This window comes from Oculina patagonica, chromosome 3, assembly GCF_052425735.1.
Source record: "Oculina patagonica isolate OP01 chromosome 3, crgOcupat, whole genome shotgun sequence".
Lineage (NCBI taxonomy): Eukaryota > Metazoa > Cnidaria > Anthozoa > Scleractinia > Oculinidae > Oculina > Oculina patagonica.
The window spans coordinates 28,965,396-29,037,225 of NC_135760.1; the positions used below are offsets into that span (position 1 = coordinate 28,965,396).

A 71,830-nucleotide genomic window follows, 5' to 3' on the forward strand; every position below is an offset into this window, starting at 1 on the left:
AAGTGTACTACTGGCTCCAGCAGATGTAATAAGCAATAGTCTATCAAAGTGTTGGTTTATCTGTTTCAGTTGGTTTGCAACTGTTGTTTGTGTCAAAAGGGTTAGATAAAACATGCAGCTACAATCAGTGCGAGAACTCGATGCCACAATGTCCAAATTTCCTGTTTTGAATAGCACTGATTGCTTCATTATTCATTAAACCGCACAACACTACATGTATAACCAGGTACGGTGATTGTGACGTCTTAATTTCTGCTATATGCATAATAATGTTGCAACTAAGAATTCTCAGACACATTACCTTTGCTTTTGTTGGTGATATGAAACGTTTTCAACAAAAATGTATTCATACTGAACAGTAAGAACAATTAATTTAGTGTGCGTTGAAAGCACAGGTGTCACTCAAATGAGCTTATTAACATGGCTTACAATACTTGCGATCTTGCCGTCTTTGGCTTTCTATCAAAGTTACAATAGCCTTGACAGTGAATGAATACAAAAAACCTGCAAAGCATTAGCCTGTTCCAGGCTTTCAGTTAGTGAGGGACGGTGCTTAAAGAAAAACGGCGAGCGAAAAAATAGGAAGGGGGCTGGGGTGTGGAGAGGGAAATTTCCTCTCTCCTCCCCTCCTTATTTTTTCGCGCGCCGTTTTCCTCTTTCACCGCTGTTCTTTTAGCCTGCGAGAGCAGACGCATTTCCGGCCGTCGCTTCTCTCCGCCGAAAAATAGCTATTTTTCGGCGGAGAGAAGCGACGGCCGGAAATGCGTCTGCTCTCGCAGGCTACTGTTCTTTGGGCCGTATGACATCAGAATACTGTCAGAGGTGGTCAAACCCTATTATTGACCTTCACAGAGATGTTATTTTGTTTGTTTGTAAAATCTCTATAGCCTGCGTTGCAGCCGGACGTGTCACAGAATCCTCGAGATAGTCCGGCGGTTTAGACAGTCTGCGACGCTGGCTAAATCAGTACAGCCATAACTGAAAAGTTATTTGTCAACATAACTGCAGTAGCTGTGATAAAATTACAAAGACAGGAAACCCTGATAAGTATTCTAAGTTGCAACCTAAGAAGTATTCATTTCTGCTACTGGTGACTGCAGATTGAAGACAATTCTTATACAAAGTCCCCTAAATAATAAAAGTCCATACTGGCCTAATTCTAATATTAATTTAATATTTGCTAAACGTTAAACGTAACAAGGATAATTGACTTGACCTAACCATACAATTTAGGTGTTACTGTATTATTTTATTAGCCAGACATGTTCAGTAGTCTGCGGAGGAGCCTGGTTGTTGAAGAGCACCAATCAGACCTTGAGCTGTGCTAAACAAGTTGATAGGAGAGCTCCCATCTGTTATCAGGGTAGACTTTAGACCCAAAGACTGCAGCAGCTTCACCTGCAACACGATCAACAGTTCATCTTATCAACTGGAGATGGAGCGGTTTTTCAATTGAGTGTAAAAAAGGAAAGAAACTTAGGTGATCATTCTGGCCAATCACAATGGGCACAAACAATCCATTGATCCAGTCAAAATGTTAGACTGCAAAACAGTCGTTTTTTTCCTCTAACTTCGTTAACAATCGCTTAACAAGGGCACGATCGTCTCGTGGACTCACACGTGCAGTCCGTTTTGAAATTGCATTCAGACCTCTTGTTCAAAGACCGAGCGTGTTTGCACAAATTGACTGTTTCATAGTCCAGTCAAAATTAAAAGCAAATACATGCAGCCTGTGCGAAGTGTGGGAATCCGTGCGAGCAAGTCACGATTGGTTTTGGTTTTTTTTTTTTGGATTAAAAAGTGGCGAAAGACTTTTCAAACCAATCACTAAGCGAAGCAGTGCAAAACCAAAGCAAATGCGAGTTAATTCCGATACTCAGGTGAAAAACCGCTAACATGCTTGTAAAGCAGTGAGATCACAAACAAAAGTCAGTGTGTCTCGGGAAAAAAAAACAAGACAAAAAACAAGACAATGTTTGTAGATTATCAGTAGTAAGGTACAAACCTGCATCTCTGGTCCAGCGGTGGCTATTGCCTGAATAGTATCAGAACCAATAGATGACACCATGTTCTTAAATTTCTCTGTCTCAATGCCTGCCATCTCTTTGGCCTTGGTTACATCCAAGGTGTTCTGTTCATGCTGGTACTTCAACTCCGCCTCCCTTGTTTTACTGAGACGCTGCAGTTCAGATTCCTTTTAAAAAGAAATAGAACAACTCAAAAAATTAAGTTTGTTCACACTGAACTCTCATGTTGCAGTTCATAAAAAAATCACAGAGCAGGAACGATCCAACGAAACAAATCATCTCCACCTCCCACCTTCTTGGAATTAATGATCGAATTTGATCTGTTCGCTGTTTATAGAACATATCAAGAACAAGAAATTATTGTGCCATGTGTCCATTTTTTCATAAATTAGACAGTTCTAAGAATCAAACTTCAATTGTGATCTACGTTGAGCAAATTAGGGTGCAAAGTTGCATCCAAAAGAACATCCATTGATAAGCCAAGAGCTTATTTTTGTGTTAAACGGCTTTTCAAATGGGAATTTGCGTTTCAAAAAACTTTGGGTTTTTTATTTGGATGGAAGACCCTCTAAACATAACGAAACAAATATAACAACTGACTGAGCGTTCTCTTACTGAATGTAAAATACAAAAATAGCCCTGATGGGAGAGAAATGTATTAGTTCAACAATCATTGATTATCATGTGCCGTTTGACCTGAGTTTATCTTTGTACACCATTGTACACCCATTGTGTTATTTATATCAACAGAATATGACTCTTTATATCGAAACAAAAACTCTAATGCATAAAGTGTACATTTCGATTTCGTTTGTAATGAGGTTTCTACTTTTTCCGTTTGACAAGAATGTTGCCTGATAAACTGGCAGAGCAAAATGATCATTTGTTTATCATATAGTTTAACTGCATCTAAAAAACAAACCAGACATTAGTAATAACAGTTCCTTGACAAGATTCAGCACATAACCATGTTATTCACTTTTTCCTGTATATGAATTAATATTCTGCATTTATTAATATGAATGTGAACATGTTTTGTCCAAGTTATAACACAAATAACAAGTTATCATAGTAAACTCAGAGACTCAAAGGACAGTGCAGAATGCAATATGGCCAACAATTGACAGCATGATAATAATTTTCCAGGGTAATTTCGCTTGAGAATAAGTCAAATGAGATCACCTTTCAGTCTGAAACGCTGTTTCATCTGTACTTGTAAGATGTGGAAAGACCAAACGTGACAACTAAATCACGCGACACCTTCATCCAGGAAAAGATTTCCCTTTTTGAAAAGTCACACACGCGGCCGACCAGTTGACACAATTAAGAGTCGATTTTTTAGTAAAGGAAGTTTTCAATCATTTGAACCGTTGTGTTTTACGTAAACTTTCGTTGATTTGAGAGTTTTTAAGCAGCAAACGCGATACTTTTACTTTTCGTGCAAACTTTTGTAACATGAGTCTAATTTAAGTCTAATTTAATTAACGCCACGGATTCTACAAGAATCATACCGCATTGAAAAGCACACCACGTTGGACTTTGATACAAACTTTCTAAACACGTCTCTGTTATTTTAATTTTCGTTAGTTTGAATTCAGTTTGATATTGAAACAGCAAACGTGATATTTGTGCTTTGCGTGCAAAGTTTTGTAACATGATACCTTTGTTTTTCTCTTAGACTGCTATGATGCCTTAAAGTCTAATTAAATTAACGCCACGGATTCTACAAGAATTCTACCGCATTGAAAAGCACATCACGTTAGACTTTGATACAAAATTTCTAAACGCGTCTCTGTTATTTTAATTTTCGTTAGTTTTTATTCAGTTTGACATTGAAACAGCAAACGTGATATTTGTGCTTTTCGTGCAAAGGTTTGTAACATGATACAAGTCTAATTAAATTAACTCTACGGATTCTACAAGAATCCTACCGCATTGAAAAGCACACCACGTTAGGCTTTGATACAAAATTTCTAAACACGTCCCTGCTGTTTTAATTTTTGTTAGTTTGAATTTCAGTTTGAAATTGAAACAGCAAACGAGATAATTTCCTTTTCCTTGAAAACGAATGTAACATGATACCGTTGTTTTTGTCGAAAACGGATGTAACGTGATGACATGGTAACGTGATTTATTTTCTGCAAAGAGGGCGACATCGATTATAACACAGATATTATCGATTAATTTAAGAATTTGGTTTTTCTGAATTATGAGATGCTACAACAGAGCATCTACATGTATTCAAAGAAAACAGCATTGCCATAACAAGAATTATTTCACATGAACTGCTATGACGCCTTAATGTCTAATTCAATTAATTTGCAGTTTTAACTTGGCGCCACGTAGTCTACATGTACAGGAATCCTTCCGCAGGAAGAATTACGCGATGTTCATGACGTCTATTAATCTGCGCATGCGTTTAGCACAAAGTAGTTTCTTCCAGAAAGAGTAGTACCACAAGGAGAGGATAGTACTTTCTGAAACAAATATATACCTTTCTTCAATTGTATCGTAAATATACTTCCCATTCTACCAAGGGCACACGGTCTGTTGCTCCCTTCCCCCTAACAGAAATAATTAATTAATTGATATTAATTAATTAATTGGTGATTAAAAGTTTACACCGCGTTAGCGGTTTAGTGGGTTAGTGGTTTAGGGGTTTAGCAGACGACAACCCACCAAACCATCACAATAGTGCATTCTGCACTAAAAAGGATGAAGACTTACAGCCTCAATCTTAGCTGCTTCTGCCTTTAACTTTGCCTGCTGTACTGCTGCCTCCCCCTCAATTCGAGCTGCCTCAGCTTGGGACTGTGCCTCAGCCTTAGCTTGCCCTGTCGACTCCACTGCAGCACTCTGAGCCTGCAGTTCTAACAACTCCTTTCTAGCACGTTCTGCCTCAGCCTCGTCTGATATCTTCTGCCTTTCCAGTCGACCCTTGGCTTCTTGCTCAAGCCGCTCTGCTTCATGTCTAAAATGTACACACCATAAAGTAAGTGCAATCTATGTTTTATTGTTTTCATAAGGAAACTCTCAAAATATTGACCATATCAATCATTAGTCTTTGTAATGTAGACGTTAGGATATCTAGAAATTAAAGAAAATCGTAAATATGTTTTACCTGATGGTCGAAACATACATATAAAAGGAAATTATAATAATGGTTGCCAGTAGCTCATCATTTAATGATCTACGTAGCATATTTACCGTGAGCCAATTTACCTTGCTGTAGCTTCCTGAGAATTAGTTGTAATCTCAATGGCTAACTGGACTGACTTTTGTAGTGCATCTCTGGTACGCTGATCCACTGGCTCCACAGATTGGATATCAATGCTTGTTATGTTAAGGCTGTTTGCTGGGAAAGTAAACTTGTTTCGAATCTTGTGATTGTCATCAATGCCAAACACTGAAGTACGGATGATCTTTGCTGAATTCTGCAAAATGGAGACTGTTTTTAGTCAGTGATTACTCTTTGGAAGTTAAAGATGTTAAATGGCATCTATAGCACTACTATAACACCTAAAAACTTAACATAACTGTGATTGCGGACAATCACAGAAATACAGGTCATAAAATCCACGAATCACACGGCAATGATTCATTCAGATAATAGAATCATGTTTAATTTTCTGTGTTTATTTAATTGCATAGTTTGTAATTGTCGTGATCAGGTGGGAAAATGGGTATCTTATGGGAATGTTTGACTAAATAACTAAGCTAGGAATGGAACAGTTTTAAAAAGAAGTGGCGACACCAGGCCCAGACGGTTTCACCAGCAGGGCATTTTATAAGAATCTTCTTAGAAACAAAACATCACTTGCGAAAACATTTTAAAGAATGTTCAAGGATTTTCAAAGATCTGGAGGTTCCTTTAAAACTGCAAAGAACTATGTTTTCTAAGATCTTTTATCATTTTATTTTATGATCTTTCTACCCTTAAGCGATCCTTTATGTGTACAGTCATTTCATTTTGGCTGCTGTCATACTGATGGCAAAGCCCAGCACAAATTTAGTAAAATATAATTTCACCTTATGAAAGTCGTCAAACTGGACCCCAGCTACTGCACCGCGTATCCTTGAAGCAATTGCTTTACACGCATCTCCTACAAAGTCTGGAACAGAAAACAATTTGGCAGCATCCTTTGCACTCTTGTCACCAACTTCAAAGTGCCTGTTAACAAAAAACAAACAGGTTGCACTAAGTAAACAGACTGAAAAATACTGATCAAAAATTGTTTGTCAGATGTCCAAGGTAAAAAAGCATTGCCAATTCAGCAAAAATAATCTCATATCAACTAGCGCAAGTGAAAATATTATTATATAAGTGCTTTATTTCAAATGAAATATTTAGATTATTACTTCGGACTACATGTTATATACTTGAACTGAATGATTATAATTGGGATTATTCCAATCTTTAGTAAAATTACCAGAAAAAATACCCAAAAACATTTTACTTTTATGCAGGCATTTAAGCTTGGAATTTAGTGTCCTGCAATGCCTGATCAGGATGACTGGTAATGCCATATACATGCATACTGAGAACTTCACTGAAAACTAGTAAAAGACTGCTAACAAAGCTCTAGCCATGTGCAAACAGCCTGTGTATTTCTGCTTCATAAACATGCATTTATTTATTTATTTATTTAGAAACAAACATTTATTTTACATCACATTTCACATAAAATAATAATAAATAAATACCTTATTGTTATTTATTTTCACGGGTACTTTTGCGAAAATGGAACAGGAATATTTCGCGAGACTTAATTTTCGCGATTTGGCCAAAAATACGTAATTGGCATAAAAAATTATAATAGAAATCGTTTAAAATTAATTTTTGCGGGTCTTAAATTTCGCAATTTTCAAAAAATCGCGAAAATAAAGTCCCGCGAAAATAAGTAACAATAAGGTAGTAATAATTAATACCAGTTGTAAGATAGCTGAAGCTGCAGTCTAGCATGGTCAGACGTCTCTACAGTGACAATGTCAGTACAGAAGTCTGGGCCAAGAAGCAGACACAGTGCTTTGATTACGTTGGGTTTCTTTGGCTTTCCTCCTGACAGACTGAGCTGTGTAAACTGTTCATCAGGACACAACATGACCAGCTCAGGTCCAAAAACAACTCTGTAAAGGAACAAAATAAAAAATGTATACAGTCAACTCTCTCTAAGACGGACACCGTCGGGACCGGCCCCAACTGTCCGCCTTATAGAGAGTCGAGGTAACGTGACACCAGAAATTTTGAGACGATAAAGCTAAACGGCTATGCACAACGAATACACGTCTGTTTTAGTCGCTTACGTTAGCAAAACCTATAAAGTGGAACAAAAATAATATCAGAGATTCGACTTGTTTGTTAATAACAAACTGTGATACTGTAAGTAGAAAACTAAATCTACAAGTTTAAGCAGAGAAGTAATGTGTTTTAGCGGATTGTTTTTGGTAAATTTGGTATTCTAAAGGCGCTGACCTGCTTTGCTATATGTCGATAACAAGTTTTGATGTATTATTCACGAAAAAATAACTTTTAGTGCCTGTCCGTTGGCGGTTTCAAAGTGTCCGTTGTCCATCTTAGAGAGGTGTCCGTCTTACAGAGAGTTTTCTTACAGTAAAATGACTGAAAAACGGCAGGGACCATACCCAGGTGTCCGTCTTATGGAGGTGTCCGTCTTATAGAGGTGTCCGTTAAGAGAGAGTTGACTGTAAACTTATTCAGATTTGTTAGTCTTCCTTTTTGGGTATCCGTAACACAAATTGATTGGAAGGGTGGTTGAACACAATTTACAGACAAAAGGAAAAGACTGAACTTGATGTACACCAAATTGTGGCTTGTTTCTATACAGCATGTTTGTCCCGAAAGGATCTTGAGGTAATGCAAGGGCAGGACAGGGACAGCTTAATCTCTTATTTAATGCACTGTAGATGCTACCCTAAACTTCCAATCACCCTTTGTTTTGCATTTCATCATAGTTAGCCCAGTGCTTTTGACAAAGATTGTAGAAACATCTATCATTGAACAAGATGTTTGTCACGAGACAAACTAAAGTGTCAGTCGTTAAAGCACACTACTGGACGGGCGCAACTGAAATTAAGGAAAATATGAAAAAAAACATCTAAAAAAGTGGATGGACTAAACATAACACAGCAAATACAAAAGAAGGTGTGGGTGCACAAAATCAGAAGATTAAAATGGAATGTGATGTGGGTTTTTAAAAAACTGTAAGTCTGAACAGTTTTCAAAGTTAATGTTTGATTGTTAATTTGTTACCTTTTGTCACAACATTTCTAATGAAGCTATGGTTTTGTCATTTGGATCTTTAGAAGACATTTCTCTGCTGCGACATTAAGTTTCACAATTGGCTAATATTTGGCAAACAGCCGTGCTTCATTGACGCTACCAAAGACAGTATTTTATAACATCCAAGCACACACCATGAATTGGGTAAAAAAAAAGCACTGTAAAAAATCTGATGCTGATAATGCCTTTTGTCAGTTTAATTTTTAAATATGTACCTGGCAGTCTTCTCTTTGTAGTCATATATCTGCACTGCTGCATTATGAGGCACTCTGAACGTAACAACTCTGGTTTTGTTCCTCCCAAATTCACTTCTGGGTTCTCTTTGTACTGCAAAGTATTAATACATCAGTGTACCCCAAATAAAACTTGCATCGTGATGAAAATTGTTTTCATCCAATGCAAATGATAAAAGCAAGAAAAAAAAAAGCATTTTAAATTTTCAGGGACTTAAAAACTGGAGAGCTAGGCTGGCATGCCTTCATGAAAACAAAACAAAACAATCAAATCAATCTACTTATGATTAATATATATATATATATGCACACAAGGCAAAAAATATGATAAAAATTAACCTACGCTTTGTAATCAGCAACAGCAGTGTTGATCGAGTTACTTAATAGTTCTTAATTATGCCTAATAAAAAGTAATAATATATCGAACTCAATACAATATTTGGAAAATGTTGATTAACAAGTTAGCAATACAAAGTTAGATAATAATAATTAGTGATTAACTTCTTGTTCTGCAATCTTTCACTTGAAGTACTAAGTGTCTTTATATATAATTATTCAAAGGCTCAATTAAACCTGCAATTACTCTGCCTTGGGTATCATTGAAAATAACTATTCTTCCTGCAGAACTTTATAAGTGACATCTTTTTGTTTAAGGAAAATAATGTCCTCAGAAATAAAACAAAGGCCCACACTAGCCACAAGTGTTAGTTTTTTAGTGTTAGGTTGTTTCAGGTATAAGGGGGTAAAAACAATGTGCATTATAAGGGGTGGTGAATGGTCCTTCAAAAATGGCGTGTCTCGCAAAATTTTAGCTAAATTTCAAGGGTCTCGTCGTCTCGAATTTTTCTTTGATGCCTTCTCGGAGTCTTGATTTCTTTTGCAGGGCTAAAAAGCTCTCAAAGGATCTCGGGCTCGCAGAAAAGATATCAGTCTCGCCGTCTCGCAAAGTCTCGCATTTACCATTCGACACCCCTATTATAGAAAGTAATGGGAGAAAGAGTAGGGATAATGTGCACTGAATCTTTTTTGCCTATCCAATATCTTTTTGTGGTTGGGCCGATCTTTCAACGATGTGCAATTTTCCCCCCAAAATCAACAAATATATCTAAAATTAATCATTCACCTTTTAAAGGGCCTTTCATACGTCTCGGTGAACTAGACTGCTGTGTATTGGAAAATTCATCCCATTGGTTGGACATTGCCTGCATGGCTGGGAAACCTTGAAAAAATTTAAAGATATAATTCACCTTGAAAAACATTGATGTAAGCTGGCCAGAGATATGAGAGAGAGGTAAGTAAGTCAGTGACCCAAGCTACTTGGAATTTCTTTATCCAAATTCACCTAAACATAAAATTCAAACGTACAACCTTCCATGCACTGGTTTGATGCTCTACCACTGAATTACAGGCAAATGCTGGGAGAGGGGCATTCTACCTACAATAGAGGACACACTTGTTGGGATAGATAACGTCCCCAGTATCCTCCCGACATTGGTGTGCTAGTTATCATTAACATAATTAAATGCAATAAACAAAAGAAGAAACGGAAAGGAGGGTGTATGGAGTGTCAACAACAATAATTGTGGCAGGTGCATTGTATGTTTATAATAAATGTGACAAACTCCGTCTAACATGGCCTAATTAATGCACACGGGACTCCTAGGCCTGTTGCTTGGTTTCTATTTATTGCCTTAGGTTACATGAGATACACTGACGAAGGACCAACTTTAACCAAGGAAGTGATAGCATTTCCAGAAATTGGAGTGACCTTGTAAGTATCTCCTGTTTTTCTCCTGGACACTGCCAATTATTTTGCTTCTCACAATTTAAGGCCTGCTTGACTGCTTTTCCAAGTTTTTTTTCTGATGTAATGTATAAAAACAGTTTAACTCTAAGGGTTCAACTTTTAAGCTTCTTGTTATTCCCATTATTACCCCAATCACAAGTGTTATCACCCTGTCACAAGTGTTATCACCCTGTCACAAGTGTTATCACCCAGTCACAAGTGTTATCACCCAGTCACAAGTGTTATCACCCAGTCACAAGTGTTATCACCCTGTCACAAGTGTTATCACCCAGTCACAAGTGTTATCACCCTGTCACAAGTGTTATCACCCAGTCACAAGTGTTATCACCCTGTCACAAGTGTTATCACCCTGTCACAAGTGTTATCACCCTGTCACAAGTGTCATCACCCAGTCACAAGTGTCATCACCCAAAAAACGGCGAGCGAAAAAAATAAGGGGAGGGGGGCGGGGAGGAGGGCGAGCGAGAGAACGCCTGTGAGCATTCATAACAAAAAGGTCTTTCCGCCCACTTCTAGACCTCCGACAGGGCCCGGGTAACATGAGCGCAGACATTGAAGCTTGTGGTTTTCAGTTGTCAGTTTCAATCAGATTTCTGACAGATTTCCCGGTAAATATTATTTCTTAAGTTCTTCCACGTTGGGAAATGCATTTTATCGTCTGCGTTTAAATGTCTGCACTCGGAGTCTTCTGCAAGCGAATTCGCCGAATTGTCAGTCCGCCCTTCAACGTGTTGCAGGTTTTGTCAAAAAATGTTAAGTGCCAGGGGAACAAGGTACCGAGAGTTTCTTTATTTAATTCGGTTTCAAGCAAAGATTTAGTTTGGTTTTCTGGAGCCGAGAGTCTGGTGTTGGCCGACCTCGCACGTTCTTTTGGACATGAACTGAATCCCAACCCACGTTTTCCTGAAATTTGCTGTTTAACCTGCGCAAGAACACTTGCAAGAACTCATGCCAGCGTTCAAAAAGTATTCTCGAGGATTGTCGAAAGAGAAACGTCTTAAAAGCGGCAAGTGAATGCAAGATCGCCGACGGGAGAAACTCCCTCCGCGAAGCGTTCACACACTTCAGAAAATGAATCTACAAGTACATCAACCACACAAAGTAGATCGCGGCGCTGCTTGGCTCTGGGTGAAAGCTATTTTGGACCAGATTGATTCAGCAATGAATATTGACGTGGAACAAACTGTTATCAAGATGAGTTTTACCGCTACTGTTTACAAATATTTTCGAGGCCGTTTGAATTCGCCCGGAATTTTCTCGTTGCTGTTTTACGCTTTTCAGTTTCAGAATGTTTTAGCTTATGTTGTTTTGATTGTCTGCTGGCTAAAGCCTGTTTGAATTCCTGGCTGAGAGTTTCGAGGAATAAATAGCAATTTGTCAATAATACAAGCATTTACAAATTTATCTTTTTGACGGACCGCATTCGACTTCACTTGTAACGTGTTGTTTTAATATTTATTTTAAGACTAGAAAGTGCTTTATCGCATGTATATTTATTTTAGCGAAGCTTTGGTTATTGTATTTACTGAAAAGCAATTATCGTTGAAACTGTGTCAGTTTGATTTAGCGTCGACATAACACGCGGAAACAGTTGAAATATCAGACTCTTTCCAAAACCGGTTGGAAGTATACTGAAAAACTTCTCCTTCATAGACCAAATTAAACAGTCTTCCTGTTCTTTGCGAAGACTTTCAACCAGAAAATCCTTCAGTGCGTTGTTTACTGCTGAGTTGAACTCTGCGTGACCGTCACTCGCCGCAGCCATATCTCATTTCACTTCAAGATGAAGGACGCTTGAGTGTTGACAAAAGGTGTCAAAATTGACCAATCAAAGGGTATACCAGAATCTGGTATACCGGAACTAGCTTTTGTTAAAAATGCTCACAGGCGTTCTCTCGCCCCCTCGCCTTAGTCCCCTCCCCATTTTTTCGCTCGCCGCTCCTCGCGCCGCTTCCCAACTAACCGAATGCCTGGAACAGGCTACCCAGTCACAAGTGTCATCACCCTGTCACAAGTGTTATCACCCTGTCACAAGTGTTATCACCCTGTCACAAGTGTTATCACCCAGTCACAAGTGTTATCACCCTGTCACAAGTTTTATCACTCTGTCACAAGTGTTATCACCCTGTCACAAGTGTTATCACCCAGTCACAAGTGTTATCACCCTGTCACAAGTGTTATCACCCAGTCACAAATGTTATCACCCAGTCACAAGTGTGATCACCCAGTCACAAGTGTTATCACCCTGTCACAAGTGTTATCACCCTGTCACAATTGTTATCACCCAGTCACAAGTGTTATCACCCTGTCACAAGTGTTATCACCCAGTCACAAGTGTTATCACCCAGTCACAAGTGTTAACACCCTGTCACAAGTGTTATCACCCAGTCACAAGTGTTATCACCCAGTCACAAGTGTTATCACCCAGTCACAAGTGTTATAACTCAGTCAAAGTTTATCATCCTGTCACAAGTGTTATCACCCAGTCACAAGTGTCATCACCCTGTCACAAGTGTCATCACCCTGTCACAAGTGTTATCACTCAGTCACAAGTGTTATCATCCTGTCACAAGTGTTATCACCCAGTCACAAGTGTCATCACCCTGTCACAAGTGTCATCACCCTGTCACAAGTGTTATCACCCAGTCACAAGTGTTATCACCCAGTCACAAGTGTTATCACCCAGTCACAAGTGTTATCAACCAGTCACAAGTGTTATCAACCAGTCACAAGTGTTATCACCCTGTCACAAGTGTTATCACCCTGTCACGAGTGTTATCACCCTGTCACGAGTGTTAACACCCTGTAACAAGTGTTATCACCCAGTCACAAGTGTTATCACCCTGTCACGAGTGTTATCACCCTGTCACAAGTGTTAACACCCAGTCACAAGTGTTATCACCCTGTCACGAGTGTTAACACCCAGTCACAAGTGTTATCACCCAGCCACAAGTGTTACCACCCTGTCACAAGTGTTATCACCCTGTCACAAGTGTTATCACCCTGTCAAAAACCTTACTAGATATCTCTGGTACAACAACATTCCTTGTGCCACGGTCAGCCAGGGGATCCTTTCCTCCTGCAAGAAGTTGTTCAACAGTTGGAGGTAGTTCCTTTTCCCAGAGTTCTTCATCATGGGTCAACATATATGTCTGACCACAGACAGCTCTCACTCTTCCAGTCTTAATGTCCCGAATATAAATTCCTTCATTCTCATCCAGGGGAATGGCTTTCCTTCGTGCAACAACCTCAACTTCAACAGGAGGAACATATTCACTGGGGCCACGGATCATCCAACGATCACCAGGACGTCTTGGTACCTCTTTCTGCACAAAGAGTTACTTAACATTCAATAATGATAAGGTCCTACTGAAACTAGCTGCCTCTACAGATAACTCCACTGCCGAGGGGAAGACTAGTCAGGAATGAATAAAAGAGAGATGAACAAGAAAGACTCACTACCAAATGAGTGTCCCTGGTTTGTTCGAGATAGGATAATATGCGAGCCAGAAATCCCAAATCACAATAACAGGCTAACCACAAGCTACCTAAACTAACTGTAGGCTAACCAGATCTAGATTGAGTACTATTTAGGCTATCCAGAGTGCTATGTAGGCTAACCCAGGGCTTTGCTCTAAGGGTGCCCAGGTGCCTCAGGCGACTAACTTTTGTCTTTAGGTGACCAGATAATCTTATTTCTTTCATATATTATAAGCTTTATGCTGGGCACCCTGGATCTCAAAGGTTAGAACTTTTGGGCTCCTTGTAATTTTTCTAAGAGCACAGCCTTGCTAACCAATGTGCTATTTAGGCTAACCTCAGTTCACAAGACTTGCATGACTCGCGAACCATGCAAACCATGTGAGCCAGAAATCCCTAATCCCAACAAAAGGCTATCCGCAAGCTACCTAAGCCAACCATAGGCTAACCAGAGTGCTATTTCGGCTAACCAATGTGCTATTTAGGCTAAACGAAATGGCTCGCATGGCTAACTGGCTCGCATTCTGGACCCATTTGTTCCTTGAGTGGGACAGGATAGGGAGAGTTTAGAAAACCTTTAAGAGTACACAATTGAAAAGTGGCACATCATAGTTAAAGTGCACCTAACCCCTATTTAATTTTTTTAATTTTTTAATTTGAAAATACTTGTTTTCTAGAGTACGTCACTGAAAAATTTTTTTGATTTGGTTAAATCCTTGATTTTCTACAACCCACTGAATGTGGGGGTGGTTTGGCCCAGTACCAAGCAAACAGGGGTCTGGAACAAGCTGGAACGTGTTTGGAGTTGTGACATAGTTTCAGGAACTGCAATCAATCCTTATGCTTTCTGATACACTTTCTCACATTTGCTTATACCGGAATAGCTAAATTACATCCATTCTGTCAATGCTAAAACTTCTATATTTTACAATGTCATCCTCTGAAGATTCGGATGGAATCCACAGGAACTTCGAATGCGAGAAAGAACTAGAAAGTGACGCCATCCATAAGCCATGACGCTGAGACATTTGTGTCACCGAAATACGGTATAACATGAAGAGAAATTTTTCTCTTCACGTCCTTGACATTGCCACAGGTTGCGGCTAGGCACCGGGCAGGCATGGATAGATATCTCGCTCGATTCGCACTCGTCTAAGAGAAAATCAGTCGATACACACAAGATGCCGCGAATGCGGGTTTCTAAAACGTCACGTTAGGTCAAAGCACGTGACTAGACCCATGCCTCTTGGTACTCAGTAGTGGGCTAAGCAAAGCTCTGTTTTGGTGGGGTCTTTTAAAATTTCAATAGGACAGAGAATCAAAGGCTCTTCGAGCAACCTCATGGTAATTTGATGAATGAAAAGCCGACCTCCGCATTTTTTTCTAAATAAGTGTCCAATAAAGTAAAGCAATCTCACTCTGATTTATTCTTTCGGCGTGAGTTGCGTCATTGATGACTCGTGCTCTCAGGCGTCGTAGCGCTATTCAGTTTTCACAACCAAAATATTTACCGGTTAGTGTATTACCTTTGATCCTTTTAAGCATTAAGTAAATTTATTTTGTGAATATTTTTACTTTTCTGTCAGCACGTATAGCGTTATTTTTAAGCAGCGGATAAAATTTGAGAGAAAAGATACGCCCAAGCACTTCGTATATCTACTCGACTCAAAAAGATGAAAAACGGATGACGTGACATGAGGTGACGTGATGCGAAATAAAAACGTGCCGTGGATGTGGTGTTAACTAAAACACGTCACATGGCGAGCGTAATAATTTTGTATAACAATTTAAGCGTAACTATATGTAGTTCATAGCTGCTATCAGTAATGTCACAATCTCACTTAATTTGTCTTTGAATGTTTTCATGAGGTGACGTGATGCGAAATAAAAACGTGCCGTGGATGTGGTGTTAACTAAAACACGTCACATGGCGAGCGTAATAATTTTGTATAACAATTTAAGCGTAACTATATGTAGTTCATAGCTGCTATCAGTAATGTCACAATCTCACTTAATTTGTCTTTGAATGTTTTCTTGTGTGAATTGGTCGATGATAGTTTTTTTCTTCAAATAAGCGTTCAATAATGTAACACAATCCCTGTGAATGTTTTATTTTTCCATGGGAATTGCGTCATTGATGGTTCGTGCTCTCAGGCTTCGTAGCGCAGATTCTATTTAATCACAAAAATACTTAAGTGTAACCTTTGATCCTTTTTAGTATTAAAAAAAATTGTTTTGTGAATATGTTTACTTTTCTGCCAGCACGTATAGCGTTATTTTGAGCAGCGAATAAAATTTGAGAGAAAGAAGCGCGTTTCTGCACGACTCAAAAAGATGAAGAACGGATGACGTGACACGAAGATGATGTGACGCGAAACAGAAACGTGCATGAATGTTGTGTTTACTAAAACGCGTCACATGGCAAGCGTAAATGTTTTCTTACGTGAATGAGTCATTGATAGCCTATGCTCTGAGGCTTCGTAGAGCGAATTATTCTCTTTTATCACCAGAGGATAAGTGTAACTGATCCTCTTTTCATTTGTTTTGTGAAAATTCAATTAAGTTCCCTGAAAGAGAGAGACCCTGGGAACGAGGTTGGAGAATAAAATTGTTTGGACATGCGCTGAATGTTGTTTTAAAGAACCTTTCTGTCAGCACATTCACCATTAAATGCATGAATTAATTGCGGTTTAATATCAGAATGGAGTGATCTAGTGAGTGAGTGAGTGGTCGAGTGAGGGAAACACGTCACTTCAAGAATAATCACTACACCTCATTACCATTCGGTAAAAAAAAAAGAATTTAAGGTCATTGCCCTGTATTGCATTGCGCATCCTTACTGCGCAGAATTTCACATGTAATTAGTGTGCGCGAGCGCACGCACATAAACAAAATGCCGGCTTTTTCCCTATGCGGCTTAGTACGCGAGAGAACTAAATTGTCCCTTTCTCGTTAATGAGTCTGGTGACCTATCAATTTTTTCTCATATTTTGGGTGTATTGATCAAATTCTTTCTGTGAAATGAAAACAGATCAATTCCTATGTTTGAAAAATAAATTATCGCTAAAAAAAGTGTACTTTGCCAGTACTCGCAGAGGAATTATAAAGGAATTATATGGAATATACAAGGTCTTCCTGCTCCTAAATGAATATGGTGACCCCCCTTTTTTATTTCAAAATTTAAGTTCCCTCAAAGTAATAAACCAGTAAGCAGAGTTTGGTTAAAAATCTGTGTTCAGTTCTATTTCAGGGCAATGACCTTAACCAAATCAATTTATATTTTTTTGCAGAACTACATTTACCGAGATAATTCAACTTTAGCAATAAAAAATTTGGAGTTAGGTGTAATCACTACTTTAATAAAAATATTTTCTTATTTAGAAGTTAACATGTTGAAAAACTCTACCTCTTTTTCATCAACATCCATAAAAGCCTCATTTGCTTTTAAAATTAATCCCTCATCTTCACCAAGGATAAACACATCTTGTATGCCTTGTTCAAGCTTTTCACCAGGCAAGGAAAAGAAGGACTTCTCTCCCTGCAGTAACAGTAAGAAAAAGATCCAAAAATTGTCAGCATCCAAGGTTTGTACTCAAAGTCAAATATGAAACTTCAAATAGGATTTTTTTTTCTCAGATGCATACAAATTAACATCAACCAACAGAATTTGCAAATTACATACTTGAAATTAAAGCTTATAACACGACTATTTCCAGCAAAGACTGGCCACATATTAGCAGATTAAAATCTTGATAATAATATTTTTTGTTTTCTATTTCACTTTTAAATAGTAATTGGGCTGAAAGAAATGTTATTGAGGTAGCCTCAGTTATCCAAAAACTGCAAAGAAACCTCAACTCCCTAATATGTAATTAAGTCTTAACTTTACTGCTGAAAGAATAAAATTATATGATCATGACCCAAACAATGAACTTGCTCACATTTTTGGAACTTAAAAGGGAAGAAATTATTATTTCTGAAACATATTGTTTCATTTATATTTGTATGGTACTGTACCATATTATATGATGTATCACAGGTAGAGACTACAAATTCTGTTCTCACTGGATTGTCCTGTGCAATAAGTTGATTTGACTGTTTAGCAAACTAGCGATCATGCATTGACAGTGAGAAACAAAGTTACTTTCTGCTAATTTTTTCTGGTGTTTTCCAAAGGAGAATATACATATACATCTTCTTCAATGACTCATTATCATTATGTATATCAGGGTACCTTGACCAGTTTCTTTTGTCCAAGCTGAGGTTTACCATCTTTATCAACAGGATCTAGAATCACGCAGTACTGCCTGTTGTTCAATGTTGTGATATCAACAACTCCAACAACCTGAAGCATGAAAAACAATGTCAACAAATTATTGCAAACATTTACCTGAAGAAGTATTACAGCTAGGCTCTCCATCATGTTACCTCAATAGTACAGAGTCAAAATCTTTATACACTTTAAAATGGTCAGTAATAAAGCTAATGACATGAAAAATTTGATGTTGTGGAAAAAAAGAAAGGTTACCGTAAACACCCGCGTATAAGCCGCACCCGCAGATAAGCCGCACCCTGAGTTTAACAACTCAAATGTTGGAAAAAAAGTTTTTTGAAAGTAAATCAAAGAAAATCCAAAGTCGAGTCAAAAATCCAAAGTTGAGTCTTTAGGAAGTCTTCTTCATCAAACGTAAACTCAATGAACATTGAAACAGAAAATACTTCAGTCTTACCCACAATTTGAGCTCTTTAATATAATGAAAACCAACTTTGACATTTTAAGGGTGATCTTTTTCTGGCATTTGTTGACAGGTATTTCTTCATTCAACGCAGTTTTCCATAGATTTTTGTGTGACAACAAGAACTTTCGTTTGCAGAACGTTCGTAGCTTAGTAACCAGGCATTTGATCGGACTCGAAATATGGGACTAGGGAGAGAACGTAAAGCAAAACAAGATAGCGATGGAGGCGTTCGAGTTTCGTGGTGATCATATTGACAAATTAAAGAGATTTGGGAGCCATCTATTGAAGAAAAACTTGTTGCATAATGAGTGTTTCGTAATCAGTTCGACAAATTTTTCATCAAAGTGCAAAATGAGAGAGAAACAATTGGCCATCTTACTCGTGAATACTCGTGGTATTTTCTCGCTCGTAAAAGTTTTAGGCCATTGTCGACACTGCAACAGTATAGGAGCTGTCAAACGTGCAAAAGCAATGACCGGTACTCTCTTGTAGTTTTTAGGTTTTTTAATTTACATAATTTTCCATAAATTACCATCAGTTAACAAAAATTTACGGCACCTTTTCCGAATGTTCCCGCAGATAAGCCGCACCCCCGCTTTCGAGCGAAAATTTTTGGAAAAAAGGTGCGGCTTATCTGCGGGTTTTTACGGTAATCGCATATTCTTGTATACATGAAAATTAAGTGTTGCAAAATATTTCTCTGTTTTCTTGAAGAAAGTTCTTTGTAGAATTTTTTTAAAGAAAGCACTAAAGGATAAATTATCAGTAGTACTTCCTATGACAGCATGGCATGCTCAGGGAACACCTGTGAACCAGTCCTCACAAGGGGACTAAGTGTTCGTTTATAAAGTTATAAACGTGTAGATTACCTCTTCATATACATTTGGAATGTGAGCTTCTGTGTCTGCCATAGTGATTAACCACTCTTCTCCATTCTTACGTAGAATACCCTTATCATCTTTGAATGTCCGTGTAGATCGGAGGTGTAGCGCTTTCTAAAATAAAATGGTACAGAACAAAAATAAAGGAATAATATCAACTCTTCAAAATAAAACAAGTGAAACACACAGGTAACTTAAAATTTTATAGATATGAATTTTACAACCTAGTGATTATTGTCACTAGATCTTTGAATATTCAACCATTATGCATTGTAGTGTTTATTGGAATGATCTTTTCACCTGAAGGTGATACTTCTTGAAGACAAACTGGGGACAAACTGATACAACAGAAGTAGGGGACCAGTTGTAAGTACAACAAAGAGTAATGTCTGCAGTTTCTTGACAGTCTGTTACAGAATTGCGCCCATCAAAAAGCGTCGCCTAGGAAAAATGGGGTACCCATGATGCTATGCAGGCATAACACCTCCGAAACGAGGTTGCAAAAGCTGCCACTGGTTTCAGTTTGTTAAGATCCTTAAGTGACAAATTCCCAAAAGAGAGATGAAAGTTATGCCCCTGAGTCCTTTAAAGGACAATGCTAATGTAAATGAAGCAAATCTGTATTGTTTGCATGTTCTTGATTATCCAAAACCCTGCCAGTTATATATGTTTCATGACCAAGGATGGAAGCACCATTCACATTGTGCTGACTTGTGGAAATCCAGTCATCTGTCTGTGTTTTCAGCAACTTTTCAAGTTGTTGTTTAAAATTCAAATTTGTGTGAAGAAAACATTTGTTTATGTCAGCAATGGGAAGCAGTTCTTGGCAAAGGATGCACAAGTCAAATTTCATCACAAAATTTACATTAAGTTGTTTAATATATTTTGGCGGCCAATTACAGGTGAACATTGTGAATGCACATTTTGCAGTTTGTTCACTTAAAGCTGTGCATGGAGCATGAATTTGTTGAAATTTGGTCACTGAAAAAACTATGACATTATAAATGTAAGCTGTGTGAGTTTTTAGGCGTTTTGTGTTCTGGTCATGTGACTTACCAAATTTGGTCATGACTACCGAAAATGAAGGCAGCCTCCAATATATATTAAGCAGAGCTTCCCAAATATTTACTTTGCCCTTTTTGTAAATCCGAATTTACCACTGACAGGAAAAAAATAGGACTTGCACCCGCGATCCAATGGAAGACCATTACTTGGTCAGCAGTCAACTTCAAAAAGACACGGGACCACGCAAACTTATAAAAGTAAACCTTTAACACAAAGCCAAGGAAAGAACACAGTACAATAAAACACAGCAAATACCATGAAGCACCAATAATTCAGTTCACTCTAACTTGCCTGTGTCTCAATAGTCATCTCACCTTTTCTGTCAATACGTAGGCGTCAACCACATCCACAACTTCCTCATAAGCACCTGGCAGGTAAGCCCCAATCTTTTTAACAAGCCACTCCTCCCCAGCAACACGTAGGTTACCATCACGATCCTGTTTGATACAAGATGGACAAGAGTAAAAACTAATTAAAACACGAAGCCCTGTGGCTTAATACACAGAACTAGTTACGTTGTTTCTCTTTGTTGATGTTCAACAAAAGCTGTTGGGTTGAATTTGGATTCTTGGATTCTTTTTCCTTGAACCACCAATTTTTCTGTCTGTAAATCAAAAAAACATTGAACCGATTGTTAAATAATGTTAAGACATGATATTTGTTCTTACTTTAGTTTCCTTTCTTGCTCTCAGTCTAATGGCTTGGTTTGGCTGGATAATAGTGGCAAGGATTGTTTCCACAACTTCAACTTCTTTCTTTGGTATGTAAGTACCTGCAGTGTATTTAAACAAAACACATAGTGAGGATTCAAAGGCTGACCATCTAGGTTTATGTTACAATGAAGGTTTTCATCACTTAATAAGATATTTGCAATGTTTGTGTTGCATGCACAAAGTACTAAAGCCACTCTTTACTGGCACTTACAATGTTTAGAGAAGTGTCCCTATACGGGCCTGTTAATAGTCAGTTAGGCTACAGGAGTTTCTTGTGGTTTGAAGTAAATTACAATATGTCATCTGCTTTGCATTGTGGAGAGTTTGTTTTTGCAAGGCTACTATTTACATTTATTATATAACATTTGTTCTGATTTTGAAATAAACTTACTTTAACTGCTTCAACAACACAAGAAAGGAAATAAAAATAGCAGAATATTTGAAACATTTTAGACTATTCCAAAAATTAAATATCATGGTAAGACATGTTGCCCTCCACAAGATCTTATTTAAATGGAGACTGACTTGCTTGGAAATTCTCGCAACTATTTGTGGTCTAAAGGCAAATCTCAACGGGAATGAGTACTTCCTGTTGATGATAATAAACTAATTCATAGTTGACCATGGAACCAACTGCAGGTCAGCCTATTTTACAGTTCGATTTAATATTTTGAAAGTAGAAAAATATATGCAAAGATTCTCAAATGTTGAAAGTTTTCTTGAGGAGCAGCAGAAACCTGCCAATATGTATATGTTATGGTTTAATTTTATCTTTGGTTTAAAAATTTTCAAACCAGTTTGATTTTCATTTCCCTTTGTTTCAGATTATGATAATTAATATAAGACAATGAAAAATAAAAATCAAACTGGTTTGAAAAATTTTAAACCAAATATAAAATTAAACCACAACATATATATTATATATATTGATCTTGGTGCTTTTTTTGGTTCTTTTTTTTTTTTTACAAGGGTTGTCGCTAACCAGATTTTTTAACAGAAAGCTTTCAACCTCAGTCTCAGGGTTCTCCAGCCATGAATTGCCTTGAACTTTTAATTGAATTTATTACTGGTTAATGTGACAAAGAAGTTTAAATTTGTAAGGAAGTTTCCAATAGGCCAAATCCGATATATTAAAATTCTAACTTGGCACCAAGGCTTGGGGAAATAAAACAAAAGAAATGATTAATTTATCCATGATTTGTATTATTCCCCCAAGCCTCGGAGCCAAGTTAGAATTCTAATATTGAAAGTGGCCTATTTTAAATTAATTGTTATCTGAAATTTCCTCTGCAGCAGGGGTATGGATATTTTCTAGAACCACACACAAGATGGAGCTGTACCTGGTCCTTCAAACAGCCACTCGTCACCAGCTACCCTTTTCTCTCCTGATTCTGACTCAAAGTCCAGCATAGCTCGGAGTCGAATTGCAGAGTTTGCCATGACTACCCTCAGACCTGTAACACTTTGTTTTAAAACTTCACCAGGATATAAAGGAAATGGGTCCTGTGCAAGACGGATATCCTACAGTACAAAATATTGACATAAAAAAAAGAAACATACATTGGTTTTCAGGTAAAATCTGTTCCAACCCAGCTAGGTTAATCTGTTTTAACCTGAAGATTACATTGACTCCTACAATGACTTAAAACAATTTGAATTCATTAAAAAATAACCCAATTAATAATTCAAATTGTTTTAAGTGATCAAAAGAGTACAATCTTCAGGTTGAAAACAGATTAAACCTGATAAACAATTTGACTTACAACATGCCGGTTGAACGATGGCAAGCGATAGAGAAGTTAAGTTTGCTGAAGCCGACTTAACATCGTTCACTGAGGAGCAGCAAAATACAAACATGGAGAACATGACTCAATTCAAAGCAATTCAAGAAGTTTCTTGCAAGGTTGACCAAAAAAGAGATATTTAAGTAATTCCAGCTGCCGAAGTGCAAGAGTTTAAATATTAAAGGTTTGTGCTTTGGACACTTCTGTAGTGTTTGTTCATTTAATAAAAAGAACAATACATGTTGCTCTAGATACGAATTTATGTTCCTCGTGGCAAAAACCATATCACACTCATTCACTGCACTCAATCAAGAGAAATTGTTTTTTGCGACTCAAACATAAGATTCATATCTTCTCCGCACCATGTAATATCCTCTATTTAATTAACAGACAGAACCTGATCAGCATGGCCAAGCTTGATTTGTCCATTGGCATCGATTACTACACGTCCATCTTTATCCCTTAGCACTGGATTTTCAACAATACAGTAATGTCGAGGAGGAATAGTAATCATTTTCTCTGGACCAAGAATAACCTGCACAAATAAGACAGAGAAAAGAATCAGAGAATCACTATATAACTGGAATGAGTGATTGACCCTGGGGACGGGGTACTCCCTATAATGGTCTATACAGGGAGGCTCCGCCTAAAAGGGGTAACTATTTCATGCTTCAGGAATATAAAAGGGTAGGGATTTCACAAGTTAAGGTATATGAAAGTGTAAGCGATATCGGTCATTAAGGTATTGAAAAGGGCCTCCACTTAAAAAATTATAAACAAAGGTAACTAATGGCTGTATCATTTACTGTAAAGGCCCTTATAAAACGCTACATAAAAATAGCATCAAGACTTCCTGTTTTAGGTATATGACATGTCTTTTTGGTATATGAAAGGGGCACCTTTTTTCAGTAAAATGATTTACAAAGGGGTGCCATTTGTTCGACTTTCTTGCTTGTTATCAAGCAAAAAAAGGAGCATTGTGGACAACTAATTCCCTCTCTTACTGCATATTTGTTCACTCTCAAGAGACTGCTTTAAATTCTGAAGGGAATACTTTCCGCTGTGGGTGATCAAAGCATGTGACTTGTAAAGTGTCACTCTATAGTAATGTTGTGCTTCAACACTTCCGTTCTTGCAGAAAAAACATGACTTGTCAAATTTACAAACGTTATATAACAATTAAAAACGCGAGTAGCCCAAATCTTACGTGACAATCTCCCCGTACAAAACTTTTCTGAGTAGCTCGCCCACCCCACCCCCTGGTCATTGAGCCTGTTTCATCTTCGACATTCCAAGCTGTCATTGGGAAAATATATAGTATAAGATTTACCGGCCATATTTTGGTAAAGTACAAAATTTAAACATTACATAAAATATTAATTAATTTATGTTAACTTATTTCTGTGATTCCATCCAGTCTTCAAAATTCCTGGTTGCCAATTGGTAAATATTTATTCGCCTTTACCAAAAACGAAATCCACATGAAATCACTTTTTTAGGGTAGAAACTAAGCTTTCGCATGCCTGTGCATCTGATCTAGTCAAACTGACAGTAAACTATGTGATTGGTCCACTAATGAACAAACTCCAATTCTTTTTTTTCTGATCTTTCTTTGTGATTGGCTGAGAAACTTGCATTGCCCCAGTTGAGTTTGTTTCACTGTAATATACCTTAGATCAAGATGGATAACTCAATGATAATTACCTTTTCATTGTCCTGTCGAATGAAGGTTTTTGGACCAACTTCAACCTTGGTGACATTGGTGTTCTGGTCCAAAACATGAATGTAATAATATGGTGGAATACGGTAGATACTCTCCTCCTCTTGAGGGGCAGAACGCCGACTACTTGCCATGCTTCAAGCTAAATTTAAAATGAACAAATTTGACATGGTGTGTAAGTGTGATGTACACTAGAATGAATTCAAGATGGCAGGACGAGGTGAGAGGCTTGCATGGACAGAACCACAAAGCTGATGTTGCATGGTTGAAATCCAATCATTGCTGAACAAGTTGTGGTCATTTTCATTACGTCACTGGTAACCATAGCAACAATAATCACCTTTATTGTTGCCTGATGGTTTTGCTGAAAGCACAAAAGGTTTATTCATATGCCTGTGTGAAATGTTTTTTAAAGAAACTCTTGCACGCAATATCCTGCCAGCTACAATTTCTGACCAAAAACTAAACCCAGGATACTAAGGGAGCCCGAGATATGACCCTTTGCCTCTGTTTCAAAACGAGTCTATGTGCGAAACCATTCAAATTAAAATGAGTTTGATTTGCATGAAAATGGACCTGTAGATGAAACTCATTTTCATATGAATGATTTCGCACGTAGACTCATTTTGAAACAGAGGTAAAGGTTAACTCGGAAATGGCCTATTTTTCTTTTCTACGTCTGACAACTCCATGTACTCTCAGGCCCAGGCCACCCCACTCTTTTTCGAAGTGAGCTTTGTGAATACAGCTGCTGATATAATTTACAAAACTTGCAAGGCCTGCAATTTTTTAGCCCCACAAACTATGCCTGAATAAATCAATCAAGCTTAGCTCGTAAATAGCTTACCTGCAACTACTGAAAAGTATTTCAAGGTCAATCTTTCGAGTAGTAACAGTTATAATGACTAAGTTGGAGCCAAGGCGTTCTGGAAAGATTTATCTTAACGCTTGCACACAACATAGCAAACGGAAACTTTGTGTAGTTCTAGATCGTTCTAACACAAGCATCGCCTTTTGGAACTAGATTAGAAGTTTACTAAGTAATGAATTAAATCGTAACGTATGGTTTGCAAAGTGAAACTAGCTAGTCGTGTCGACACTAACTACTCTAAGCTTATAGCAGAAACATTCTTGTGCATTGGGGGAGTGTTCATCAGAGACTTGAAAAGAAAGCTTAACTTATCGCTCAATTAAATGTATGAATTCCCTTAGTGGCTAAGGAAGAGAACAAAACACTGAATGCAAACTGCACCTACCCAACTTCAGTGCTAACTTCTGCAAAATCGAGGCACCTGCTTTCCGTTTCGAATGTTGCTTCGTCGTTCAGGGTCGACAGTGGAAACCAAGGAGAACGGAAAATTGCTATGTATGGCCGACCTCAGTCATCCAATCACAAGATGAGAAAATGATGTCATGGAGATGTTTTTCAAAGATCAGCTGGATCAGCGAAAAAACAAGAACAGGAGGAAGTGGTAAACTGGGTGCGAACGAGGGCGAGCCAATGGAATCGGCAGGTCTCGGTTAAAGGTCTCGGTGGTCCTCGGTGAGTCCTCGGGTGGTCGTCTCACATTCGATTATTCTGTATTCTCGCCCCCAGAGCCCCACCAGAGCCCATTGTTAGCCGGTTCAGTCATGGCGGTTTCGAAGGCTTTGAACTTTAATATTGGAGTTCTTGGTCACATTGACAGTGGGAAAACATCTCTTGTCAAAGCTTTGAGCTCAACGGCATCTACGGCATCTTTTGATAAGAATCCTCAGAGTCAAGAACGTGGAATAACTCTTGATCTCGGGTTTTCCTCATTTCAAGTCCCCATCCCAGATCATCTGAAGCAACATAATTATGACGTTCTTCAGTTCACACTGGTTGATTGTCCAGGCCATGCTTCTCTTATCAGGACTATCATTGGAGGTGCTCAGATTATTGATATGATGATGCTCATAGTGGATGTCACCAAAGGATTGCAGACCCAAACAGCTGAGTGTCTCGTGATTGGAGAGATTCTTTGCGAGAAGCTCGTCGTGGTGTTAAACAAGGTCGACTTATTGAAAGAAGAAAAGAGAGACGTGTTGGTCGAAAAGGTGACTACCTTTTATTTTCTTTATTTATACAAAAATCATTTATCTCATGTGAGAAGAATGGTTCAAGGGTAGAGTTAAGGTACAAATGTTGTGGTTCAATTTTATCCTTGGTTCAAATTTTTTATTTTCCTTTGTTTTTGGGTAACAATGGTAATGTAATGTATGATAATGAGTAAGAAAAATACAATTTGAACCAAGGGTAAAATTGAACATGATGAACATGATGGACATCAGATGGAAGTCAGATACTGAATAGATCACAGCATGAGCAAAAAAAAGCTTACACTGTTACCTTTTGTGAGCCAAAGCGGATGACAGCCCAGTTAATCATGTACAGAAATTTGAACAAAAAGATCTCACTCCATAGAAAACTGGATATTCGCATACATGATAAATATTATAACAATGCCTACCCCATCAACTAGCCTGATCTTGTACCATTCTGAATTTGTAGATGAATCAATTTTTATGCAGAAAGGTAATAGACCTTTAATTTTAAGCTTTGTATGTATTAAAATTGCCCATTTCAGATCATGTGATGATCTCAAGCTATGATCATCCACTCTCAGTGCATGAACAATAGTAATCTCAAACACAATTAGGAATCTTACCCAAAATTATAAAATTGAAATTTTTATTTTGTTGCCTTCCTTAATGGTGGGTAGGTAGCATCAGTAGTCTGTATGTCTAACAATTTTTTTATTTGTTATTTAATTTTTCAGATGACCAAAAAGCTGGCTAAGACATTAGAAAACACTAAATTTTCAGGTTGCCCAATCTTACCAGTGGCAGCAAAGCCAGGAGGCCCTGATTCTCAAGAATTTAAACCTGTTGGTACACAGAAGCTGGTTGATTTACTTTCATCACTGGCATACCTTCCGAACAGAGATCCATCAGGGCCACTGTTATTTGCTGTTGACCACTGCTTCTGCATACGAGGCCAAGGCACTGTGATGACAGGCACAATCCTCAGTGGCAGTCTCAAGGTCAATGATACAATTGAGATTCCCTCCATGAAGATCACTAAAAAGGTCAAATCCATGCAGATGTTCAAGGCATCTATAGTGGAAGCATCTCAGGGGGACAGGGTGGGGGTATGTGTTACACAATTTGATCCAAAGCTGTTGGAGAGAGGTCTGGTTTGCAGCCCTGGTTCAATACTAACAATGTTGGCAGCCGTCATCTCAGTTAAGCATATACCCTATTACAAAGGAGCTATCACGTCAAAGTCAAAGTTCCACATTACCATTGGCCATGAAACAGTGATGGGTAAGCTCCAAGTGTTTGGCCTTCCTCCTGAGCAGTCAGTGAATCCTTCACAAGAGAGCAACATCTTTGATATTAGCAAGGAGTATGTTTTTCAAGAAGAGGTGGTGGATCAGTCCAAGCATTTTGGAAGCACAGCTGAAGATGAAAATGCAGATTCTGAAATCAAGCCATTTTCAAATCAACAGTGGCTTTTTATTGAGTTTGAAAAACCAGTGACATGCCCTGAACATTGTTTGGTAATTGGCTCACGTCTTGATACTGACATACATCTTAACCTTTGTAGAATAGCATTTCATGGAAGATTATTAGTTCCTGTCACGGACAAAAACTTTAAGGAAACATTTTTACCACAACTGAAGATTTACAAGACCAAGACAAGGGAAGGCACTGTTGAAAGGATGGCTGATAATTATTCTGTCATTGCACATTCTCTTTTTAAGAAAGAAACAAACCTGCAAAGTTTTGTTGGTATGAAGGTGCAACTCTCAACAGGTGAACAAGGGAGTATTGAGGGCAGTTTTGGTCAAAGTGGTAAAGTGAAGATTAGAATTGCTACTGGCCTGTTTCCTGATACTGTCTTGAAACTTTCTTCTAGTGAAAGGAAAAAAGGAGGGAAGAATAAAGCAGCCACCTCAGCAACTCCAGAAGAGGCAGGAAATTCTGTTGAGCAGCCTGCAAAGCCTATTAAAGTAATACTGGAGTTTAAGCGATACAATTATGATCCTAACAAGAAAATGGTACAGTTTTGAGCCAGAAGTGATGTTGGTAAAAATTATAACATGTGTTTAAAAATCAACCATTAATATCTGATAAAGTTTAATTTTAGCAAAATTTTCTAATATTGCAAATTATTAGTTGCTTCTTAAGAGTAGAAAAACTAAAGATCCAACAATATTATCTAAACATAGTGGTTCCTGGTGTAGTCCATGAGTTTTTTTTGGTAAAAGACTCAACAACTAGTAACTGTAGTTTTCTCATGCAAAACTTCTTGGCTTTCAAGCTAAGTTCTTACAAATTTTCAGATCTTGTCATAATGAGTATCTTTTCAGTCCAGTCTCTTATCACAGTGACATGTAATGTGAACATTGATCAATTCTTTTCGATTTGACCTTGACTTGAGCAAAAACTTGAACTTGCATTTCTGAGAGCTATTTTTGAGCTTCAGCTATAAATTATAATTTAAAAAATGCACATCTCTAAACAACAACCAACAAACAATCAACTGAAAAATGGCCGAGATGAACAAGATAACTGCTTGAAATGTCACTAAACACATTTATAAATTCTAAGGTGAAGTCTGTGGAATCGGCCTGTTGTCACCTTCAAAAACACCAACTAGGAAGTGACAGGTTTTTATCTCCAACAATATTTCTGAGCACCTTATGATTACGAAGTCCTAAAACAAGCATTTTCAACTTGCAATATCTATGCGGTGTAATATCCAATAAATTGACCTTAATCAGGAGTCTAGTGTGCTAACAATTAGGACACTATGCCTCTCACATGCCTCAACTGTTTGTTGGTTTGTTGGTTTCTGTCTTGTTTCTGTTATTCACCTTGCAAAAAGTATCACTAACTGCTTATTGCCAGGAGGCTACAATCGATTATGGCTCTAAATGAGGAAAGGGAAACCCTCTGTAGGACCTTTGTTACATGAAATATGTTTGAAAATAGCATTATTACAGAATTATTACAATCTAAATATTAGAAAAATTTTGACCACCATTTTAGGTGCCACAGTTGAAAAAATGGTGAAAGAAAAAAAGTGAGGGTCAAAAAGTTAGGGATAAAAAATTTAAAAAAAAAGGGTAAGCACTTTCTTCATCTTGTATTAATTGTTAATACTGATATCAAAATAATAAAAAAAACGATTAGTACATGACTTTGTTTATTCTGTCGTTTTTGAATCCTATAAACCAGAATTCATTGCATTAGCTGAATGATTCTATCTAAGTCAAATACCAGCCATTTCACACTAAGTGATCCGCAGTTACATTCATTTAGTCAGTGGACCCCTTTAATAAACTTACCCCCACAAATGTTTGAATGCTTGAATGAAATGCGTGCTATCTTCTGTTCGTAAGGCAATATAAACAACATGATGGAGAAAAAATTGCTATGTGAAAATTGACACAGCCAGTTTGTATCCAAAAAATTATAAACTCAAACTTTTGTTACAAACGTGTATTGCCAGCAAAGGTGGGGCAATCAACCAACACATAGCATAATAACAACCATATAGCAAGAAAGAGCCGGAATGGGGTGGAGGAGGGTTGGTGAAAAATGATTGTGCGTCAATGAGATCAAGAGCGTGACATCTATTATACGAATTCTTAAATATGATATTAGTTGAAGATGACATCTTCATCAATTCAACATTTAAATCAGTACCCTTTCCATGTTCCAGCCTCTCTGAAAATAACTGGCTAAATCACGCATAAAATTTTATTTGCAGGCAAAACAGAAATTTTACTGATGTAAAATAGAGTGGTAAACACAGGAGTAAATATAGCTATTTGTGAAGAAATTTGAATACAGTAATTATCTTGACAAGCTGTGACCACACAAACATCAGATGGTAGGCCTAGCTGCCTGTGCATATAGTTTTAAGTTGGCTTAATATAGTAATCTGCAAGTCATTGCAATTATATTTGCATGTGAGCTTCTGTTTTTTTCTAATATTTTTCATATGACACTTGCTATATGTCTACAATCAAGTATCTGTACCTTTTATCTATCTGAGGAAGACTCCTTAGTACCTTAATCTCGTTGCTATGGCAACTAGCGACAGAGTTAATAAGCCTGTTTTGTGATACAAGTTTACTTTAAGATGGTTTTTCTAGCTTTCTAGACAGGGATTTTTCCCTCTTTTTGGTATAACAAAGTAAACATCTAAAGAGTGTTTGGTTTTCGCAATTTTTTTTGCGCGCACTGCATCAATGTAAGTATAAAATTTGATGATTTTTTCATGGGTGAAAAACAGAAAAATCCTACCCAGTGTACCAATTTTCAAAAAGGTTCACTGTTTGGAACGCGCGCAATATGTTTCTTTAGATGGCCCCAAACGCTTAGTTTTCGTGACATCAACAAAATAGAATTTTTTCAAGTTACGGTGTTGCACATGCTTGCGTGCGCAGATTCCGACAAGCTTGCACTCCTATGTCCAGTTCCAGAAAATATCCATACCCACCCCATGGAAGTTAATTAGAAATTCTGAAGTGGGGGGTCTCAAAGCCAAAATTTTCAATGATTAGTATGGGGCTTAACTGGAATTTCCAGAGGGGTGGGGGGGGGGGGGGGGTTCAAACCAAAAACCCCTCCGTGGGATAATTCCAGGAACAACACAAAAACAAAGAATTCAAAGAATTTTGGGCTATTTTATGCCCGGGGGGGTACTCCCATATGTGGCCTATATAGGTATGTGCCGCCCGATAGGGTATGGTTTTTGAGGTTCTCGGTCCTTAAATAGGGTATCATTTTTGCTCCTTTTGGCAATGTGTTCCTGGTGCGATCCTTAGATAGGGTACCTAAATTCTATTAGCTAAAATAAACGCCCAGCTAAACGAAAAAAAGGTTTCTTAAAACAGAATTTTCTTTTCAGGTATTAGTAAAGCGATTTTATAAAGATTTGTGTCTTGCCGTGCGCGGTTAGCCGTCACGGAACGCTTCTCCTTCCCTTGAATAGGGTGTCTTTTTTCGGTTTTGGGCCTTAAAAAGGGTATCAATTTTCGCTTTCTTTATCCTTAAATAGGGTCAGGGTTTAAGAACCTTGGCGGCACACCCCTATCCGAAATTTATGGGAGTACCCCCCCCCCCCCCCGGGATTTTATGTGTATTGACATATGATGACCACATTTTTGATTAGGAAATAGCATTCTGCTTAGTTGAAGTATCGTATACCCCTTCCAACTTCAATAGTTCTTCGGCCTTTTTGCGTCGGTTTTTACCTGACAAAATACGCAGAATTGGCAGATATTTCGTGATTTATAGTCGGAACATCCGATCGCGCGCCGAGTCCTCCTCGGATAAGTACACCTGAAACCACGTGACTATTTGGCGCGAATCTTTGCGTACGTGATCGATTGCCGAGATTTTGCTTGTAGCTCGCTGCACTGTCGTTCGACATATTATGACCGTTTTGGCCTAGGTTTGAGCAGTTTAAAGCTGTTACATCAAATTTTGTGTCCATCCTTGCAGATAAGATATGAACCCTGTTTTATCAGCGGTAAGTTTTTATTCGCAGGGCCTTGCTTAAGTGTAAGCTTTAAATCTTAGTATTGTGCCATGTGGTTGTGCATGCTGCCCATTTTAAAGCTTAGTTTCAGCTTAAGTTCTTATATTTTGTCTTTGAACTTTTAAATTTCAGTTAAGCTTACTTGAATTTAATGGGTGTTTCCTTCGTATAATTACCTTCTTCTTATTCAAGTTAATATTACAAGAACGTTTATTATGTAATACATGTACAGTCGTCAAACATGCATAATGGTCCATAATTAACCCGGGACCAACTAACAACCGTTGAGAGATTTTCGGTGTAATCAAATTCCAGCTGGTTTACTCAAACAAGCATTATCATTTATTATCATTTGTTTTTAATTTAATGTATTTTGTGTTATCTGTGATGTATTTTGATCGAAATTTTGTCACACACTGGGCAGTTCATAGCTGGTATGATATTAATATTGAGCGGTTTTCACTTGAGTGTCGAAAGTAATTTGCGTTTGCTTTGGTTTTGCATTACTACGATCAGTGATTGGTTTAAAAATCTCGCGCCACTTTCTCAGCCAATCAGAACTAAAACCAAAACCAATTGTGACTCGCTCACGTACGTTTTCCCGCGCTTCACGTCAGCTACATGTATTTGCTTTGAGTTTTGATTGGTTCCCTGGATTGTCTGTGTCCTTTGCGATTGGCCAGAGTAATTACTTTGGTTTTGGTTTTACGACACTTACTTGAAAACTGCTCTATCATACCAGCCATGAACTGCCCAGTATGCAGACAGTTCAGAAACTGTGAAGTATGGTGCTGGTGCTTTGCAGGAGGCCACTGCTAAATTGAGGATTAGTTTTCTTTAGGTTATTGCATACTTTCAAGGGGGTGTCCAGACGTCTGTGACTGTCATTAAGTGCTGTAACCTGTATCACCTGTTATGGCTGAATTCACTCAAGGTTATGGGTGAAGATGTTGATTGGTATTATGTTACTCTTGCATACAGAGTGAAATGTTAGAGGTGATAACTTCAATGCCATGGCTGCTTAAAAACTTAATGACAGCCCTGTGAAATAATTATGCATGTGGATTATAATTATCCAACCCTCCAAGTTAAGATCATTTAGGTCGCCATGGGGATTAACATTTTAGAGCTGGTGACTACATTGGAACCGAAGTCGCCAGCCTGGCAGCTAAAATTGAAAAGAATAGCAACAAAATTTTTCATTTTTCATTGAGCAGTCAGTGGCCAAATGATCACTAAGAAAAAAAAAACTTGAAGGGTTGTCATCACAGATACAATAACCCTATATAAAATTAAACACCATGGAATTGGCTTGAAGAACATACTAATAAGGCTGCACCTCATTGGCTTTTCGCTCATATAAAACTCAGGCTTGTAGTCTAATTGTTAATTATTATATGACTGTATTTTATTTTAAGCCCATGCAGGACCCTTGTTCATTCTTCTTTTTGTATGGGAGTTTTTAATTAGCTCCAGTCATGGTATAATGGAGTACACCAAGTGTATGCTCTTATGAATCTAAGCTGGAAATGCTATATAGGTGGGACCTGAGTAACTGACTTTTCATCAGAAGAAGATCATTTAAAATGGTGTCACTCATTTGATACCTGATATACATGTAACAAACCATGTCCCTGGTGTTGAATGAGGTTTGGCTATAGTTAGTATCAAGGTACTTGCCTCATAAACCAAAACTTGAAGTTGTTTACTTAAAGTAACTGTAGTTGTAGATTTTCAACAGGTAGATCAGGCAGTTAGCATGTGGGAATTCTACAATGGTAGGTATGTGCAAAATATTAAATCATTATCCATTAGTCTTTTTCTAAAGCCTCATGTGTTAACATGCCAATTTTCACATGAAACTAAACATTCTTTTAGTTAATAGACCGAAGCAATGGCTGCCAATTAAAATTCTTTTGTATGCATTTAATTAGCCTGACTAACCTCGCTCTAGAGCAAAAATTCTTCGAATTATCAACTCAAAAACGAGGTTAGTCAGGCTTATTTAAATGCATACAAAAGAATTTTAAATTGGCAGCCATTTATGCATTCGGTCTATTAGGTGAACTTCTATCAACTATATCTTTTGTTCTCCATCTCCTGAGATGCTATGTAACCAGGCTGGCAATTTGCACGTAAACATGGCAGATTTCTCAACTGTTTCTGATCACAAATTCAGGACTGTTTTGAATTTATTTGGGCTTTCAACTCCCCAGGAGGCCAAAAAATAAAGCCAACCGCAAGCAAACCAGAGTTGAACTACTCACGGCAAGCAAACGAAGTGGAGTGCTTCCTTTAATTTGTATACCTAGGCAAACCAACTTTGTGTGACTAAATATAATAACGCAGCCACATTTAATTCATAAAAAAAAGGGATCTCTCAGCAAGATTCTGGATCTAGCCAATCAAAATTGACTCAGTATGGGTACACAAGTGTAACAAGTGTGTCATTATCCAACATTGCAGTTTGTAAACTATTGGAAGGGTAACAGTGCTCCTTGCCCTGCAGTTGATCAAGTGAATTCAAATGAAGAACAGAAATTAATGGAAGCAGGACTTGAGAAGAGTCCAGAAGTAAGAATAGCTTATCTTTTTTAAAGAACCTTTATTGACTTAATTATATTTAATTAGCTCATAAACAATGACAGAGAGAAGACAAAAAGAGAAAAAACAATATATAATATTATTATTTTATTATAAACGGAAGAAACGAATGTGCGCCGTTCCCAAGGGTTTACGCATCGCTAGTTGCTCCCCAGGGGGGCAACAAACAATAATGTCAGTGAAACTTATTTAAATTCTGCGAACCTTGCAAAATCCATCATTCTCTGAAGAAGACCGCAGAGGGCGATCGAAAATTTAGAGTATCCTTTTATATTTTTAGATCTGTTTAAACCATTTTTATACTTTAAGCTATGACCACAGATCGCTCCAGCAGTTTTATAATAAAATATATTTTAAATACTTCTTTCGAATTAAAGTACATAGAGTGAATGGCATGATGACAGGTTAATAGTATTAAAAATTATGACTATGAGCAACTTATGTTTTCCAGGACTCTGAAAGTGCCAGCACAATTGACACAAGGGCTCTCAGTGACAGCCATTTTTCATCACAGTCTATGGGTCAGACAACTTTAGACCTCAACAACAATGAAAACACAGATTCCACTCAAGAAATAAACAAGGCAAGTTAGCATTCTGCTGTATAGAATAATGGTTCACAAGCCCAATAGCGTTGGACCACAAGGCCATTTAAATTGACACTGATTCAACTTGCTACTAGCATGCAGTGATCTCGAGGTCACAATAATATCCTGAGTACTGGCCAAGTTTATATTTCCATTGATTGTAAGTTTTCTACGATAGAAATTTGTTTATATTTGTTTAATAGAAAGAAGGTGATTGCTAGACTCAGAAAAAAAGAAAAAAATTATAGGTCCTGGTACTCATTTGCAAGAAAACAATAATTTATCTCTCTTGCGAGCCAAGTCGAATAGAAAAATCCACCATTTTCTTAATGTGCTTGCATTTATCTTGCATAAAATTATGCGCAGTAAGAGATGCGCAATGCAACGAATGAAACATTTGCACTTGAGAGGATATTCCTGATATTTATAGCGTTTATAGGGTTCAATTTAATATTGACTGAGAAATGAATTGAAAATCTTAAATGGCACATTCCTTAGAAACATTGTTCAAAAGTTATTTCTGTGAATCATTTCTTCATGATCTCTACAGATGAATAGTGAGGCCAGCCACTCATCAGATACATTATCTGAGGAAACAAGGATGAATAAAATTACTCAAGCCATGGAGGAAGAAGAAAGAGTTATTCATGAAGAGACTTGTAAAGAACAACAGCAAATGATGGATAAGGTAGATAGCAAGTTTCCACTTAAGGTGGCTCAACTGGATTTTCAAGGGGTAACACCGCTCAAGTTTGAAAATAAACTACGTCGCCAATAACAATGTTATCGAAAAACGATTACCACAGTTGTATGAGATAAAGATGAAATTTTTTTATGACCAGTGTTATAATGACATCGGAGTTGCCATAGCGACAAAATGACGTCATTACGTTTTTTACTTTCGCTCGTATTACTTGGCACCAGGAGATTTTTTCGAAAATCGCTCAAACGAGCTTGTACCACACATAACTGCATCGATGTTGGCAAAGTTTGAACAAATTATATGAGAGCGTTTTCGAAATATTTGGGGATGAAGTTTTCGGGCCTATAAATACAGTCAAAAACATACTAACGAGAAAATGGGGTAATATCTAAAGAAAATGACGCGCCGGTGAATTGAAATTTCATCTTATAGTAGTTTGATTCCATTTAAAATCGTGTATGAAACAGTGGTGGGGATTGCTTTGGTCGATTGCGAGAAAAAAGAATTTTATGAGCGTGCGTTCAGGTGCTCTTGTTGCCATTTTTGTTTATAATTTGGTCTATACCTACAAAAGTGATAATACATTAAAAACCACTCGATGAATTTTTTTAAAAATTTAACAAACTTAAGGTTTGTCATCAATTGATATAGCTTACAAGTTTCAAGCTCATTGAAAACATTTAAGGCAATAAAATTGGGCCTCCAATGTACTGATTTTTTCTCGCAGATCTTGTGTTTACAAGCGAGTGTCCTCATTATTCACGGGTATTGTTTTTAAGTTTCATATCCACGTGCACGACTTCACAAAAAAAATTCATGTGCATTAAATAGGACGCTCGACTGCTTTCCGAACAATTTTCCGAAACATGCTTATATTGCTTAAAAAATTGTAACAGCATTTGTAGGGATATTGATATCAAGAGCCTCTGTCCAGAAAACGAAAGCTATTATTCTGCATATATTGTCATTGCTATTCTCACCCCAAGGCAGATTAGCATGCTTCGGAAAAATTTTCGGAAAGCAATCGAGCGTCCTGTTTAATGCAAATGAATCTTTTTCCTGGAGTGGTGCACGTAGATATGACACTTGAAAACAATACCTGTGAATAATGAGGACACTCGCTTGTAAACACGAAATCTTCGAGAAAAAATCAGTACATTGGAGGCCCAATTTTACTGCCTTAAATGTTTTCAATGAGCTTGAAACTTGCAAGCTATATCAGATGATGACAAACCTCTTGTTTGTCAAATTTTAAAAAAAATTCATCGAGCGGTTTTTAATTTATTGTCTTTTTTGTAGGCATAGACCAAATTATAAACAAAAATGGCAACAAGAGCACCTGAACGCACGCTCATCAAATTCTTTTTTCTCGCAATCGACCAAAGCAATTTCCACCACTGTTTTACACACGATTTTAAATGGAATCAAACTACTATAAGATGAAATTTCAATTCACAGGCGCGTCATTTTCTTTAGATATTATCCCATTTTCTCGTTAGTATGTTTTTGACTGTATTTATAGGCCCGAAAACTTCATCCCCAAATATTTCGAAAACGCTCTCATAGAATTTGTTCAAACTTTGCCAACATCGAGGCAGCTATGTGTGGTACAAGCTCCTTTGAGCGATTTTCGAAAAAATCTCCTGGTGCCGAGCAATACGATCGAAAGTAAAAAACGTAATGACGTCATTTCGTCGCTATGGCAACTCCGATGTCAATATAACACTGGTCATAAAAAAATTTCATCTTTATCTAATACAACTGTGGTGATCGGTTTTCGATAGCATTGTTATTGGCGACGTCGTCAATTCTCAAACTTGAGCGGTGTTACCACTAAAAAATCCAGTTGAGCCACCTTAAGGCCCACTGTGTGTTCATCAAATTTCCATAGAAATTTTCACACAGCTCTTTGTACCACCTCTCAGAATGTGTTTTGTACTACAGTGCAACCTTGATATTACAAAAAGGGCAAAGGACTGGAATCAGCCTTTTGGCATGAACTGCTGTGATTTCTTAAAAACTAATTTAATTCATTTTTAATTAACTTTGCGCCACAAAGTCCACAGGAATCCTACCTCAGGACGAGAGATCCAGTAAATAGCGTAGACCAGTCTTTGTACACGTTCAGTGCAAAGTGTTCTAGAAAGAAGAGTACCACAAGAAGAGCATAGCATTTTCTGAAACAAATATATACCTTTGAGATCTTGATATAAAAGCAATGTAGATATACTCCACGTCTTACATGGGGTGCATGGTCAGTTGCTCCCCACCCCCTGCTCCCTTCTCAAGTACAGTTAATTAATAGACTACCAAAATTTCCACCTTAGTGTGTTAATGGTTTAGTGCCAAACAAAGCATTACAAACAAAGCATTACAAAAGTGCATTCTGCACTTAAAATCAAACTGGTTTGAAAAATTTTAAACCAAAGATAAATTTAAACCACAACACAATATACTTGCCTTTGTTGTCTTGTTGGGTTGTAAATGCCTGCCATTTCTCTATTCTCTTCACTGTAAATTTCTTTTGTTTGCATTTTAACCTAGGCTGAAAAAGAGTGGAAGAAGATGGAGGACAAACAAAGATACCTTCGGCTACAGCTGTTATTAGAGAAGTCAAACATTTACTGTCAGTTTCTTCTTGAAAAAATGGAAAGACAGAAATTGGAAGCAAGAAAGCAGCAGGAAAGGATGGCACATCAACAAGAGAAGAAGCAGAACAAGGAAAAGGAAGCTATGCAAATGGTAATGCTTGTTTGCATGTGTAAAATAAATTTTGCCATTTTACTGTATGATCCATCGTCAGCATTAAGTATTGGGAAGAAGATCATATTTTCTCATTTTATTTTCTTGTTCATGATCAATAGCCTTTGCCATTTCCAGATTCCCTTGCACCACTGAAACCTCTCCATATTCAGGCAATTTTTCTTTAAAAAACTGAAAAATGGCCTTGCTAGAATCTTGTTTAAGCTCCTGCATGATGTAAAGCAAAAGAGAGATGACCTCACTAGAGATATGAAATAGACATTCCTCCAAGTTGAAAATGGCTGCTTTTTTGTATTTTGCAGGTTCCTCAGGCAGAAGGCAGGGTAACTAGAAGGACACAGAAGAAACTGAATGGATCTGTAGAAAGTGGTCAGAGTGAGAGAGCAGTCTCTAACAAAAGAAAATCTGGTACAAAAAGGAAGATGGAAGATTCTTCATCCTACATGATATCTGAGTATCTTGACAGAGAGGTAACTATTACTGACAAACAAATGTCCTTTGAAACCGACAATCTTGGATGCTAAATGATTAATGGAAAAATGTCTGTTAATATCTTGGATGCTGCAGTTTAAAAACTAATGAGCTCCGGGTTCGTTGACTCCACCATGCTGCCCTGTGTACAATGTAGGTCAGTTTGAAATGGGTTACAGGGAGTGAAGAGGGGGGGGGGATGAGCTGTGGGCTTGACTGCTGTGGGTTACCTGTATAGGTGAGTGGGGTAATTCAGTCATACAATAACTTTGCACTATCTGAGATTGTCAGAGTAGTTTGGTTTCAAACACCTCCCACTAAATGGCTAGTCAGGTACCAAAAAATATTTTTGTTATTGCTACCATTGTTGCAGTCATTAAGCAAGAGACACAAAGCAGCCGAGGAAAGAAATGAAGAAACTGAACATCTTGCCAAGGAGTCTACTACTCTTCAGTGTGTACCAGAAATGAATGACAAGCAATTGGAGGAAAACAAGGTTATATTTTGAACTATTCATCTGAATTAACTTAAGTTACCCAAGTGATATTTTTGTCAACATCAATATTGTTTAGACTCAAGGCAAATTGACATTGCTTGACCCTTTCTAAAGAGACATTACCCATCCAGTTAGCAACAACAGACATGGTTAAAAATAAGCAGTTTTAAGAGGAGACTACAGAGAGAGCAGCCTTTAATTGAAAAACTGACAGTGTTTGCTTCACTGTATTGCCTGCCTTTGCACCACCACAGACATTACACATGTTTTGGATGCATTTTTCCATCAGATGTCAAGTAGACCTTGGAATTTGCCTGGCATTTGGCCTTAAATTGTATTAGAAATTTAACCTTCTTAATTAGACGAGAGATCTTTTCTTGATGTAATAACATAGATATATATGGGTTATTGGCCAAGCGTGAGGTCAAGATGGCAGGATATTGGCCAAGTTCTTTTTTTGCGTGTTTATGGACCGAGACGAAGTCGAGGTCCATAAACACGCAAAAAAAAGAACGAGGCCAATATCCTGCCATCTTGACCGAACAAGCTTGGTCAATAAAGGATTTATTATATGACTTTTTTTCGAGTACTGAAAAGGAAGCCAGTTGCATGCACAATCAATGGCGCACGCTAAAATCATTTCATTGGTTTAAAAGTTTAACGAGTGACTGTCAAATTCTTGAATGAATCGAGACGAAGTAAAACGATGCGACAACAGCGAAATTCGCCTCTTTTTAACCTGTTTTAACCCTCAAATGGATATTGAAATGGCTAAAATTGCGAATCAACATTAAGTTTGAAGCCTTAAACAAGAATGTCCATTCCATCTGGCCGCCAGCCTTTGATTATGGGACGTTTGCAGAGTATTTGCTCGCTTCTGACGCTTTAGTGGTGCAAACCTGCCGTCACGGTGACACGAGCTGAATATTGAAATTGTGATTGTTGGGCTTATAAATTCACGGGAAAAGCTTGAACTTTCCTATATCATTGATTTAAATGTTCGACGAAAAGATGTTTTCCTGGTTCACCGTGCCGTCCACTTTCTCCATCAAGATTTACACAAATGACAAGTTTGCCGAATTCTTTATTCTTCAGGTATGTCACTGACTTCTCTTCCTTTTCCGCCGAACAAAACCGATATCATGTCGTCAAGTAGCTTTGCGTTTTAATTTTTGTATTTATAGCTGGTTGTTGTGGCAAATAAAATTCACGAAACTCGTTAACATTTGTCGTTTAATTAGTTTGTTCTTGTTCGCTTCAAGACCTATTACTTTGTTATCGGACTCTCTTTCGCTAGAAACAGGCAGAAAATATTTGTGTTGTTTAGGAAAATGGTTTCACAGCTCAAGTTTACGACGGAAAAGCTTTTTGTATGTAGTAGCGTCGACGGAACTGAAGAGATTTTCGCTTGCGGGAACACAGCCGGAGATCCCGAGCGGTCAAGATGGCTCCATCTTGACCGCTCGGGTAGCCAATCAGAGCACGGGATTCGTTTCATCTTGACCGCTCACGGAGCTAGTCATATAATAAGAACAATTACTTGTGCATGGTTGCTGCTTTGGACTTTATACTAAACATGGTACAATGTAATTAAGGTAAAAACATATTTTGATTAAATTGAACTTTTTTTTGGCACATCAGGCTGGTTCTAGTTGCAATGATGATCAATCAACGATTCAACCAACATTTATTTCTGGAGGGTCACTCAGGCCCTACCAACTACAAGGCCTTGCTTGGCTGAAGGTACACTATTGCATATATTATTTTTTTACAAAAATATTATAGTACTGTTTTTTATAATGTCCTTATAAAATGACATGGTCTTGTTAAATGACAAGAAAACAAGAGTACTATTAGCAAGCATGACACTAAACACAAGAAAGTTAATTTTAAAGTGAGTTGTCTTGTTGTTTCAGTTACATACAATGCCATCTTTATTTTCCAATACTCAACAGTCTTAATTAAGATCCTTTGTTAATCTATTTAGAAGACTTGCTGTTCCAAATTCACATGTTGCGACATATTCGTGTTAAGGTAGAAACTAATTTTGCTTTGGATTATTATTTTTTTCTTACAGTAAAGTTCAACACATGAAAACAGGGATCCATATTCGTTTTTTCTCCAAGTCATCAGCCGGGCAAGTATTCAAGATGGCATACTTACCCGGCATGGCATCCAGTGGACGAGTTTTCATAATGTTTTGGTCATCTCGGACGACTGCATGTATGGATCCCTGATGAAAATGAATGCACTTTCTGTTGATTGGTACTTATGCCAGAAACAATCTTAATTTGTCTTTTATGAACAGGTGCTTTATGAAAATGGCATGAATGGTATCTTAGCAGATGAGATGGGTCTTGGGAAAACGTTGCAGTGCATATCACTACTGGCACACCTGGTTGAAATGGGAGTCCAAGGACCATTTCTTGTTGCTGCTCCTCTCTCCACCCTTCCTAATTGGGTGAAAGAATTTAACAAATTTGCTCCAAAGGTATACTATAACAAGCATGTACATGTTAACCTCCAATAAACCCTTACACTCCAATCCTCATTTTTTTTAGTGAATAGTCAATGAGGTGCAGTTAAGTTGACTATCCCTCTTAGAAAAATAGAGTGAGTAGTCTTAAGTCTTTTAGTAGACACACCAGGAGGTGGGGGTACACTTATAGATAAGCTATACGGGTATGTGCTGCTGGGTATGGTTTCAAGCGGTTTAGTCAGGGATAAGGTATAGTAATCAGAGAGTTTTGTTCTAAAATAGAGTTTCATGTGTCAGGAAACTGATCAGTGGTATGAAGAATTAAGGAATAGGAATAGAAACTCACAAAAGAAAGAGGCTTTCCTAAACTAAACTAAAATCATTGCAGGACCATTGTTGACAAATGGTTTTTCCATAAAAACACTTATACATGTAATTATACAGTTCTAAAAATAGCAAGTTTGGGATATGGAGGGATTTTTTTTTTGGGAAAACCAATCAACCAATCAGTTTAATGGTAGGGTAATTGACATCTGAGAAAGTCATATGTGACAAGGTTGGCTCTGGTTTTACTTAGGTATTCCATTTTTACTGGGACTGCGTATATGAATAATGTTGTCTTGGACAACTATTAATGCATAAAGTTCTATGTTAACATAATATATATTATGATAGTGGACCATTGTAAAAAAGCGGCTGTAGTGTATTTTGAAAAGTTGGTATTTCAAGCATTAGACCATCACAGAGCAAAGTGGAGCATTGAGGGCTCTGTGTGGTTATATACTAGAAAACCATTGTCAACATGGCACCATCTTGTGTGCATTTAAAGAAAGCTGTAATGACTTCCTAGAAAATAGCTACCTTTATGTTACTTGGTGCATTTTTTACTGCTTATATATAATGGCATAAGGAACCTCAGAACAAACCAGAGGGAAAAGAAAGTATTATAAAGAAAAATTCTAAAGCATAATGTTTTTGTTGTGTGTATAATTTACCGGTTGTCTTTTTGTACTGTCACCATGGTGATTTTGTTTGATGATCCTTATTCTTTAGATTCCTGCAATACTCTATCATGGTTCACAAGAGGATCGCCTTCGTCTGAGGTCCCAGATGGAAAAGCTGATATCAGTGCAAGGCAATATCTCTGCTTTTCCAGTGGTAATCACCTCCTATGAGATTTGTATGAGAGATCAGAAAAGCCTTCATGCTTTGGACTGGAAGTACATTATTGTTGATGAAGGTCATCGTATTAAAAACCTCAACTGTAGACTTATAAGGTGAGAAGGAAACATGAAAAATAATCTAAACTGTGGAAGTTTTGTCAAGTCAACAGAACTGGTCAAAAGACAGTTGATAGTCAAAATGAAGACAAAATGTTCGATTCCATAGTTAGTTGAAGGTCTCTAAACTAGATGGTAAAGAAGGCGGCACTCTTTAAGTCCTGTCCACAATGAAATACCCCACTTATAAGACACAAGTGACATTTAACTGTGATGATCACTTAGTTGAAAACATTCTGATTTTTTTCTTAATTTATATTCTTTTAGCCTAGAATTTCTCTATTAACTTTTTTTAGCAAATAGTATGTCGGTTATAAAAACTGTTGTAAGTAGGGAAGAAAGTAATAATAACTGTTGTTTTGAAACAATGGTTTTACTTTGGGTGTTCATCAGGGAATTGAAGACTTACAGGGCAGCAAACCGTCTGCTACTGACAGGCACTCCATTGCAAAACAATTTGTCAGAGCTGTGGTCTTTGTTAAACTTTCTCCTGCCAGACATATTTGATGACCTGGAAAGGTGAGCTTAGTTCAACCTTATTGTTAATCTTCATGTGTGTGTTCATGTGTAGTATCTCTGAGAAATAAGGTTACTACAATCCTAGACAAAAGTCTTGGGACACTAATCTGTTTCAATGAAAAGCTGGCATTGTCTTAGCTTCCCCATCCCCACCCCGGGATCCCCACCACCAATGCATTGATAATTTCTATCCATCAATAATTGTGCAGTGTAACACAAACTCTGGAATTGTTAGGACAGCTCTATGACTTTGCTGTAGATGCATGTTCTGTAAGCACCTTGCTCAGAAGAGTACCCCCTAATTAGTAAGTCATTGTAAACCACTGGTTACTGGTACAACTGTGCACATAGGTTTTTCCTGTATTCCCTTGATTTTATTTAAAAATTCACCCGACCTTATCTGTGTTTAGTTTTCAGAGGTGGTTTGATTTTAGTGCTATCAATGAAGATGGTGGAAATGAGAGGATCATTGAACGAGAGAGAGAGGATCAAGTTTTGCAGAGACTTCATGCTGTAAGTTACATAATGCACTACATAAGGTTTAAAAACTTTAAAACTGGTCCCTGTTTACTGCTGTTGGCTTAAAAACAAGTCAAGTAATTTTGGCATTAAAATGGATTCTTGAATGGGATACGTTTCCTTTCTGAAAGTGTGACTGAAAACAGACAAAGATACAAATAGTTTTGTATCATCTCACAGAATTCTTCTTAAATCGAAAATGATAACCAAAGACTTCTACATCTTTATGATAAAAATAAAATCATTGAAGGTAACATCTAGCCACCCATAGAAAGCATGTGTTAATAAATCCATATTGTCCTCCTCCATTTGCATATCTATACAACTGAGGGAAGGCACATCTCAACACTAATTCCACGCTCCCCTTTCACAAACTTAGTGTGACAGTGTCACTTAGCTTGTTTTTTAACAGAATTTCTAAATAATTTTAGGAATAGTTTTCTTGTACTGTCGTTTTATTTTTATCCGTGACCTGTTACGTAATGTTGCAGACGTGAGCAGATCAGTTTACTCTCACCGTCTAGAAAGTTGTTGCGTTATTGTTTAGAGTACTTTGGAGGTCAGATCATGTAATTGTAGGATTTAACTCGCTTAGATATTGTGTAGTTTTTTGTTACTTTTACTGTAGGAGTGGTTAAGTGGGTAAACACCCAGTTCCTTTAGGTAAATCCTGTGTGTGGGTTTACTAGTCATGTTTCTGTTTTCTATTGTCAACACTTTTAGTTATCAGTTAGACTTTGGTCAAGGGCGTTGATTAATCCCCTTGTACGTAATTGTGATGTAATTGTCTTCCAGTTCCGGTCACATAGACAAATGTGTACTGTAGATTTGGGTATAAATACAAGTAGTTTTGTGCATTTTATTTGAGTTAGCTGTGGAGCTTAGCTCCCCAGAGGGGCTTGCTAGTCCTCTGGTAGATTGCTGTTTGTGCCGTTGTTCAGAATGTAACTCATTCCCGTTTTTAGTACCGTTTTTATCACCGTTTTTAGTACCGTTTTTATCACCGTTTTTTAGTACCGTTTAAATAGTCTGTTTTTAACTTGTTATCGTTGTTTTGTACGTAGCTTTCTATGTTTTCAATAAAGTTCGTGTAAGACCAGTCCTTGCATCCATTTAGAATTCGTGTTGTGCCTCCGCTCTAGGCCTCCGCCGTTGGCGACGTTTACCGCTCGCGTCGCACGGCTTACATTAGGAAAGGAAAGACATTGTTCGCAGACTAGCTGATTTTTTGTGTTTAATTTCTATGTTGATTTTTCTTGAATTAAAGCTATTTTTTTATTTGAACAATATAAATTGCCTTGCAGCACAGTTCAAAAGGTCATCAATTAAATTTTAACAGAAACATTTTTTAAAAAACCCTTGAATTCCAGCTTGCCCTTCGGACACATAACTCTCAGCTCTTGCCCTGGGCAGTTGCATTCTTGTCTTAGTTTACTTTTCCGTTATGATTTAGTTGGCAGACGACTTGCCCAACCTTGTGTGAACATGAAAAGTCACTAGCCCAGCACAAAATCTACTTGTCCTGGACAACCAGCTCTGAAATGAACAAACTCTAAACAAAATATTGTCGTCCACCCTTGTTATTTGTATCTGTTTCAATTGTCATATATTCTTCTCCAGATGATTCTTTGCATGGTATAGTAAAAATAATAAAGCACCTGTCATTCATACATGTATGTTATATATTTTGTGGAAATATATAGGAGCATTATTCTCATTCTGCAGATCCTGACACCTTTCCTTCTGAGACGCTTAAAGACTGATGTTGAGTTGTCACTTCCACCAAAAAAGGAGGTTTTGGTTTACGCACCACTGACTCTAAAGCAGCAGACCTTTTACAAAGCTAGTTTAGACAAGACACTCCCAAATATTGTTGGTGACAAGAAGGTATCATTTCTTGGTTCTTACCAGATGAATGTTTATAAATAAATATGTTTTTTCTCATGAAGATGTTGAGACAAGACTCGATACCAGGATGGGGCAAAGTCTCTGAATCTTAATTATTAACCAAGGGAAAGTGAGCAGATTAGAAATTAAAAAAAACTGGAATAGGGTGGAGGGGAAAGGCTGCTTGTTATTACAGAATGGTAGCTTAGTACAAAGTTTACAGGACTAAAATGTACAATAACAAAGATGGATTCATTTAATAAGTTACAGATAATAAAATGACAACTGTGAGTCTGCAACCTTTCTTTAACCATTTTGACAAGTAAAAACAACAACTACAGGCACCAAATTATTTCTAACAGCTACTATGGTATTGTTTCACAAAGATGCTCTTTTAAATAGTATATCTTGAATAACTTGCAAAGTTCATCTAAACACTTTTGAGTCATGTCTATGTCAACAGTCTTAATTGTCTTTATTGTTTCATCGACATTGCCATCGCCATTGCTTAAGTTCCCTATTGTCACGTGCACACTATCTCATTGAGCGCCCCCACTAGACACTTTGGTTAACCGTTCGTCACCTACATGTAGGTGCCTGTCATTTTGTGTCTTGCGGCAGCTTATTTAGCATACATATACATGTATGTTGGCTTTGTATATTTTCTTTAGTTGCCTTGAGGACAATTTTTGTCATAAAACCGAAATACGGCAAAAAACAATCTATTGTGGATGAATTTTGTTGGCTGATGCCTTGTGATACTCATACCAACAGGTTTTGCTCAGTTATTGCATGGTATGATTCTAACTGTAAAACTTGTGAGCCATTTCGTACTGTTTAGATTTATATTAATGGTTTAAAATTCACAACAAATAAAAAGGTCTGGTAACTCAGCTGCTAAGAAGATATTCAAAGAAGCCAACTTAAACTGTTTTTTTACAGATATAAAGTTATTGGAATATGATTAAGGGTCTACTTATGCCCACTGTTAAATGACAAATTTTGAAGTGGACATTTTGTACTTACATTTGCTGCATTGTTTGTCTTAAGTTCACTTATAAATAAGTGATTTTTTGAAATGTTGGCTATCGCATTACATTGCAAGTTATGTCTGAATGTTGTTCTTCCAGGGAAATGATGGCCCAGTTGAGTGTAGTAGTACTGGGAGAGTGAAGAGAAAGGGCCGCCAAGACATCAGTTACAAGCTTTTTTTCAATGACAACAATGATGAAGATGAAGTGCAGGAGTATTTGTCAAGGTGTAACAACAGGTTTGTTACTCCTGTAACTGTTTACTATTCAGTTTAACAAATGAATTGTCTTTTCGAAAGGTTTCACCTGCCGGTTATCATGAGTGCTTACCATTTGTAATAAAAAACCCTGTTGGGATTGCTATTGAATAATATTGTAAAGGGTTTTTCTAAAATCAGCAAACCTTTGTTTACCATTGCTGGGAGACTGGAACTGGGAAATCATGCAAATGGTAAGAAGAAGAGGCAGGATATGGAACGTGCCAGCCGTGCGGCCTCAATCCCGATTTATATTTATTGTGATTTGTGCACATGTGCATCAAAATACCTTGACAATGTGAAATTCTACTCTCCTGGCACATTTCACAACAGACGTTTTAACAGGGATGAAGGGCCAAGTCCAAAACAACTGACCTCGCCACTGACAAATAACAGTATTTTGCTCAACCTTGAGCGACTAAGTAAAGATAATGTGACTTGTATTCATTTACAGGAATGCTGCTACCTCCACCAGTGCACCTACTACAGTTGTGTCAGTTCGCATGACTAATATCATGATGCAGTTAAGAAAGTGTTGTAATCATCCATATCTGATAGAATGCCCTGTTGAGCAGGAAACCTTACTACGCAAGGTTGATGAGGAGCTAGTAACAAGTTGTGGCAAGATGCTACTCCTTGATCGAATGATGCCAGAACTTAAACAGAGAGGACACAAGGTATTACTTCAATATTACTCTCTTACAGGTAAATAGAGCTGGAAATTACAGTCTGATGTCGGTGACAGACACGGTATAATTTAAAACTATTTGGTCTGTGCATTGATATAAGCGGCCTTAAGATTTGACTTACGAGTACGAGATCGAGTTCAAGTAGGACTTTGGAGTTTGAGACAAATGGCAATTGTATCCCCTGAACTTCAACTCTTTTCTGTTGCTGACTAACACATAAATAAACATTAGGGATCAGATTGGTGTGATAAGTGATTATAGGAGGCACATGAATTTGGTTTGAAAACTCGTCCTCGTCCTCAAACTCGTACCTGTAGTCCAATCTAAAGGTCATTTTATACCATAACCGAGAGAATTCTCGCGCGCTGATTGTTCCAAAGTAATGGTCGATGAGAGTATAGACCATGAAAGTGACGTCAAATCACGCCACACACACGCGCGGGCTAAAAGATGTGTAAGTTTGGTCTCCATGAATGAAAGCGAATTTCATCGTGTTTTGTTTGAATCAAGTGCGTATGAGGGTGTTTGTTTTCGGAATTCAGGATTGGACTTCTACTTAGGTGATCTATCGAAAGAAAATTGACCAGGCTTTTGAATTTTTGGTCTAACTGAGAAGAACGGTGCTAACGAACCGGCAGGAGACTGTCGATGTTCAGTGAACGAGCGCTAACAAGATCTTCAGAAAGAAAAATAATCTTGCTCGCTTCAAGCGATAGGCACACACTCAACGAGAGAGGAAAAGGTAATTAAAATTGATATTCTTTGAATTCTTGTTCATCTTCTTTTGTATCATTGTCGTTTTTACGTGTCGGAGCGGAATCTTTACGTCCCACCGGCAAAGTTTCTTTACGCTCACTCAGGCATCGCTTTTGATAAATACTTGTTCGAGTTTGTTATGGTATAAAACAAATCGACCACATTTTTCCATGGTCTACACTCTTATAGACCATAGAAATGACGCCATAAAATGTCCAAAACTTTGCAGTGAAACCACTCGCCTAACGCCTCGTGGTTCCACTTGAGTTTTGAACATTTTCTGACGTCATTTCTATGGTCTATAAGAGTGTAGACCATGGAAAAATGTGGTCGATTTGTTAAATTACCTGAAGCGTCTATAAATATTCACGTATAATTGTACTGTCTGATCAAAGTGTTAAACAGCAAGGGCGAGTGCTTCATCACAGATCAAGAGGACCCCTTAAAATACTCCATAATTCCTTACAATATATGCTTCCAGACATGATATTATTTGAACCGTTAACCTCGTTCTTCCTGGGAACAAACAATAGATGTACTGCATCGACCCAAAGGAACAATTTGATTATATATATTATTATTTTTTTTCCTAGTATGCATTTGTCTCAAATCCATGAGTTCTGGTCAAGTTCACATTTCCAGTGGTTATTTATTTTTTCTGCTTTTGTATCCTGGTGATGCTAAGTCCCGCCTTCTAATGAGAACCCTGACATACTCATCTATAAGAATAACGGCAGTTTAATAAATATATCTCTTGTGCATGCCAAGTCATAAAGACAAAGCCGCCATTTTCTTGTGCTCACGCTGTTGCAAGCTTAACACGCATAAGATTATGCACAGCACTGAGAGAAGGATGTGCAATTATGCAATACTAAGCAAGTTATACTTGTGTCACCCTAGGTGCTGCTTTTCTCGCAAATGACCCGTATGATGGATATTTTGGAGGATTACTGTATTCTTCGGGACTATGGCTACTGCAGGCTTGATGGGCAAATGAAAGTATCGGACAGGCAGGAAGAGGCAAGTCTCAAATAAATGACTTATAAACTGACAATTATCAACAATTTTTTCTTTTTAGTTTACAATCATATTTAAAAAAAGTTAAAAAAGGGAAAAACTCATTGCGTGTTAGTTCCATCTCCAAGAGAGAGATTTGAGATTTTAACCGAAAAGTGTGATATTGGTGTACCAAGTTACGTGTAATATCTATGAAGCATGACATTAACAGCATGGAATGTTCTCTCTGTTTTCTGAAACTAGAAATTGGTGTTTGATGTTCTTTTTGTTTCTCCTGTTTAGATGAGGAAATTTGATGCTGACCCGTCAGTGTTTGTGTTTCTTTTAAGCACAAGGGCTGGTGGACTTGGTCTAAACTTGGCTGTTGCAGACACTGTAATTATATATGATAGCGATTGGGTGAGTTGCTGTTCAACAATAATCATCACTGTTAATATTACTCCTATGAAGAAGTCTATAATTTAGTAATCTTTATCAATACTCAGTTCTAAACAATTCAGTTGAAGTAGATCATACTTAATTAGTTACCGAAGTGGCTAAAATTAATGTACAGCATAGATTAATTGACAAGTTTTTGTGATTTGTTAGAATCCACAAATGGACTTGCAGGCTCAAGATCGTTGTCACCGGATTGGTCAAACAAAACCAGTTGTTGTGTATCGCTTTGTCACTGCAAACACTATAGATCAGAAGATTGTCGAGAGAGCATCAGCGAAGAGAAAACTTGAAAAGATGATCATTCACAAGGGTTAGTTTGGTTAATTTTTGCTTCAAACTTGTTAGTCTGCATTGCATGTGAATGGAACTATCAGAAACGTCCATTTGCAAACCAAATAAAAACCATGTTCACACCCCTTGCACGGATTTTTTATTTCTAACTGTAAGTGGCATTCAGTTCCATTTGCACCCATTGTGTGTCCATTTCAATCGCGTACTTCAGTGGGTCTCACTTGCGATATTTGGTTTAATCTTTTGACAGCAGGGTTCTTGTTTAGGCGATGCCTCTCCTTGAAAGTTATCCGAAGTTTATCATTGAAAGTTACTTCTGTTTTGCATGCTTGTAGGTAAATTCAAAGGCAACCAAGACACAGCTGTACTTGATTCAAACGAACTTCGTGAATTGCTGGAGATGAGTGATCATCAGAAGGTAGTTTCCAGTGACGGTCTGGTGATTAGTGATAAAGATTTGAAGGCCCTGCTGGACAGGAGTGATCTCTGCGGCACCAAAGTTGGACAAAGTAAACAGCAGCAAAGTTCTCAATCAAAAAGAAACTGTGGATTGTTCCGTGTGGTGGACAATACTACTGATTCTTGAACAGCAGCTCCTTTTGCGACATTTTTCTCCTATGAGTTATTTTATGCTTTTTGGAATTGATATTATTCTTATAATGTAAACTTTTTATATATATATATTTGTTTTTGTTTTTTTGCTTTTCATTTTTCATCTTGGGTGTATTAAAAAAATAATGGGAAAGTTGGTATTAAAGTTGATATTAAAATTGCATGGTGTGTTTTGTATAGTGTGGGGGGCAAAAAAATAGTTTCTTTAGTTGTCTTGTCCAGATTGGTCTCTTTCTCGGGTTTAATTTGAATTTTCTGACGATCATCCCCGACCCTTTCATACGGGAGTTTCCTACCCTCTGGGCTCGTTACATCTGATTAACCATTAAAAATAGCTTTACCTTCTCTTCTCGGAGGCAGCGGAAGTAGCCTCAAAAATACCCACGACTGAAAACAAGACGAGAGTTGGTCACACGCCGTTCCTCGAGCTAATTAAGGACCTTCAGATTGGAAAGTTGAAAAGGAGACTATTAGTATGAGATGGTGTGAAATGTGATTATCGAAGCATTATGTTTTGAAAGTCGAACTCGTGCTCAATCTCGTACTCGTACTCCGATCTGAAGGTGTTATCTAATTTTTTCGCGCTGCTCCCCATAGTCCCCTATAGTCGTGCGTTTTTAACACGAGCCCTGGCTCGGGAGATTGGTTTACCTTACCCCAACTAAGACACGAGTTAGCCGGTGTCACAGCGGATTTTGTCCCCCCGGACCAAATCCGCTAGCGTATATTGTCCCCCCGGACAATATCCGCTAGCCGATATTGACCCCCCTTCGCCGAATTTGTCCCCCCCTCAACAATTGTTATTTAAGCTTTGTTTCCCTCTTACTCAGTAAACTTTCCATTTGCGTTCCCTCGAATGACAACACAAAACTTGTTGTAAGTCTGCCATATTTATTATAGTAAATATTAAGTATCTTCTTAAAATGGCGATGCAATTTTGCGTTCTATGCTGGTCTCTAAGTTATTTCAGAAATTTACTAAAATTCATTGCAAAGCTTGTCGTAAACAAAAGACCTGACTAAAGACAGCGTCTAACTACGATTTTCGATTGGAAAACGTTGCTTCGGGCCGTGTTGAGAATAACATAGCTTTTCCAATGCGGTGGTTGGTAAACACCGAGACTTACCTTGTCTATTTCGTCTTTTCAATGTTCATGAAATATTCGTATTCACATTTAATCGTCTTTTCTTTTATTCGTTTACGACTCCAGGAGTAGGAGTACGATAGCGAAGTATGATCATTTTTGACGGGGGGACAAAATTCGCGAAGGGGGGACAAAATCCGCTAGCGAATACTGACTCCCGGGGGTCAATATCGGCTAGCGGATATTGTCCGGGGGACAATATCCGCTAGCGGATTTGGTCCGGGGGGACAAAATCCAGGGGGGACAAAATCGGCTAGGACACCGGCAAACTACAGTGAGCGATTCTAAAGTGAAGGTTGATGTAGTTAGTATTGGGCCATTTCCGAGAGTCCTTTGCCTCTGTTTCAAAACGAGTCTACGAGCGAAACCATGTGAAAATGAATTTCATCTTCAGATCCATTTTTATGCAAAACGAACTCTCATTTCAATGGTTTTGCACGTAGACTCGTTTTGAAACAGAGGCAAAGGGTGACTCGGAAATGGCCTATTGCAGCAACCAGACTGCAGCCTGGCGAAATAATGAAGTAAACGCTCGTCCTTCCCCAGCATTTGACTCGTGATGTGCCCAGGGGACGGGAATTTGACACTGTATGGGAAAGTCTTCACGGAATTCACGATCTTTAAATACCGCACAATGAATTCAGATATGTCCAGTGATTGAGTCTTTCGCTTCCACGTTTTTGCGGGCCCAAGAGAGGCCCGCAACCCTTATCTTGACAGTGACCAGCGGATTGTGTTTTACGCGTGCGCGCCACGTTATTAAAAGGCGAAGAGAAAACGGAAGTTGAAAATTTTGTTCTTTCACTAAGAACGATCGGAATGAGAAAAATGTGTCAATCACGACAGTTTGTCGTAACACCGGAATAGAAAATCTGTTCTCCAAGAACGATTGTCACATAAGATCTAAGCTTCTGTCACATGGAAGATTGCAAACATTACAATTTGCAGACTTGTTTTACGGGTGTTGCTTTTGCGAAAATTTGCTCTGATTGTATCACACATAAACCACGGCAAAGCGAATGATTCCAACAACGGTTATTCTCGAGAAATTCGTTATAACACTGACAACATAGCGAGTTTATCGACCGAGGAAAATCACATCTCAATTTACATCGGCAAACCGAGTGAGCGATTCTAAAGTGAAGGTTGATGTAGTTAGTATTGGGCCATTTCCGAGAGTCCTTTGCCTCTGTTTCAAAACGAGTCTACGAGCGAAACCATGTGAAAATGAATTTCATCTTCAGATCCATTTTTATGCAAAACGAACTCTCATTTCAATGGTTTTGCACGTAGACTCGTTTTGAAACAGAGGCAAAGGGTGACTCGGAAATGGCCTATTGCAGCAACCAGACTGCAGCCTGGCGAAATAATGAAGTAAACGCTCGTCCTTCCCCAGCATTTGACTCGTGATGTGCCCAGGGGACGGGAATTTGACACTGTATGGGAAAGTCTTCACGGAATTCACGATCTTTAAATACCGCACAATGAATTCAGATATGTCCAGTGATTGAGTCTTTCGCTTCCACGTTTTTGCGGGCCCAAGAGAGGCCCGCAACCCTTATCTTGACAGTGACCAGCGGATTGTGTTTTACGCGTGCGCGCCACGTTATTAAAAGGCGAAGAGAAAACGGAAGTTGAAAATTTTGTTCTTTCACTAAGAACGATCGGAATGAGAAAAATGTGTCAATCACGACAGTTTGTCGTAACACCGGAATAGAAAATCTGTTCTCCAAGAACGATTGTCACATAAGATCTAAGCTTCTGTCACATGGAAGATTGCAAACATTACAATTTGCAGACTTGTTTTACGGGTGTTGCTTTTGCGAAAATTTGCTCTGATTGTATCACACATAAACCACGGCAAAGCGAATGATTCCAACAACGGTTATTCTCGAGAAATTCGTTATAACACTGACAACATAGCGAGTTTATCGACCGAGGAAAATCACATCTCAATTTACATCGCGTGCTCGTCTACACTTCAAAAAAAACCTGTCAATCAAAAAACAACTCCGACTGGTTCGCGGCCGGTTCGAAGCAATTAAGCGTGATGCGTTACTCGGAATAATTGTCTTTTGTCCAGTGATTTATTATTAATCACGCCACGTTAATAAAAGGCGAGCACAACATAGCGAGTTTACCGACTGAGAAAAAATCACATCCCAATTCACACCGCGTGCTCGATTACACTTCCCAAAACGATAAAAACATGCATTCCTTACCATTGCTTCCTTATGCATTGCTTACTTGATGCGTTACTCGGAATAATTGTCTTTTGTCCATTTTATCATTTATTTATCGACACTGCCATCTAAAATTACGCACTCTCGTACCAGTACCTTTTCTAAGTGCGTCAAGGCCCGCACTTTCTAACCTGTGGTTACCACTAGTACTTTATTGCGGGCCCAAGAGAGGCCCGCAACCCTAATCTTTACAGTGACCAGCGGATTGAGTATTACGCGTGCGCGCCACGTTTATAAAGGCTATCTGCAAACCGGAAGTTGAAAATTTTGTTCTTCCACTAAGAACGATCGGAATGCAAAAAATGTGTCAATCACGACAGTTTGTCGTAACACCGGAAGAGAAAAATCTTGTCTCCAAGAGCGATAAGAATGCGAAAAATCAACAGTTTGTCACATTAGATCGAGGCTTCTGTCGAAAGATTGGAGACATTACGTTTTGCAGACGTTGTTTTATAGGTGTTGCTTTTGAGAAGATCTGCTGTGATTGTATCACAGATAAACTACGGCAAAAAAACAACTCTGATTGGTTCGCGGCAATAGGAAACGATAAAAAACATTCGTGACTTAAGCGTGACGCGTTACTCGACCTTACTCGGAATAATTTTCTTTTGTCCAGTGATTACGTTTTGCAGACGTTGTTTTATAGGTGTTGCTTTTGAGAAGATCTGCTGTGATTGTATCACAGATAAACTACGGCAAAGCGAATGATTCCAACAACGGTTATTCTCGAGAAATTCCTTATAACACTGACAACAAAGCGAGTTTGTCGACGGAGGAAAATCACATCTCAATTGACACCGCGTGCTCGATAGCCTGCGAACGCAGACGTATTTCCGCCTGTCGTTTCTCTCCGCCGAAAAATAGAGAGAAACGACAGGCGGAGAGAAACGACAGGCGGAAATACGTCTGCGTTCGCAGGCTACGTGCTCGACTACACTTCGCAAAACTGTCAATCAAAAAAAACAACTCTGATTGGTTCGCGGCAATAGGAAACGATAAAAAACACTCGACCTTACTCGGAATAATTTTCTTTTGTCCAGTGATTTATCGACACTGTCTGAAACATTTTCGTGACCTGTTCAAAAAATTGCCGTGAAATGAGGTGACTTAAGTTATTTCTTCTTCCATCATGCCACATTTTCCAGTTTTATATATTACTGCATTTCCACCTGTTAGTGTAAATTGCTTGAAAAGTGTATTATACTCTTGATTTAGGTTATCTTTGTTATATTTATTTCTACAACTTGGTACTTTTCAATAAATCTTGTTATGTTCTCACAAACAATTATAATACTTATTCCTCATTCACCAGAAACACAAATATATAGAGAATAATACATGGATGCAGGTAGATATGGAATTTCTCTTCGAGTGTTCAACTCGATATCTTACGACTGAGCGTAGCAAACAAGTGAGATATAGATTTAAACACCAGAAATAAAATTTTATATCTCCAAGCAGCCATGTATTATTTTGTTCATTTTATAAACCTACCCATTACCAGGATTTTTGACGATTTTACGAAGATTTTCGACCATTTCTCCGAAGATGTCAAAAATATTGTACGCATGTCAAACGAGTATTTCCGAACATTTTCGAAGATTGCCGAGCTAGGTCCGGAGATGTTTCCACCTAATATCGATAAACTTTGGCTTATTCACCATTGAACCATGGCAAACTTGTCAACATATGATTGGTAATATCAAACACGTAAAAAAATCACATTACGTCTCCGCGCCGGTTTAAATGTGTACCTCAAATTTTGAGGTTATTAAGCATTCATATATTCAAGCTATTGTTTTAACTCATTGCTTATTCATTCCGATGTATTTGCCGACAAGCCGGTATGCCTCCGAAGATCGTGAAAAGCGCAACGTCTTTGATGTAGGTGAGATGTATTTCTTTTGTTACCAGACTGAATAAAATCTCCTGGGAATCTGCTTGACTGATTTTATTTTGTATCACTTTCAATGCTAGAACTGAAATTCATGCATTTACTTAAAAACTGCGAAAGTTTTAAGAGCGTCGAGTGGACGCGCGCAAAGATAAACAAAGCAAGTTCGCGTACTAAACAAAGTAAAGAAAATTTTCTTTTTACCGAATGAAAATATTTTCGATGCGAACAAAGCGAGGAATCGTGTAAAAAGGAAAACCACATAGAAATAAAACAGAACTCTTTTTAAAATCACTGTACACTTGCCTTTGTTCAGTTTGTTGTTTGGGATATTTTATTCGATCGGCCGTGGTTTTTGCGTGACTATAGTGACATTTAGACGAGTGACATGCAAGACAGCACGTTTATTTAAGCACAGGCTGCACACTCGAATCGAAACTGAACAAATGCGTTTCTTTTCAATTACTAAATAATTGTTTAACGTTAATCAAAAGTTTGGCGTGACACACAATAAAGTTAAGCGAATATTATATTTAGCAAGCTTTACAATTGTCGGCGAAAAATATTAAAACTTGGCGCGCGTGTAGCACGGTTTCACTTTACTCATTCTCACCGAAGGCTAGGAAAATTAAACGCGTAGATAACGTTTAAAGAGTTTTCTGTGTTCACAAAATTATAAATTAATGTTTTACCCGCATTTTTGTGCAGAAAAACAAAAAAATCAAATCAAGTCCATCGTTTGTTTTTTTTATTCTGCGGCCGTGCGGGATACATACAGTACTTCATAGACGACACGGGATCGGGTTTCAAAAACTGAAAGTGATCACTCAGCTTAGATATAGAGAATTGTCCTCGATTAAAATCTCTTTTATTTGCACTTAAAACGCTTCGGATAAAACACCAGCAACATGCAGAAGTAAAATTTTAAATCTATAAAACGCGATTTGGGAGCTGTCTGGGCATAAGCAATTATCAACATGTGTCAGAATTTGGATACGCATAATTAACTCTGTGTGAATGAGCCGCCGCTACGCGCTCGGCGAAAACAAAACTAAAATCGCCTACAACAATCAAAATAGTTCGTTCAAGGTCTCTTTTTAAAGCTCTCAAGAAGCTCTTTATTTTTTAATAAATATAAAAGCGAAAAATACATCGCGAAAGACTTAAATCTGCAAAATGTCTGTAGTGGTTATCGGAAGTTCAATGACAAGTTAAGAACAAAAGGATACGTTCACAACTCCATTCGCTCAAGGTAGCTTAATTGCTCTATTGTTCCGTCTTTTGAAGTCACTTGGGTGGCTTCTTCCAAAATATCTCACCTTTTTAGAAACGAATAAAACCGAAGTTGTGCGACACGTTTTCGGTGGCTGCCGAAACTTATACCCAAAGGAATAAATGGAGCCTTCAGGCTACAATTTCCAGCGGTATTGCCCATTTCAGAAAGACACATTTAAACCGGCGCGAAGACGTAATGTCATAATTTCGCACACATTGAGATACTGTTATGCTCGGTGGACAGACTCCCAATAAACAACCGCAGTTTATAAAAGAAATCTCAATTACCACAGTTATGCCAACTTCTGGAAAACTTCCCAAAAACTTCGACTTGAAGTAATTTTACAAACTAACAAAAAACACTTCCCTCCCAGTACCTTCTCTTAACTGCATCGAGGCCCGCACTGTCTAACCTGTGGTTACCACTAGTTTAAATATATAAAGTAATTTGGTAGAGTAGTTTGCAAAATAAGAAGATGAAACGCGGGAGCAGTCCCACCACATGCACGCGGACTTATGCTTATGCTTGTCGTTCTTTCCACAATCGTACGATGGCTAGCGTATAGCGCTAGCAGCCAAGAAAACTGAATTCAAATACGTCAAGAATATTTACAATACTCTGAAACAGTTCTGAATAGCGGGCAATCCTCAAGATACGTTATTTTGGGCGGTTTTCGGGTATAGCACAGCGCAGGGGGCGCAAACTTGTCATTTCGATATTTTAAACCTACTGACAACAAGATCGTTTTCTCAACCTTTAAAAACAAGAACTTGTTTAAACTTGAAATAGTCTCTCCCTGATAGGCTCGGTACGCACGTTGGAATGCTTGTTCCATTTGGGAAACAAGCCGACATTTTACGAAAGAGACAATGCCTCCTGTTCGACAGATTGTTTCAAAATTTTAGGGCCCATTTACATGGAAAGAGGATGATCCTAGCACAAGGATCATCCTCCTTTCATGTAAAATGGAATGATCCTAGTGCTAGGATCACCCTAGTACTAGGATCATCCGACCGCCATATGTTTTCAGCTTTCAGTTTACATGTGAATGGTTGCATTTGGCCCTAACGCTAGGATCATCCTAGCGCTAGGACCATCCTATCTGAGATGAGGGATGATCCTACCGCTAGGATGATCCTAGCGTTAGGGCCAAATGCAACCATTCACATGTAAACTGAAAGCTGAAAACATATGGCGGTCGGATGATCCTAGTACTAGGATGATGCTAGCACTAGGATCATTCCATTTTACATGAAAGGAGGATGATCCTTGTGCTAGGATCATCCTCTTAAAATTAACACATTCATTTGCCGCTATTCTTGTAAGCACCTTAACCTTATGCCGTTTTGGTCAGGTGCACGTGCACTCTGCAGTTCCGTTAACGTAATAAGGGTATGTACCGTATGTTATTATTCAACACATGCGCGCGCTGCCCATATGAAATGTAAACGTTATCTGTCATCCGTACACAACAGATATCCTGCGATATACTAAGGTTGCGAAGATTCGTCCGAAATCTTGTAAAGCGCTGCATAAAATTTAAATACAGATTTTCTATCTGCAAAATGTGTTTCGTTGACAATTTGTTGAATAATAAAACAATTATCCTGCTCAATCTTGCGGAGTATCGTCTGATTTTAGCCAACTCGGCCTACGGCCTCGTCGTTAGGCCTAGACAGATTGTGCTCGCAAAATCATGAAAAGTTGCTCTTTTTAAAGCCAAAAAGTTGCTAAAATGTTGCCCAAAAACCCAAAAAGTTGCTACTAAAACTTCAAAAGTTGCTACTTTAATATATCAATATTTCATACAAATATTATTAAATATCATCAATCATTGTTCTTTTTGGATAATTGGAACTTAAGAAAGTCCAATATATTAATCTGAAGTGTATATCTTGGGCACATGTATATTATAAAAGGTTTGCACAGTTGCAGAAAAAACTTAATATATTAAGTGTGGTTTTCCGCTGGCTGAGGAACGAAAGAAGCGGAAAACGTTTTTCTCCCACACGGCTGGGAGCCTGGGTTCGAGTGTATGGGGGGTTTCAGGTCACGTGAGACGTTCACGGTTCACTTTGCGTTTGCCATCCGCCATTGCCTGACACCCCCCACCCACCCACCCATGGAGTAATTCTAGGGGCAATTGAGTTGGTGTTTTCATTTAGGGACCATGTAGTTTCGTTCGCTTGATTCGTGTCTTCATATTGTTTTGTTTATTTTATTGCGAGTCTTTTTTGATTCAGTAATTTTTTTTTGATGTATTAGAGTTATTGTTTTAATAAAGGTCAGGCTGCGTGGTTCGGCTTGGCATGGCTCCCAGTTGTGTGTGAGAAATGCTCTTGCATCTTATTGAGCAATGTCAACAAATTAAAGAAAATAACGCCAATGTGCGTGCTAAATACTCTGTTCAGTCGCATAACAAAATGCATTAGATTTCCTGATGAGCAATATCAGTAACTTCAACAAAACTAATAACAAGTATGTTCTCTCGATTCTGTCTTCTCAAAGTTTATCAGTTGTAAAACTGTGGAACACGCTGCCGACGCTGGGCAACCAGGCCAAGAAAGCCTGGGCGACCAGGCAGTGGTAGTGAACCGAAAATAACTGGGGACGAGGTGGGCTTATGATGCCCTCTCAACACCTCCTCAACACCCGTTCCCTGCTAGTATGCAAAGTATCAATGTTTTTACAGAAATAGATGTTTCCTTTTCAAAATTTCAACCACATGTTAATTTTTGTGATTCTTATTAGGCATATCAATACAAAGTTGCTCAAAAGTTGCTCAGAAAGCCAAAAGTTGCTCAAGGTTGCTAAAATTGGAAAAAGTTGCTCCAAACGCCAAAAGTTGCTCAAAAGTTGCCGAGCACAATCTGTCTGGGCCTACTCGTCGTGGGGCGAAACGAAGGAATAAACCGGGCAGAAATGATTTCTGCCCGGTTTATTCCTTCGTTTCGCCCCACAAAGGGCCTGTTTACATGGGGGGAGGGTGCCCGGCTAACCGAGTTGCCCGGCTAGAAGGGATGAAACATAGCCCGCCTTTACATGCAGAATTCATAGCCCTTCTACCCGAGTTGAGACAGCGTCATTGAAGCGTGTCACAGCGTGGGAAAACCATGTAGCTCCTAATGATTGACGAAAAATATGACTTTTTATGAAATAATATCAAGGCTAGCCGTCTTCAAACCTATTTTATTTTGATGTGCAAGCTCTTAGAACTTTAGTACGTCCATTTATGGGGGAATTCAATCGAAATTCAACAGTCTTTGGCCGCCAAATTGAAATTAAATTTGTTGCTTCGTGAGTTAAGCCGGGGGGGGGGGGTACTCCATATAACGGCCTATACGGGGAGGCTCCGCCCGAAAGGGGTACCTTTTTCAGGCTTCAGGTATATAAAAGGGTAGCGATTTCACAAGTTTAGGTATATGAAAGGGTATGAAAATCCGTCATTTAGGTTTTTTAAAAGGCCTGTAATTAAAATATTTCGAACAGACCCACTTTATGGCTGTATTATTTTAATTTATTAAGCGCTTCATAAAAAGGACAAGAATACTTCCTGTTCTAAGGCTATGTCACGTCTTTAAGGTAGGCTTTTATAGATTGTGCTAGCATAATTTTTGGCATAATTGGAGCTAAAAAGCATAGTTTGTGAAACGAGCACTGCCACGGCATAATTAGCAATTTTTAGCACTTTTTGGAGCATAAATTCATAAAATGTAGTAAATATGGTGTACTTTCTACAGAAATAAATGAAATTTATGTAGTTTGTTCTTGCAATGCGTGTTTTAGCTATACAATTGTGATTGTTAAGTCGTTGGAGGCATTTTACAAACGGTTTAGAGATGCGAGCAGCTAATTTGGACAGCTGACGGCCGTGATAAACTGCCATAAACACAAATAAATTTACAACAACAGTTTATTTAAAAAACATCATAATTTGGTGTCGTTATTGCGCACCTCTATGTATAGAATCTACGTCATTTTGTGAGCATAATTTCGGAAATCAGAAGCATAATTTGGGAATTCTGGCATAATTTTTGCATAATTTGGCAAAATTTTGAGCACTGCTAGTAGCATAATATGCCACTTTTAGGAGCACAATCTATAAAAGCCTACTTTAAGGTATATGAAAGGGGTACCTTTTTTCAGTAAAAGGTATACGAAAGGGGTACAATTTCTGTCAAAATAGTATATAAAAGGGTAAGGGGTAAGAGCTTGGGGCGCAACCTCGTTCCCAGGGCTTTTCCCTTGGTGATTTGGAAAGGTTGCTTGGGGCGGAGCCTCCCCGTATAAAACTTTTTTGAGTGCCCCCCCCCCCCCGGGGAGTTAGGATAATCATTCCTACGAAAATTTCGAATTAATTAACTGTTGCCCAAAGAAAAATTTTCCAGCCTACAGATAAAACTAATTTGATCTAATTTTGGTCAAATAGCACTGTTTGGGTCCAGAATTTATACATTTTATGCCAATAACTTCAAATTAAGAACACGCGCGAAGACTATCCCGGCAAGCCGGGATAGCCCGGGCATAACCGTTTACATGGCAAAAAGCTATCCCGCCTAGAAGGGTGCCCCGGGCAAGCAGACCGAGTGCCCCGGCAAGGCGGGTTTCCCGTCTTGCATGTAAACGCTTCGATGCGTTCTCTAAAGAAACGTATGAAAAGTTGGCTCGCCTAGGGTAGCTCGGTTAGCCGGGGCACCCGCCTTCCATGTAAACAGGCCCTACCTGTGTACTTTAATTTTCGTCATTGTTAATTAAAAGCATACGGTGTACGATGAGTATCATGCGTTAAAATCTTGAAAAGTTACATGAAATCTTGAAAAGTTACATGAAATCTTGAAAAAATACATAAAATCTTGAAAAGTGACATGAAATCTTGAAAACACGAAAAAATCTTGAAAACAAAGTGAAAAATCTTGAAAAACGCGAAAAAATCTTGAAAACGCGAAAAAAATCTTGAAAAACGGTAAAAAATCTTGAAAAACGCAAAAAAATCTTGAAAACGCAAAAAAAATCTTGAAAACGCGAAAAAGCTTGAAGATTAATAAAGGTCAAATGAGATATTGATCTCACGTGAGACGACGTGCTTGCATGTTGAATACATGTCTGTTAGGCCCACATACACTACTCCCTTTGAGCTGTTTCGGTAAAAGTATTGGTTGAGATTTGCGTTTTGGAACTCAACTAACTGCCTCCATTTTTAGTGTAGTGTTTGAACTACACTTATGCGGTGGTTGTGGGTGAGGAAAAAGTGCTACCGGGATAACGCTAGGTGTGGACTAATGCTCACTGAAGTGGAACAAGCGCGCCATTCATTTTGAAAGATCGGCTTTCAGCAAAAGATCGTATGTAATTATATGCAAGATTCAAATCCTCGCGTTTCCCAGTATGAATTGCAAGAATTTCTTGTCTTTCGCCGCAAAAGAAACAGCAAATACATGTCAAAAACTTCGAGTTGCAAGTAAAGTTTTTTTGTCAAACATGAAAGCGAAAGTTTTTTAATGTACCACGAGTAATTTAAAAGCAGCATGCTCTTTTCCTAAAACATCAACAATCGGTCACGCAAATTGAACATGGAGAAATGTCAAGTATGTCCTTCGTCTGAGAGCGGAATGGTTCGTCACAAGGACTATTGGCTTGAGTTTTCTCGCCTGCATTGTAGCAGGACTTGTCGCAATATCCTCAATATAGTCCTAAACCGGCCGTTTAGACTGTGTGACGGGGGCTTATGTTTTCAGACCGTGAGGCAGTAGATTTGACCGTTTAGCGGTAAATTTTTCGCGTGATGTTAAATATCATGTTCGGCAAGCTGCCACTATTTGTCGGCATGACTGTGTGCATTGCATTGAAGTTTACTGATGATAAAAATAAATCCTGCAATTGGTGATCCAAATTTTAAAGACAGCGATTTTGGTAGCGTTTAAAGTACTGAGAGCAGCTGTTTCCACTGTGCGTGCTAAACTTACAAAGGGCTTTGAATGGCGTTTTTTTTTGTTCTTAAACTATATTCATTTTGGGGCTTTCAAAGGTCGCACGCAATTAAATATACAAGATTCAAATCTTTGCATTTAAGCAAAGTGTGTTTTGGAAGAATTTCTTGTCTTTCGCCACGAAAAAATTTTTTTAACACAGCAAGCACTTGACTAAAACTATAAGAATTGAATGTTTAAAACAGTAAGAGTCAAATCAAAAGTAGCGAGTAAAGTTTATTTGTCAAACACAAAAGCGAATGTTTCTAAATTTACAACCACTGAGTAATTTAATAGCCTGCGTGACGCATTCTTAATAATAAAAACAACATCCCGTCACGAGTTGATCGTTTTCTCATGTTTTCTCGAGTGAAAAGAAGAAAAAATCAAATTTCCAGTTCCTCACCCTTTACAGGAACGTAAGATGAGCAGACTTGAGCAGAATTTCGTTGTCCTCGTGGAAATTTTATTTTGAGCAGAAAACTTGATTTCTCACGGGCATACATTGCCGCGAGCGTCATTTATCACGTGATGCATTAGTCTCTTCATCGGCCATTTTGGAGTTTGTAGAGTAGTTTGTAGTAGTTTTTACGTAGCTCGAGTGATAGGAAGCGATTCATTGCTAACCTCGCGAGATCGTGATTGATTATCTCGAGTATTTAACTGTTCGCATTTTATGTTGAACACTGACAATACAACTTCTAACATTCCTGTGCAACCCATGATTTTTTTCTTACTTGCTTGCTAACAATATTTGATTGTGATTCCACAAAATCTTTGTACCCACCCCACAGAGGTTCATTGGAAATTCTGATGGGAGAGGGGGGAGGGGGTCTCACAATTAAACTTTTAAAATAAAGTATGAAGATAAACCGAAATTTCCAGAGATGTAGGATGTTGGGGTGGGGGGGGGGGGGGGTATTAATAGCACATTTGTATCAAACACTACACTGTCCGTACGGACCGCTCGTTTTATTCGTTTTGTCTCGTTACTTGCATCCAACAAATAAATTCTATTACAGTTTGATTACTGCATTTGAAGTCTCCAGGATGCGGTAACGATGATCTCTTCTGGCAATTTTTTTATTCTTAAGCAAGACTCGAGTTTCGGTTCTTCAGTGGAACTCATCAGTTGCTCCTAAAGTCTCGTCCAATTATTTGAAATCATTCGATTTGCCGTTTTTGTACAAATCTCAACACCCAAGCTAAGGGGAGCTTGAAAAACTGAAATAACTCACAATGCTTTGAGACTGCATTACCCTTGAAAGGACTCGGATCTTAGATCTTCGCATCCGTTGAAAAGACACAATCCTGCGAGCTGACCGCACGCTTATGATAAACAAAATCATTGTTCGAGATGCCTGCAGAACAAGCGGTTTTTATATTTTTCATTCGCGCTTCGCGCTCGCCCTCGCGTGACCCGCTAAATAAAAACCTAGCACTTCGCGCCTCGACCCGCAAAATAAACCGCCTGTTCTGCAGGCTATGTTCGAGAGGTCTACTGATCCGATACACGTTCCAGACAGTGAGACAACAATATTCTTTTAAAGGACTGATAAACGACTTTTAACTAAACATGCCACAGAACAAGCAAACAAAATGGCATTAATATTTTTACTGAAACAGCTCTAGAGATCTAGAGAACAGACATGTATTCAACAAGCACGTCGTGTCACGTGAGATCAAGATCTCATTTGACCTTTTCATATTAATTTTCAAGCTTCCAGCGTTTATATCAAGATTTTCGCGTGATTTTCAAGATTGTTTGGCGTTTTTCAAGTTTTCTCGCGTTTTTCAAGATTTTTCGCGTTTTTCAAGATTTTTTTGCGTTTTCAAGATTTTTTCACGTTTTCAAGATTTTTTCGTGTTTTTCAAGATTTTTCGCTTTTTTCAAGATTTTTTTCGCGTTTTCAAGATTTTTTCGCGTTTTTCAAGATTCTTCACTTTGTTTTCAAGATTTTTTCGTTTTTTTCAAGATTTCATGTCACTTTTCAAGATTTTATGTATTTTTTCAAGATTTCATGTAACTTTTCAAGATTTTATGTATTTTTTCAAGATTTTAGCGCATGATACTCATCGTACACCGTAAAAGCACACTATTTTTTAGCATTGTTATTTTAATACACCTTTATTTCCGGAAAAGTTATGTTTAAACGACATCTACTTCTCCGTGAAGGCTGCAGGAATAACAGAGGCAGCGGAAAGCACGAGGACGGGATGTACTCCATCCCTGGATCCATTCATTTAATGTTAGTCACTATTTGGTCTGTTTAAGTATCTTTGTTGTGTATAGTTAGTTAGTTCTCTTCGCGCCATGAGGCGCATAAGGCTGTAACTGTCTCTCGCCAATTATCAGAATTAAACTTAAAGTTCTGTTGAACATTGGACGTTGTTGTTTTGTTTTTTAAATAGCGTAGTTTGCTATAAAAATTACTACGCATCAAATTCGCGTTAATTAACTGCATGTAAGGGACCGGTCATTATTTATGTAGAGGGGGGGAGGGAAAAATATGTTGGAAAGATCAAAATTTCTGTAAGGCCCCCCTCCAGGCCATGTAAGTAGCAAGTGACCCCCCCTTCTTTATTCAATATTTACGTGATGACCCCCCCCCCCCACCTCATATCTCCCTTTATATGCCTCAAGTAATTTATTATTAAATGCATGTTACATACAATCTTAATTGCACACTTGTTCTAATTCAAAAAGGCTGGATCAACACTTAGTCAACCAAGGCTTCTTTGCTATGGATACTTGTCCAGCAATACGGCAAATTTTTGGATGAGTTATGTGTATAGTAAACATACCTCTATTATTAACTCCTTAACTTTGGAAAAGTGGTAGTTTTTACAAATTATGCTCTCATGGTGAACACAAATGTAATAACCATGCAAAATATAATTCCTTTCCAATGATTTTCCTAAAGTTGTAAAGGGATTACTTTGAATTCTTGTTGTCATAAATATCATGTTTTATTACTTCTTGGGCTATTGCAGTGATAATCATTTTGTAAAAAGAAAATAATTTCAGTCAAACCAGATATTAAAGCAGATTATAAAGGTCTGGTTTCTTTATTAACTAAAATTAATTTTAAGATAACAATGGAGTTTAGAGTGAAAACAGTATTTCTGTAAAATACAAATCACTAAAGTTGTACATAATAGTGGAGTTTAAACAAAAGAAAACAATAGAAATAGCATAAAATTGTACAATTTAGCATCTCACTGTTTCACATATGGTGTTTGCACTGTTCTATTTAACTGTTTTACCCACCTCAAACTGCTTATCCCCCCCTAAACTTCTTTATAAAAAATTTTAGCCCCCCCTCTTGCCACTCTGAAATAGCCTTGACCCCCCCCTTCTTTTTTTCCCTCCCCCCCTCTACATAAATAATGACCGGTCCCTAAGCACACACCACACGAGAATTCGCGTTAATTAAATGCATGTTAACATAAATTTTCGACAATTCGCGTTAATTTTATTACGCGTACATTTTGTTCGCGTTGTTAAAATGCTTCGTTATATTCCTATAATAAGGTAACTCCGAGGATGTCGCCCTGAGGAGAAGACAAAATGTGTCCCCATACATGACATAACGCGCTTTCAGCGACCGACCGCTGATCGAGGAGTAAGAGGCAAAAGGATTTTGCGTGAACGACTAGACGAACTGTACGAGATGGAGAGTGTGCCAAAGGAGTTGAGAAATCTTCGAGCTTGTCTGCTTTGTTCCTTGGTGAAGGTAGAAAATTTAAGTACAAAGAAAACACAGTCAGATTTCTGTATAGTGTACCTTTCCATTTTGTTTTAGTATCTTTTCAGAGCGATCTTTTCATAATGTCCAAACAAATGAGATCTCTCTTAGAAAATTTACTCTTTGATCTCTTTGATCAAACTTAGTTCCAAAGAATATTGCTGAACATTATTTCTTTCTGTTTCATCCGACATGACCCATGATTTGTTGCCCATACAAAGCGTGGCCAATTTACAAGCACATGTGTGATTAATATACCTTTTCCTTTGTCCTTTTATAGACACTTGAGCAATTTGAATATGATGGTTGTGAAAATTGCGAGAAGTATCTCAGGCTAAAAAACAACAAAGAAAACATTCTGACCTGTACAAGTGCAAACTTTGATGGGTAAGTAACTGGTAATTTTTGTGTAAACATAAACACACTCTAAGATACATTGTATTTTGGCGTAAAACATCGTGGCTTTGTTACATGTACCTTCAATACATGTATTTAACAAAGAGAAAACCATTTCATGTTTCTCTTGAGTTATAGTGGAAGTTTGGGGGAACGAGAAATGCTGTGGGAACACGAGCCGATAGGCGAGTGTTTCCACAGCTTTTCTGAATTCTCATGAGTGTTTCTATATATTTCTATATATTTCTATATTTTTCTATATATATAGACTTTCTAAAAGTCGTTCGCTTTTTCATTTCCGGTTTGGTGGTAGTAGACCCCGGTGCGAACGACTTTTATCACTTGCAGCGTGCCAAAATTACCGGAGGAATTTTCCTCCGGTAGAATTGACCAATCAGAGAACAGCGTTGTCAAGTTCACGTCAATCAAACCAGATCCTTGCCAGACCCGCCAGGTAATGATCGATCACGCGTGAAAGATGAAACCAGCAATCTGTATATCGCACGTAGACTTTCTTGTCGTGTTGTGATATTCGTCGATTCTTCTGTTTTTGTTCGTTTATTTTTTCACCATGCACTCAGTTGAGGAGGCAATCGAATATGGCTTACGAAAGACAAATTACAAAGATGCCCGTGAACATCAGCGAAAAGTTATCGAAGCTTACTGCAGCGGAAAAGACGTTTTTGTTTATAGCAAAAACAGATGACAGGCCTACACAGACTCCTACTTCGTGACTTATGTACAAAATAAGCCGTTCGGTAAAATTGGATTTGGTCGTCCAATTTATTTTGACGCTTCAAAGTTGTTTGGAAAGGGCACTATGCTCTGTCACTTGTATTATAAGAAGGCGATTTTAGGTTATAAAGTAGAGTCGAAAGACTGCCGCTTAGCAGATGTGTAGAGATGATAGATCTGCACGGTTTCCCGTTAGAACATTTTGACACCTCTGTATTAAATTTTGCTATTGCGGTTAGTCTTGGCTCATTCATATTCGCAAGATGTGTTTTAAGCTCTTAAAATGTTCGCTCTGGAAGGACACAGGTCTTTTTTCCGTGAATATGTTGATTATGTACTTGCATTCTATATTTGCAAGGCCGGGCCCGGCTGTATATAGTGTTGCAATGTGTGTTGCTTTTTATCACGGATGACATATTTATTCCTGTCCACTTTAGCCAGGCGACTGCGTAGCTTTATTTTGCAAAGCTATTGCTTTGTTTTAGAGACACGTTATTTACTGTCGCTAAGGATATGTATCTTGCATCAATTGTAACGAGCGTTTAGTCTTTTGAGCTCGATGTTTTGGGTTTTCGCCTCTTTCCTTTGTTCGTTGTGTGACATTTGCACCACAAGATAAATGTAGGATTCATGTAGATTTACTGCATATCTAACCACACGCAAGTCGGTTGACTTTTTTGCGTGTTGTGTATGCCACTATATTATATATAGTACAGACAAATATTTTCTGGCAAAGCGACGCGAACATAACATTTCGTTGGAGTGTTTTCCTCCGCCATGAGCTCCGAGTGTAAAATTGACTACATATCGAAAGCGCGAAAATGAGCGGCGTTTTCCTCCAAAAGCCATTACTTGCGAAAAGAAATTTTGACAGCTTGACAGTTAAGCGAACGACTTATAGTAAGTCTAGAGCTGTAATCTAAGCTGTCCTTTTGTTTATTCGTGGTTGTAAATAGTAACTAAATGTAAATTATTTTTTGAACTGTTCAATAAATGTTTTTGCAAACAAAAACAAAAAAAAAAAAAAAAAGTCTAAACAGTTTTGACACCCTGCCGTCTCGGAGAATTTCGCGCCAAAATCACGTCATTTGATGCGTTCTCCTGCAGGGGAAACAAGTCGAGCTCTCGCGCTTCGCGCTCGCTCTCGCGCTGCGCGCTCGCCTTCGCGCTTCGCGCTCTGTGAGCTCGACTTGTAAGCAAGTCTACTATATATACAGTAGAACCCCGGTAACTTGAACTCGGATAACTCGAACAACCCTGCTAACTCAAACTAACTTCCATTTCCCTTGGACCCACTTTTCAGTCATTTTTACTCAGTTAACTCGAAAACACCACCAACTGAAACTGCTTTTCGTTTCCCTTGAGAGTTCAAGTTACCGGGGTTTAACTGTAACTTAATAGAAACATGGAAAAAATGTTTTCTATTTCTTTTAGAAAATAGCACAAAGAAAATAACACGCAACGAGATAAAATTGTGCGCTTTATTCAACATCAAAACGTAAATTATCTTTACCTTGCGGTTTTACCTCATAAACATGCTCAACCAATTATAGTTAGGCAGTCGGTCAACAGAAAAAAAAATCACTGAACTGTTCGACATTCCTGCTTCAAGGCTAAAATTCGCCTTTTTTTGTGCCAAACAGACACAGAAAACAGGCCTCAAAGTTAACTTAATTATGAGAAATAACTAAACCAATGGTTTAACTGGAGTCAAACACTAGGAGTCAAGAAGTGTACCGGTAGTTATATTTCATCGACTTCACCGCATGGTTTGACAACCGATGGTTTCGATCAAGCAACTCGAAACTTGGAGATGAAAGTGCATTTTCCTTTAAAAGAAGTTCGGGATTCTGGGCGAATATCTTGTCCTTTTGAGGAGCATGTGGATAGTTCTGAAGTGCTGCAGAAGCCTAGAAGAGAATGAAGTCGCGGCAATTCATATACTTCTTCGAAAAGTCAGCCGCTTTGATAATTCTTTTGCAGACGATTTTTGAATGCATGGCAGGCTTTGTAAACGTCTTACGCGCATGTTCTTTGTCAGCTGTGACATTAATATTTGACATAATTTTAGTTGTTATTTTTACATTGCCTTGTCCAGCAATGTGACTAATGATTGCCGTGTCTACGGCAACTGTCCAGCTTGAAAAAAGGCCATGTCTCCATCGAGTTTTAGAATATAGCCGCTGTATACGCGCGATGGAATTCTAGCGGGCATTATTTTTTATAGAACATAGCTGAAAACTATAGAGGCCCGGTACCCCAGATGTGCGAATTGTTTGTCAAATTTCGCTGAACGACTTCGTCGACTTCGCCTCTATTCTCTTGTTTTGTTGTTTAAATGATGCTTTAAAAAGGAGCAAGTTTTTATCAGAAACGTTTTACATGCTTAAATGGAAGTAAGGCAGTGCCGAAGGAAGCGACAGATGAAGAAAGAATCGTTGAAATTTGTTGTTTTTCTTTGGAGTTGTGTACGCCACTATTTTGCCGTGAACTGCCCGAAATTGTTTGGAAATTAGTTAGCAAAACAAGCCGGACTCTAAAAACGCTTTGAGGCAAGAAACCTTTTTTTAGCCACAATCTGAAGACAGAACCCTCCACTTTTGTTCTTTTTAAATCGAAATTAGAGGCGAATTTGAAAAACTTGCTGCGAAACAAACGCATGAAAATTTTTCATTTGAATGAAATTGAAGTAGGCTT

At 38.1% G+C, this 71,830-nt stretch overlaps 4 protein-coding genes across 8 annotated transcripts in view; 3 read left to right on the top strand and 1 right to left on the bottom strand.

Annotated features, from left to right (window-relative positions):
- Positions 1–1,157: 1,157 nt before the first annotated feature.
- LOC144647425 (major vault protein-like) lies at positions 1,158–26,200 on the bottom strand. Its single transcript, XM_078507231.1, has 18 exons — positions 26,007–26,200; positions 24,735–24,892; positions 23,428–23,565; positions 22,587–22,767; positions 21,202–21,305; positions 20,848–20,970; positions 19,457–19,582; positions 18,083–18,193; positions 17,255–17,386; positions 13,388–13,694; positions 9,685–9,780; positions 8,544–8,655; positions 6,957–7,154; positions 6,057–6,198; positions 5,250–5,461; positions 4,755–4,998; positions 2,006–2,194; positions 1,158–1,398 (listed from the first exon to the last, which is right to left on the bottom strand). Exons 2-18 carry the CDS (start codon positions 24,882–24,884, stop codon positions 1,267–1,269), a joined length of 2,697 nt encoding a protein of 898 aa, XP_078363357.1. The 5' UTR covers positions 24,885–24,892; positions 26,007–26,200; the 3' UTR covers positions 1,158–1,266.
- A 22-nt stretch (positions 26,201–26,222) lies between these two features.
- On the top strand, positions 26,223–29,981 carry LOC144647426 (selenocysteine-specific elongation factor-like). The gene is made up of 2 exons (XM_078507232.1): positions 26,223–26,829; positions 27,552–29,981. The coding sequence occupies exons 1-2, from the start codon at positions 26,383–26,385 to the stop codon at positions 28,845–28,847; spliced, it is 1,743 nt and encodes a 580-aa protein (XP_078363358.1). The 5' UTR covers positions 26,223–26,382; the 3' UTR covers positions 28,848–29,981.
- A 2,185-nt stretch (positions 29,982–32,166) lies between these two features.
- Positions 32,167–51,891, top strand: LOC144647424 (lymphocyte-specific helicase-like). Of its 5 annotated transcripts, none has more exons than XM_078507229.1 (20): positions 32,168–32,323; positions 34,063–34,114; positions 34,799–34,906; positions 35,388–35,519; positions 36,073–36,210; positions 38,770–38,967; positions 39,291–39,458; positions 39,833–39,955; positions 41,597–41,698; positions 42,264–42,446; positions 43,488–43,711; positions 44,108–44,233; positions 44,644–44,746; positions 46,478–46,639; positions 47,770–47,909; positions 48,382–48,604; positions 50,273–50,392; positions 50,672–50,788; positions 50,978–51,137; positions 51,454–51,891. In XM_078507229.1, exons 3-20 carry the CDS (start codon positions 34,877–34,879, stop codon positions 51,702–51,704), a joined length of 2,700 nt encoding a protein of 899 aa, XP_078363355.1. In that variant the 5' UTR covers positions 32,168–32,323; positions 34,063–34,114; positions 34,799–34,876; the 3' UTR covers positions 51,705–51,891. The 5 variants fall into 5 exon arrangements, with proteins under 5 accessions (XP_078363352.1, XP_078363355.1, XP_078363353.1 ...); XM_078507227.1 differs by having other exon boundaries at positions 34,063–34,110; XM_078507230.1 differs by having other exon boundaries at positions 32,175–32,323; positions 34,074–34,114.
- Positions 51,892–67,772: 15,881 nt separating this feature from the next.
- The window catches only part of LOC144647413 (transcription elongation factor SPT4-like), a 9,685-nt gene continuing 5,627 nt past the window's right edge, over positions 67,773–71,830 (top strand). The window contains exons 1-2 of the mRNA XM_078507211.1: positions 67,773–67,990; positions 68,283–68,389. Coding sequence (XP_078363337.1) covers positions 67,928–67,990; positions 68,283–68,389 — 170 coding nt within the window. The 5' untranslated portion in view covers positions 67,773–67,927. The remainder of the gene's footprint in view (positions 67,991–68,282; positions 68,390–71,830) is intronic.

Bases quoted from the DNA above. Each gene is read 5' to 3' on its own strand.
- LOC144647426 (XM_078507232.1), top strand. From the start codon at position 26,383: ATGGCGGTTTCGAAGGCTTTGAACTTTAATATTGGAGTTCTTGGTCAC. The intron at 26,830-27,551 runs GTGACTACCTTT...TTAATTTTTCAG, and splicing joins GAGACGTGTTGGTCGAAAAG to ATGACCAAAAAGCTGGCTAA.
- LOC144647424 (XM_078507226.1), top strand. From the start codon at position 32,303: ATGAACCCTGTTTTATCAGCG. The intron at 35,520-36,072 runs GCAAGTTAGCAT...TGATCTCTACAG, and splicing joins CCACTCAAGAAATAAACAAG to ATGAATAGTGAGGCCAGCCA. The intron at 44,747-46,477 runs GTAAGTTACATA...CTCATTCTGCAG, and splicing joins TTTTGCAGAGACTTCATGCT to ATCCTGACACCTTTCCTTCT.
- LOC144647425 (XM_078507231.1), bottom strand. From the start codon at position 24,884: ATGGCAAGTAGTCGGCGTTCTGCCCCTCAAGAGGAGGAGAGTATCTAC. The intron at 19,583-20,847 runs GTGAGATGACTA...ATTTTATTTTAG, and splicing joins CCTACGTATTGACAGAAAAG to AAAGCGCTACACCTCCGATC. The intron at 17,387-18,082 runs GTACCCTGATAT...CTGTTACTGCAG, and splicing joins GACAAAAGAAACTGGTCAAG to GGAGAGAAGTCCTTCTTTTC.